Below are 72,089 nucleotides of genomic sequence, written 5' to 3'. Positions count from 1 at the left end.
TGTGTCTCTATTTTTGGGTCCTTTTGTTGAGCACTTTCTAGTTCTATGAACTACATCATTAAGCTATTCAAGTAGGCCCCTTCTTCCTTCCTGATGTGTGCTTGCAAAGCTATAAATTTTTCTCTCAGTACTGCTGTTGCTGTTCCCATAAGTTCTGATTGTTTGTGTTTTTATTATATTTTTTTCTAGAAAAGTTTTGATTTCCTCTTTGATTTCATCTCAGACCCACTGGTTATTCATTATGAGGCTGTTTAACTTTCAGGTGTTAAATTTTTTCTTCTGTGTCCCTTTGGAATTCACATATAATGTCAGAGCCTTGTGGTCAGCAAAGGTAGCCACAACATTTCTATCTTCTTGATATTATGGAGATTATGGAGGTATGTTTTATGTGCCAGCATGTAGTCTATGCTGGAGAACGTCCCATGTACATTGAAGAAAAATGTGTATTCAGGTTTCTGGGGATGAAGTGTCCTATATATATCCACTAGGCCTCTTTCTTCCATTTCTCTTCTCAGTTATATTCTTGTTGTCTTGTTGTCTTCTAGTATATTCTTGTTGAGTTTCAGTCTGGTTGACCTATCCAGTGTTGACAAAGCCGTGTTGAGGTCCCCCACAATTACTGTGTTATTATTGATATTATTTTTCAGATTTGTCAATAATCGTATTAAAATTTTTGCTGGCCCCTCATTCGGTGCATATATGTTCAGGAGAGTGATTTCTTCCTGCTGTACATATCCCTTGATTAATACAAAATGTCCATCTTTGTCCCTTACAACTTTCCTGAGTATAAAGTTTGCATCATCTGATTTTAGTATGGCCACTCCAGCCTTTTATGGGTGTTGCTTGCTTGTATAATTTTTCTCCAGCCTTTTATTTTGAGTCGATGTTCGTTCTGTCTATTCAGGTGCATTTCTTCTAGGCAGCAGAAAGTTGGATTGAGTTTTTAATCCATTTAGTCACTCTGTGTCTCTTAACTGGTGCATTTAGTCCATTGACATTGAGAGAAAGAATTGTCCTGGGATTTAGTGCCATCTTTATATCAAAATTTGGTGCGGCTTTTGGTCAGCCTTATCTTAAATTAGGTCTTTCAGTTTTTCTCTTAAGACTGATTTTGAGTCTGTAAAGTTTCTGAGCTGTTGTTTGTCTATGAAACCATGTATTTTTATGTCAAACCTGAAAATGCGTTTTGCTGGGTGAAGCATTTATTTCATTGTGCTTTGTCACTATGTCCCACTACTGCTTTCTGGCCTTGAGTGTTTCTGGTGACAGGTCTGCTGTAAATATCAAGGATGTTCCCTTGAATGTAATTTCCCTTTTTGATCTTGCTGCTTTCAGAATTCTGTCTCTATCTGTGGGAATTGTCATTGTGACTAGGATGTCTCTTGGGGTATTTTTTCTGAGTTCTCTTTTGGTTGGTACTCTTCGGGCATGCAGGATTTGATCGCATATATTTTTTAGCTCTGGAAGTTTCACTTTAATGATGTTCTTGACCTTTGGTTCTTTCTGGAAATTTTTTTGTGGGTCTCTGGGACTCTAATGATTCTTAAGTTGTTTCTGTTGAACTTATCATAGACTTCTATTTTCATCTGTTCCCATTCTTTGAGTAATTTTTCCATTGTCTGTTCATTTGCTTTAATTTTTTTTTCCATTCTCTCCCACTGTATGGAATTGTTATTTATCTCATCTTCCACAGCACCAATTCTATTCTCAGCTTCTGTTAGCCTATTGGATAGCATATCCATTTTGCCATTTAATTTGTTTACTGAGTTTTTCAGGCCTGTTATTTGATTTGTTACTTCAGTTTGGAGTTTTGTGATTTCTGTCTTCATATTTTCTTGATTCTTATTAGTGTTCTGTTCAACTCGATCCATGGTTTCTTTGAGTTCTTTGAGCATATTCCATATTTCTTGTATAAACTCCTTATCTGAGAGATTAATTAGTTGGTTGGCCATTTTCAGGTCATCAGAATTGTTATCTTCATTCTCTATGTCTGATGCTGGCCTGCATTGTTTTCCCGTTGTCACACTTGTATTGTGGGTTTTTCTACGTGTTTTGGTGGTATTCATTGACTAAATGATGTGTGCCGCCACTCTCCTCTGGGTCCACCCTTTCTGGGTAGGTCAACTTGCCTCCAAGGAAGGGATGCCCTTCGTGGATGATGCCTCACACATGATCAAATCTTAGGCGGGAGCACACAGCAGAGAAGACAGTCCAGGGAGGGAAGCTGGGCTTCATTGATCCAGCTCAGTTCTCAGTGTGATTTTTTCTTCTCGTTGCAGTGGCGTTCTTTCCTTAGAAAGAGCGCACAGCCACGTATCAAAGCAGAGCTGCCGTGCTCTTCTGGAGCCTCTGGGAGAGCGAATTTTCTGGGCCCTTTTTGGCCCACTCCCAAGAGGTTTAGGAGACAGGACAGGAGACAAATACACACAGGCAGCACTCCAGTTGAAAATCATTTTAAATAAAGCTATGATGGTTGTATGGAGTAAACATTAAAGAGAAAAATCTTGAAGACAAGTAGTTTCTATACTTTTTTCAAATATAATCAATTACTAGATTTCTATGAACTTTTGACCAACTTTCTATTTGCAGAGATGTGCTATTTTTATTAGTTATAAATTTGTAGGTGAAGCATTCTGGATTACAAGCAATAAATTGATATGCTTATATATATATCTTACATATATATTTTCAGGAAAACATTATTCTGTTTTGCTCCTAAACACAGATTTTTTTTGCCATACAAAGTGACACAGATGAAAAGAAAACACATAAACTATAAAAAATATATAAATTTGTATTTTATTTACATTCAGAAAGATAGTCTTTGAAACAGTGGTTCTCAATCCTTCAGATCTTAAAACCTCTTCAAACTCAGAATTACCAAAATTCCCTTCAAAATCTGTGTTTACACAGATTATATTATATAAAAACAGAACTGCAACAATGTTAAACATTTAATTTTTAAACATCAATATTAAACCAAATGTGTTAATGTTTATGAAAAACATATTTTAAGACAAAACTAAATTGAGAGAAATGAGAGAAATTATTTTACTTTTCTTTGACAATTGCTTGAGGAGATGTCCTAATAATCTTTTTCAGATGTTGCCTCATTCAAGTATATGAAAAATGTGGGTTTGCATATATTTAATTGAAATAGGGAGAATATTTCAAATTGGCTGTCAAGTAATTATGAATATTTCCCTCTGACACCAATACTAGTATGTCTTGTATGCTGACAAGGTCTCAAACTTAGATATTATCCCCTAAGCAGTCAGGAGTTATCCAAGTAAATTATTAAGAGTAAGCTCTGAGTACCATGGTTTGACTCAATCCTCTTCCTAAGATGACCAAAACCAATAACAAGGTCATAAGTGAGGTAAACGCAAAAATTTGATAAAATCATGCTTAACTGGGGCCAGAGAGATAGTTCATGGATTAGGACATTAGCTATATATATATATATATATATATATATATATATAAAATCTAATTAATGTTTTAATATATAGGTTCAATTGGAATATTACTTGTAATAAAAACTTAATAACAATCAGAACATACATATGGTTTTGATTATAGAAATTTTGGTGCATCTGCAAAATAGGCATAATGTATTTACTTATCATTGAAATAAAATTATAGGACCTTTATCCTTGTCAAAGGCAGCCCTCAATCTTGCAAATTTAAAAAATAAAAGTTATTACAAAATAGCACATAAATACTATGACCCTCTTTAAAAAATTGTATGTATGTGTAAATCACAGAGAAGTATGCAAGATAGTGTTAAGAGAATGTATTTATAGATGGCCAAATTAGAGGTGATTTTGCATTTTTTTCTTTCCTGCAATCCAGTGTTTCTCATGTGTGGAATAGGAATAAATGTAGAACATTTCCCTGCAGGGCATACTCACCAATACTAGAAATAGATTTTTTAAAATTAATGTTTTTGGCCTAAAACATTATAACTAATAGTTTATCATGGACATGTTTCCAGAATCACATCCGTGACCAGTGTATTCATCTCTCTCCCCCAAGGAGCCAAGATCCCCATCAGTCCCCCAACTCTATTATGCTTCAATTCTTTGATTCCTTTGATTATGCATCAAAATTGTGGAAGTGCTACTGGCATTAAGACCGAAGACACTAATAAACACCCATGAGCTCTTCGGCTCCAAAAGTCAACTGTGTCACCATATCCAGGTAATTCAAGCTAATTAAACTTTACAACTATGGAACACACTTCTGATCTTGTGCTGGGCACCAGAAAAACAACAATAAAAGAGAGAAGATTGGCATTCTCAGGAATAATGATATTTATAATACCTGGATCTTATTTATTAATCCCTTATTCATTAGTTCAAAGAATTTTTGAGATTTTATTAGAGTGAAAAGACAGTTGGAGTTTTCAAAAGTCCTTGATATTTTAATTCCACACCCTGGGATTTTGAGTAAGGTTTTGCACCTTACAAAGTTTGCATAAATTTGCACCGACACTTATGTATGATAAAACATTGCAAGATGAATTATTTAAAAGGCAGAGAATTTGGAAATAAATTTGTAACATAAAAGGTAAAGCTCCAGTTGCCAGACGAACTATTAGGAAGTTTTTAAAATTCACATCTTTAAAAGTAGAGATTTGAGAGACATTTACTGTGTAACAAGAAATGAAAACACAAAATAACCATCTCCAAGTAGTCTATTATCCTAAAGTTAAAGTTACAGGTAAAAGTAGGAAAAAAGCTAGAAAAATAAAGGTAGTGTGATGTTTCTGAAAGCCTTACACATTGAAGAGAGGACACAAAAATACCTAGGAAGTTTGTGGGCTACCCTAATGACTACAAAAGAAAAAATTAGTTTGAGACATATTCATTTAAAGGTGGATCCTGAACTAGTACTGTCAGGTTTTTGTTTGTTTGGGGCCACACCCAATAGTGCTCAGGGCTTACTCCTGGCTCTGTACTTAGGTGTCACTCCTGGAGGTATTTGGAACATCATATGGGGTGCTAGTGATCAAATCTTAGAGGTAGGCATGTACAAGGCACTACCCACTGTACTATAGTCCCAGTACTTGGTCCCTGGATTCAGTTACTTTAAGTGTGTTATTTTATATCCCTCGTGGGCTAGTATGAGCAACCCTGTCTCTAATGTAGTTCTTGGAGATAAAATCTCTTGCCTCAGGTCACCCACAATAGAAGTTTTTGGATTTTCAACCCCAGACCAGAGTCTTTTCTGTAAGTAATGTTCTCCTGCTTGTGTGCTTTTTGAGAAAGAATATTGACTGTAATCATTCACTTAGATGTTTCCTTGAAAACCAGGAAAACTCACTCGTTCACTCATTTTACTTCAACTACAGGGATCATCACCAAAGAGAAAAGGCATAAAGGTTTGGTAGTTGTTTCATTCTATGAGGACTATGTCTCTCAGGTTCTTTATGCTTGGAGCTAGGGATTTTTATTCCTCTGATCCTTGATTGTTTTCAAAGACACCCCAGGAAACTCTGCCTAGCAATGATTGCTGCTGCGAAAGGGGGATATCTTAAAGCCCCAATTGTAGGGTTGAGGAGTGATTCATAGACCCGTGCAGAATCTCTTTCCACTTCATCTCCTTATCCACGGCCCTAGAAGTTGGCAGAAAGTCAGAAATAGATGTTTTCATCAATCTTTCTTTCAGTGGGACAGATCTCTGCCTGGAAAGGTGAACGCAGCCTCTCGCCTCCCTCCTCTGTCTATATTACAGGGTCTTGGCTCCATTTTCTCTGACACAGGAGACAAATTTATTCAAAATAATGGTTCTCATTCAGATAGGGGGGTTAGATCTATCACCACGCCTGGACAGCACTCCTAGACCTAATTCTCTTTCTCTATTAAACAAATAAAACATCACCCTTGTGTCTGCTCCTGAAAAATATCTGCCGGTGCTGCAAGATTTATGTTTGTGCAAGCTCTATTACTGGAAATCTAGAATTTCTTCTGTTGTTTAACTCAGAACTTGAACCACACAGGAGCTGGAAGTAGACAAGGAGGGTGAGAGATTGTGGAATACGGTTTACTGAAGAAAAAAACACTACATGTTAAGAGCCTTTAAGGACTTCGCCCATTTTCGGCTTGTTTGATTTTTACCCATCTTATTGCCTTTTTTTTCCTTCTTCTTCAAATATAACCACATAACTTGAACCATCTTGCTCGGCCTCTCAAATCGAGGAAGAAACAAAGGAGGGTACCAAGACCAAACAGTTGTATGATCACTAAGTAGTAATAAAAATGATTGGACTTAATCACCAAATCCAAAGCCAACGACAGAAGAATCGATACCCAATCTACAACAAGCTAGGCACAGAGGGGACCTCTTATACTAGCAGCCCAGGGGGTAAGAGGGGAGATATGGGATGCAAGCTGGGAACGGGGGTGGAAGGAGGACAACTTTGGTAATAAGAATCCCCTGATTCAATGTTAATATGTACCTAATAATTTACTGTGAAAGATATGTAATCCACTTGGTCAAAGAAAAAATTATTATTATAAAATTTTTTAATTCACTTTAACTTTATACATTAAGATGCACGTTATGATTATTCTCTTTATTATTTTAAAAACTATTCTCTTTATTTCTCCCCTAATGTGAGGTTAAATGGTTTGAAAAGAGAATTTCTTAAATTGGAGAAACTGATATCACGTTTAGAATTTTGTCAATATATCCAGTATTATAAAATGAAGCATCATACATTTTCTTTATTCACAATATTGTTCATAATGATGATTATTTAAGTACAGACCTTAATTTCTGAAAAGATTTATCTCCCTCATTTTCTGAATTAAGACATTAAGGATCAGAGTTTAAAGGAGTTATTCTAGTCTTACAATTATACATTATATATAATTATATATATATGTCTCACTTAGTGTTGTTCAGGCACTCAGATTGGTGCCTGAGGATCACTCCCAGTGGTGGTCAGGGGAGTATGTGGTACTGGAAACTGAACCCAGTTTTCATGCATCAAAGCAGTGTCAGTCTCATACATTTCCAGCCTCCTAAGCTAAATATTCTAAATACAACTATTATCAATGTCCTCTTTTCTCTCTTCCTTTTCCATACCCTCTGCTTGCTTTTATGACAAATGTAATTATTGAAGCATGTTGAGACTTCATTTTTCCTAATTACTTTTTGCAGTGAAATATCAAACCAATAAGAAGATACTATTTCCTATCTATTTCCATGGCTATTATAGAGTCATACATAAACAAAACAGCAAACCAAATCCAAAAATTAGTAAGTATTTGTTATTAGTAAATTAGTAAAAAAATTTATTGCATTTGAAAGAATTATAACATTACTGAACATGTGAAAATAACTCTGAACAAAATAAACCAAATATCAATTCAAACATCAATGACAAATGTTATTCAATAACATTTATTTAAATTAGAAATGAAAACTTAAATTAAAAACAAAAATTTTAGGGTTTCCGAGAATGAGAGCCTCTAGAAGGGCTCCACCCATTGTTGGCGTATTTGATTTTTACTCCATTTTATTACTTTTCTCTTCTTTAAACGAAACCACATAACTTTAACTATCTAGTCCCACCTCCCAATTAGAGAGGGATATAATGGAGGTACGGTGACCAAACAGTTGTAAGATCACTAAGTAGTAAGCTAGGCACAAAAGGGACTACTCATTCTAGTAGCACGGGGGTGAGGGTGGAGGATATGGGAGGCAGACGGAAACAGAAGTGCAGGGAGGAAATTTGGTGGTGGAAATCCCCTGATTCAATGTTATTATGTACCTAAAATATTACTGTGAATGATATGTAAGCCACTATGATTAAAATAAAAATTATTTAAAAAATTAAATAAATAAATAAAAATTATTAATATAAAAAATTTAGGGTTTCAATTTTACCTTTCTTTTTGCACATTTGTTTCCAAGGTTCCTGTATTTTAAATAAAAATCCACTGTATAATATAAATAATTCAATGAAAATTTATTATTCTTGCCTCAAAAATAAAATGAGTAGAGTTAAAAGATGAAAATGGATATATTTTATATATGAGACATATATTTTATGTCTCACCTTTATTTCTAATTAATATTACTATGATTTTTTACTAATTTATAAAAGGACCCATGATCTCTAATTAAAAGATTTGAGAATTTAAAATGTCATTTCTGTGAGTAGTCAACATATTTCTGTGCTATATTTTAGAAGTCAAGTCATGTTTTAATATCTGAGTGACAACAGGGTTGTTTTGAAGCATCAGACCAGGAGCTGGCACTATAGTACAGTAGGTAGGGTGCTTACCTTGCCTGTGACATGCCAAAGATTCAATCCTCAGGACCCCCTATGGTTTCCAGTGCTTCACCAGAATTGATGCCTTCAGGTGTGACCCTAGATCAAAATAATAATTAAAGCATCAGATTGAATTGTCTGACATCCTCAAAATAACTATAGAATAAGGAGAAACATCTGCACAGGTTGTCTTGAGAGAGAAGATTCAGCACTTAAACCTCACTTGCATGAGGTTGATTTGAACCCAACTCCTCCTGTTCCCCTGAGTACCTTTGGGTGTGGTTGCAAACCCTTTCCACACCTGATAAATTTGAAAAAGTTTCAGATGGAATAAAGAATCCCATTATCTTGTAAGGAGAATAGGTGAAGGAAGCTATGCAGAATTCAAGGAGGATATAATCTTCAGTTTACCCAAATCTGGTAAAATAATGAAAAAGATGTGTGGATCGAATCGCTCTGTCATGAAATATCTGTCATATTCACAGGCTAAATAATTTATCTGGAAATTCTGATGTTTCTGAGAATTCTGAGAAAACTCTTGTGTTTTCTGCCAAGGCTTTGATCTTATTACTTTAAATTTTCTACTTCACTCTGAAATGGTTTATGTGTCCGTTATGATGAGATAGTTTTTTAGCTACTCAAAATTTTAAATTTAAAAAGATATAATAAAATATTAATCTGCTATCATTTATACCTTGAATTTAAAGTATGGAATAAAATTTTTCAATAATTGGGGCAACTTTATATATTTGTCATTTAAAGGATGTATAATATTTAATAGAACCTGGCAAATGAAAGTCTCTGAGTACAAATTAAAATGTATAATGAATTCGGAAATTATGCCTTTAAGCTAAGACTGTACCTGAGAATTTGATTAAGTGTGTTAAAAAAGAAAGAAAATGAGAGATATGCTATTAACAAGCTTACATTACAAGATTTGCAAGACCTTTAAATACATGGGCAGATTTTTCTTGTTAGACTTTTTCTTTTTAGTTCTCAGAAATGTTTAAGTGCTTTCAAAATAAAATACATTAAATACCTAAGCATAGTCTAAATTATTTTATAAGATCTAAATTACTCATTTGTCAATAGAATTAATTATTGAAACTAATTTAGACTGTCCAATGAATTTATTGAATATTTGCAAAAGGAAAGGAAAAATAATTGTTCTTTGCATCTTAGTTTTATAATTAGTAGACTAAGATTTGTAGTTATATTAAAAGCCTAAGAAAAGTTAGCTTCTTTTGTAATCACACTTTAATAATAGTCATATTTAATTTTAAATGAAAAAATTGGTCATAGGTATTTTCATCACAAAGTGCCCTGGAAGACAAATTTAACAACGCATATTCTTCATGCCATGAAAGCAATAGGTCTCAGTTCCAGTGGATGTACTTATGGATTATGCTCAATGGAATTACCAGGTGTGTGACATTTACATTAAAAATGAATAAGGTTATAGATCATCATATACAAACATCAGTCTTTCCTTGCTTCCCTGCATGCATTCAGGAGAGCTTATTTCTGAATTGCAAAGCATCATGGGACATGGCTACCCTCTACAAAGATAACCTGCTCTATGGCCTCACAGGAGTGTGAAGATAAAGGAACCTTAAACTAAGCTGTTCACAGGATATCCTGGATTTTTTGTTTGTTTCCCAGTGAAGACTGACATTTCTTTTTTTGGGGGGGGGGGCACACCCTTTTGATGCTCAGGGGTTACTCCTGGCTAAGTGCTAAGAAATTGCCCCTGGCTTGGGGGGACCATATGGGACACATGGGGATCGAACTGCAGTCCTTCCTTGGCTAGCGCTTGCAAGGCAGACACCTTACCTCTAGCGCCACCTCTCTGCCCCAAGACTGACATTTCTTAATAGATACAGCTATAAGCATACAGAAATATACAGTCCAGTATTTCTTTCTCTACCCATTAACTATTCAGATAATAGGACCTACCATAAAAAGTTATTTAATGACAATTCCAGGAAAACTATTTCGAAGATTCTGATTGTTTATCATTGAAGATGATGGAGTATAAGTGAAAATATCTCCTACTTTTTGTTAACAAAACTTCAGATATGCAATTGCTTTTCTCAAAGGATTCAAGAATGGAGAAGCCTTCACCTAGCTGACACACAGGCACTGCAAGAACTTGAACGTGGTAGAAGTTTTTAAAGTCAGAAAGAGGGTAAGAGGTACAAGCAAAAGAAAAATTATTTTAGGCAAAGTTTCTTTACACACACACACACACACACACACACACACACACACACACACACACACACACACACTTACTTTAGGGGAAACTGAAAGTGGAGATTTACACAGATTACCTTACAGGTTAGAATTGGTAAATTGGAAATTTCCCTTCGGAGGGAGCTGTCACTACTGCCAGAGGTAAGGATTTATTTAAGCCTTGGTGAGGCATAGTCCATTTGGGGCATGTTGCTTCTTTCTCTTTTTAAAAATTGCCTTAATCCTTCAGAAAATGTTTTTAAGGATAGGAGGGGGAAAAGCACAGTATGTACTTTTTATATAAACTCAAAGAGGTCTTGTATTGGAGAAGGGAATTAAAAAAAAAAAGCCAATTGTTTTGTCAGACTTAATCTCACAATGGCCAGTTTTAAATTTTAATTAACTCAGGTAGAAGCAAGTTGAAGCACGTCTCTGCATACCTGCCTTTATTCCAACTCCTTTATTCTGGCAGCTCATCTGTTGATTAAAGCAATATACTGCAATCCAGAACCATTTGCTACCAAAGTAATAATTTAGTAAATACATCACAGTAAAGATTTTTCTTAGTGTAAACACCATCAGCCACATAAGCAGAAGTTCACTAGAGGAGGCAAAAACAGAAGCAAAAGTGAGAATCTGCTCCTCGGAAGAGGAAGCTCTGGAAAATTCCAGTGCTGGGTTCTAATAAGAAAAAAAGGTGGAACATTCATGTTAGCAGATGGGGAATTCCAGGAATTTTCTTGTCTTGGTAAGTCATGCTTAGCATTCTTGTTTGTGTACTTTTGGATTCAATATGGGTTGCCCTCGCCAGCCTATCTTGGAGCAGTGCCCAACCATAGAGTCAGAAGTAGCTACATTTTAAAAAGAAGCAGTGAGTCTTCAAGAGAAATAGGGTATCAACTTCATGACCAAAAAGTAATAGAGAAAAGTGTGGAACGTAAGGACTTAAGTTGTTTGGCTCATAAATCTTTGCTCTCACCACTACGTTACAAAAATTTTTCAACTGCAGTTTCAAAAACTATATTCTTTAATGAATGACAAAAGAAGTTTTAAACTTTTCACTTGATTTCACACAATGTTTCCTGTGATTCATGTTCCAGAATATTTTAGTAGGATGACCACTTTCACAAGTAAACACTCAGTTAATCAATCATCATTTTTCATTTTGTCATTTACATTAATAAATAATTTCCAACCTATTCATATGAAGTCAAAGTAGTTAGAAGCATCAGATAGGAATATGAAAAGAACTGGGGGTCCTTCTGGAGCTGAATCCAGTAGCATGCAACAGTCCACACTTATGGCTGTGTGTGAGAAGGGACACATGAAATGAGTCAGCAGGAGTGTTGGTTGCAGTTTCTTGCCGGGGCATGTGATGTGGAACTGAGAGGGTGTCCTTTTGCTTTGGGAGCTGGGTGGTGGCTTATTGAAGCAGGTCAGTCTCAGTACCTAATGAGTTAACAGTACCTAATGAGTTAAGAACTGAGGGTAAATAGGGTTAAATAAAAAGGAATAATGGATCAGGATTGGGGGATGAAAGATAGAAGAATTTTAGAAGGGGGGGAGGTGGGATAATATATAAAAGGATTATATATACTATAGGCATGGATTGTTTACAATTTAGGTTTGGCAGTCAGAGAGGAGTCCATTGTATACAAATTCATGCCCATATATAGACAGACATTGGAATCTATTCTTAAGTTGTTGTTGGAGGCCTGACCCTCATAGAATGGGTCTGAGCTCTCAAGAAATAATTGAATTAAGAAAAGATAAATAATTAGCTAAGATATAGATTAGGAGAGAAATAAAAGGAAAACAAAAGATAAGAGAGAAGAAAAAAGAAAAATAAGTAAACACGGTAAAAATAAGTTAAAAAAATTGGGCCTGTGCCTCAGTTGGAAGGTTTTCCAATTTCTAGGCACTTCATCAATGACAGGAGTGAACTTCACTAAATGAAGGTTTCAGGGTTAGATAGTGGCTGGAGCATTGTAGGATAAGCATAGTCTTTACGTCTAGAGTACTAAACAATGTGGTAGTGAGGACTATATAAGAGGTGGCTGCCCTATGTAGTATCTTCCACTGCATCTTGTGCATAGAAATTTCTTTCTTAAAGAGAAACTGACAGTGTGGGCTTTATGTAACAGTGGTTGAATTGAAGAAAGAAAAAGAAGGAGGAGGAGGAGCAGGAGGAAGAGTAAAAAGGAAAGAAAAAAAGAAAACACACACAAAAGGAAATGGGATAATAGTAATTTGCAAAAATGTTTTCGATGCGTGGGATCTGTAACATAAGTCTGTGGTGCGCAACTGTTTGTTTCCGTGGTCTCAATGGTCATTTGCTTTGGGTCCAAATAGAAGACATAAAGAAAGGAAAATGGGAAAGTGGGAGTTTTTGTCAATACATTGTAATAATGCTCACTGTGTCTGGTATCTAATATGACTGAGCACTGAGTTTGCAAAATTAATGTGTCCACCCTATTGTTCCAGGAACCACTGTGAACTAAGAAGCTGAAGGGTTATTTTATACCTAATAAAATTAAGGTATTAAAACATATTGTTAGTAATCACTGCAGCAATAGTCCCTGGTTTCCTATCATATTCTGCACCTGGTTCTGTGGATCAATACATTAGAAGATTGTTATTGGCCTTTGTAGTGAGAGGTTGAGTGAACACCTGTTCACTCTGAACTGCTGTTTCCCTTGTTGATGGTTTATTTATGGTATAAAATATAGTAGAGGCTTTGTGTTTCCCCCTTCTGCTTGATTTGATCGTTTCTCCTTGCTATACCCTGATACCTATGGTATTCGGAGTTTCTACCATTTAGACCGTTGTGTTTCTTCATGGAGTATTATGTGTATACATGATATATATTCTAAATACCTCAGATAAGAGTTCTCATTCTATATTCATCCTTCTTCTTCTGGCTTGCTTCACTTAACATAATATTTTCTAGTTCCATCCATGTTGCTGCAAAATCCATGATTGTATCGTTTCATTGTGTACAAGTACCACATCTTCATGACCCCCAATACTTACTGTTCCTGTGCCAAAAAAAGGGCACAAAACCTTGCCACACCAATCCTCCTTCCTTTTTCATTACCTTTTTATCTTTTTTTCTTTTTATTTTCATTCTTGTGTTAGTTATATTTTGTTGTTACTATTGTGCTTTTTTTGGGTAGTTGCTATTTTTTGTTTGTTTCTTTTGTTTTGTTTTTTTTTGTTTTCATTATGTTTTTCTTCTTTTTTCTCTTCTTTTAAATTTATATTTATATCAATCTAGATGGACTCCTTCCCAGTTGTTTTTTTTCCCCAACAGAACCACATAACTTGAATCATCTTGTTCTGCTTCATAAATTAAGGGGGGGAAATAGATGGTACCAGGACCAAACAGTCATATGAACATTGGGTGGAAATAAAAAATGACCAGACTTAACCACCAAACCCAAAATTAATGACAACAGAATTGATACCCAATCTACAACAAGCTTTACACAGAGGGAACCAGCTACACTAGCAGTGTGGGGCGCAAATGAGGGAGATATGGGATGCATGCCGGGAATAGGGGTTGAGGGAAGACAACATTGGTGTTGGGAATGGCCCTGATTCATTGTCACTATGTACCTTAAATATTACTGTGAAAGAGTCATACATAGTTCACTTTGGTCACAACAAAATTATTTAAAAAAAAGGAATATGAAGAGAGTTTCATCTCCAGATGATTTCAGTGATAAAGCTAGTAGAAAACTGTTCAACAGCAATATTTGATAAAGGATTCTAATGATACCACAGAGACACTGCAAGAGGCATTGAAAGAAAATCATTTGCTGAATGCACAAGAAATATAGAATTGTGATTGCTATTAAATACAAAAGCATATCAGTTTAACTTCTTATGGAGTTAAAATATTAAAAGTGTCAGAGTATCATAAGCAGTGTGAGACTTGGTGTTCAACAACTTTACTTTCATCAATTTGTAGACACATCAGAAATTTAGAAATTCATTGACCCATCCAATTAAATGATCAAAAATTGTCAGAGGCATGACAGTCCATTATTTCAGATATAATATCAATAGTTTTTTTCTATTAATACCTCAGTGAATTAAAATATCTTTTATTTATTCGTCTCTGTATAATATGAGTTAAGATAATTTAGAGACTAATGGTAGATAGTAAGCAAGACATTTTATGCAACTTGGATGAAATTATTTAATTAACTCATAAAAACTTTAATGCTATTACTTAAAGCTGGAAAATGTAAAAGCAACTGAGAATGAAGAGTGCAGAAATACTTTAAAAACTATAATTTCAGCATTACATGTAAAACCAGTTTATCCCAAATAGGAGTATATAATGAATGTGTAATTTTAAGAAAATGAAAAAACTTTTACTGGAAGCATCAGCATGACCTCAGTCAAAGAGAATAAAAAGTCATAGAAAATAACTAATTATGGGTGAGGATATAGTATATAAGATATTGGACATTTTATATAAGTAGAAAAATATTTAAAGCATGATTGTTGGGTATTTGACTAGCTCTTCACTTGAAAAGAAAAGAATTCTTAATCTAACTATAAGCACATAAAAAAGAGAGAGAAAAGCGAAAGCAAATCACTGTATTTGACACTGTAACCCTAGAGAGAGATGGTGAGCAGATATTGATCATACACACTGTGCACAAGGACCCAGAAGTTAGCTGGTTTTGTTGTGACATCACCATGTGTTCTCCCTAGGAAAATGATGACTATATTTGGCAGGAAGCCTTCTAATAGGCATCTTTGATATCACAGCCAGTACAGAATTGGGACCTCTCTTTATAAATTTATTTGATATTCTTCAGTACTGAGACTTGTCTCAACTTTTGTCAAATATATGACTGTTAGTTAAAAGCAAATCTTTCTATAGAATCATTGTGTCAAAACACTAAGGACGCTTCAATGGAACTTTGCTTGTTGGTGGTGGCAGGGTGCTAATGGGGGAGTTGGACCACACAGCATTGCCCAGGAACTACTTATCTGGCTCTGGAGTCAGGGTTACTCTTGGCTATAGTGTGGGATCAAACGTGTGTCTTCCACATGCAGAGCATTCACTCCAGTTTCTTGAACTTTTGTGAGGCCCAACATAGTAGGTTTTTATTTTATTTCTGAAATCTTGAATAAATCTTTTATTTCCAAAGTCTCTGGGTGAGTCTTTGTAATGGATACTCTAAGTATTAGCTATTAATTTGTTATTAATCTCATTAATATGTGATATTGTATGTGATATATATTTGTGGGCTCAAATTATTTCCAGTTCAAATAGTTTCTAAAATTCCAAAATATTTTGCTCCATGAAATCTCATCTTATTACTTCTTAAAGGTCATCATTTTCAAATTTATTTCCCCCTTTTTCTTAAAATAACACAGCTCCACTTGAGAACTGAGAAATCATTTCTCTACTGACTTCTACATCATCAATGCTATTTATTAGAGTGTCAGTGGTATTTGTCATGATACGTTATGGCATATATAATTATCATGGAACATTAACATCATAAAGTAGGATTTACCTTTGGCTAAGACAATACACAATGTATGTTGAGTTTGATCTCCAAGGAATTTCAAGCTTTTCTTGAATAATTAGGAGGGGCAAAATGTAGCACGAACCCAATCAATAACAGCATACCATTTTTCCACAGTTTGTTAAGTAAAAAATGGAAAGTATTGATACTGGAGTTAAAAATTCTGGATTCTAGCTTCAAATCTCTTTAACTCTGACTTTAACCAAAATTCAGCAATCTGTTCTTCATCAGTTAAATTAATAAAGTGATTTAAATAGTTCTGATTTTATAGCATTTTCATAAGAATTAATATTGGTAAATTGAGAATATAAATGATGTCATATAAAGACCTAGTTGTGTTTCCAATTATTTTGTATCCAAATACTTCCCATGTTATTTAATTAGAAATAATTTCTAGAGCCAATGCAATCTGGTTCAATATTAAAGATTTCTACTAAATATAATCTTTTAAATATAAGAAGACAGGCACTCCATATGTCAGCAGTTTTAACATTTGACTTTAACCACATGCCAGTTAATATAATAAAATTATGAAATTCAGAGCAGAGCTCATGTTAAATATTTTGAACATTCCTTTTAGTTTTGACTTTTCATCACTGTGGTCTATATCTGTTCAAGGTACTTCTTGTTTCAGAGTTAAAATAATGTGAATAAAAATAATCCAGAAGTTATCAATTAGTATTGCAAGACACCACATTAATAATATTTAGAATATCAATAACTAGAAACATGTAGTAAAGTTTGTTAAATCAAATATAATTTAATGAAATACAATCTTAATATAAACATTTTCATACTTCATTTTGTAAATATAGATCTTAATTTGAATTAGAGGAAGATGGTCTGTGTAATCATGCATTTTCTTCTATCCCTACTTTCTTTATAATTTTGATATCTCTCCCCTAAGATTTACCCAAGAGGTCTGTGTTTTCCACAGGAAAAAAATTTAATTTTTTCTCTCTGTGTATATATTTTTATATGGAAATGTGGGGTGCTTTCATGTGTATGTATTTATTTCAAGGTATAACAACACATTTGCTTACTTATCCATGACAAAATGTATATTCATGTATAATGTATAATATTCTGGGTACTTTATATGCTCTTATTTAGACTTAAAGAAGGTAATCATATCTATGTGACAATATACAGGCAACTGGAGGACATTATAAAAAACAAAATAATTCAGACACAGAAAGACAAATATTTCATGACTCCACAAAACAGAGATCAGAGTGATCACTCCTAGAGGCAAGAACTGAGGAAATGGGAAAATATTTATCAACAAATAAACAATTGCAGTGATATAAGATAACTGAATTCTGAGAATCTACCAGTGACTACAGTTAATGGTGTAGTAGCTATTTGAAACATGCTGAGATATTTTAATTCTTCTCATCGAACAAAAATAACACTAACCATGAGATAATGAAGGTGACATTCATTAGTTTAGGTTTAGTAAATGACTCACAATGCAAATACATCAACATTTATATTTTACATTTTAAGTATGTATATGTATATGTTTAAAATATTTTTAAATATAAGGCAAGAAAAGTATGAAGATTTATTTTCCTGAAAGAGAACTAGTAAATATAAAATGAGGTATGGCCCTTAATCAACCCTCATGAATTCACAATGAAAGTCTTTTTTTCATGAAAAACATAGAAGATCCAGGATCCAAAAGTTTGAGATCATTTAAACAAACCGTCTCACCCATGAGAAGTGATAATTCCATCACTTAAATTTCAAAGCCATTCATGGAAACCATTTCTCAGGAATGGTGGGATTGATTTTAAGAAGAATGGAGGGAATTGACATAACTGGATTTATTCTATACTAATTGCAGGAGGATGGTTTTCCATTGTATCACCAGGATTTGCTTTCATAGCTTAGTTCTGGATAGAACCAAATTAGCAACAGAACTCTTCCTGGATGTATGATGAAATTATACATCATGAGTCCTTAAAAAATGAAGACTACAAGCTGCCTGTTGTTACACCAAAACACCTTCTTTCAAAGGACTCATTAGGCAAAACCATTTAATACAAAGTCTAACTTCCCATCAAGTGCTGCATAACTTATGTCTATAAAAACATATTGGCACTCTGTAAAAACTATAAAATCCAAAATCATGAAACAGTAGTCCAGACATTCTGGCAGCACAGAACACTAAGAAATTGCATGTTAGTTGGCCAGACTGTTGCCTATGTGTTGCTTCCTGTGACTTGCCTTTGTCAGATTTCTAAGAGAGGATCGCAGCCAAAAGAAATGGGGGAAAAACAACTGAATTTGAGAGCTCAAGTGGGGTTTCTACTGAGCTTAGCTTCACCTTGATGTGATGCCAGCAAGTTGAGAACTCAGCAAACAAACTTCTAAGACAGGAATCCCTGTAATGTGCTTTGGCATAAAGGAAACATTTTGAACTGCCTCTGCTCTGCTCCTTGAGACCATTAACCATCCAAACCAGAACACCTTCTGAGTGCATGTCATCATAGGTGAGTTTTTCCCTCTCATGAAGAATGGAGCCAGAGTAGCTGTCCATGCATATCTCCTAGCCAATGAACTCCAGCACAACATGTAGAAAACAGCACATTACAGTGTAACAATGGGGAAACAACACAGGCCAACACCATGCATAGAGAATGAAGACAGCAGCTCTGATGACTCGCAAAGTGCCAACCACTTATTTAGCTCCTCACAAGGAGTCTCGAGAAGAAATATGGAACATGTTTATAGAACTTAAAGAAAGCATGGACCAAGATGAATGAAACACATATAAGAATCAAGAGGATATAAAAAAAGAAATAAGAAAACTCTAAACTGAAATAACAGGACCGAAAAAACTTGGTATGCAAAATAAAACCTCACTAAAAAGCCTCTCTAACAGAGTGACAAGCAGCTGAGAATCAAATCAGTGAGTTGGAAGATGAGATGTATAACAACTCCATACAACAGAAGAGATTGGATAAGCAACAATGAAAAAAAATCCTCAAAGAATTTGAATAGACAAAAATAGACATTTTAAATAAACTCAACAAAAACAATATAAGAATCAGTGGAGTCCCAGATACCAAGGAAGACTATCTAACCCCAGGAAGCACAACAGTCAAGGACATCAATGCAGAGAAACTTCCAAGCTAAAGACTGCATGCGACCAAATTCTGCATACTGGAAGAGTACTAGCTAAAAGAGACCCAAAGCAAAGCACCCCAAGACACATCCTATTCACAATAATGAATTCCACCTATAGAGATAGAATACTAAAAGTAGCAAGATCTAAAAGGGAAATCACATTCAAAGGAGCATCCTTAAGATTTACAGCAAACCTGTCACAAGAAACCCTCAAGGCCTAAACACAGAAGTGGTATATAGTAACAAAAATCAATGAAACTAATGCTTCACCTAGAATACTGCACCCAGCCAGATGCATGTTCAAATTTGAAAGAAGCACACATAGTTTCATTGATAAACAAGAGCTCAGAAACTTTACAGATTCAAAGCCAGCCTTAAAAGAAACATTGAAAGGTCTACTTTAAGACATGACAGATCAAGAGACACACCAAATACCTACATAAAGATGACACTACATACCGTGAGAATTGTCTCTCTCAACATCAGTGGACTAATTGAATCAGCTAAGAGACACAGAGTGGCAAAATAGATTAAAAATCTAAACTCAAAATTCTGCTGCCTACAGGAAAAATATTTAAATAGTCAGAGAAAACTTGACTTGTATCCTAGAATGTGGTCTATACTGGAGAAAGTTCCATGTGTGTGTGATATGTTTAGGACTGTGATTCCCTCCTGTTGTACATATCCCTTGATTATTACAAAATGTCCATCTTTGTCCCTTATAACTTTTATAAGTCTAAAGTTTGTGCCATCTGATATTAAGATGGCTACTCCATTGTTTTTAAGGGAGTTTTTTGCATGGATGTTTGTCCTCCATTCTTTGATTCTGAGTCTGCCTATGGTGCTGCTTGGTACAAAAAGCCTTGACTGGGATAAAAGCTCAGAACAAAACCAGATGACAGAAACTGTGTGTGCAGCCTGTCATCCTTACCCAGAATAGCACCAGCAACACAGTATGACAGCATACGTTTTTTGTATGGGCACAGTAAAAAAAAAGGGGAAAACCATAGACACAGAAACAAGATCTTATCTTCTAGGGATAAGAACTCACTTTTTATAACAGAAGGGTGCCTCCCATCCTGAACATGTGTCATGTGGATACAACGCAGTCCCCAGGAGATTGGACAGTCCAATCCCAAACCCCAGATCCCCGACTTTCCGGGCAACACCACCAGGAACTAAGCTCCATTGGGAGATTTATAACACTGCTCTGGCACCAACTTGTGCCAGTTTTGATATGACAACGAGGAAAAAAACTTGACCTAAGACCAGGCTGTCCTATCACATCACCTAACACTAAATGGAAATCAGAAGAGATATCGTCCTTTGAACTGTGAAAAATAAGAGCAACAACAACAAAAAACTGACTTTGGCAACCGTGACTGAACAGAACCTACCTTGGGACTAATAAGGAAAACCCTACCCTAGGCTGTAGCCCAGGACACATAAAAAACAACAACAACAACAAGAAGATTTCTTATTGCAGAGGTCCAACTTGGACAACAGAGACTGAGCAGAACCTTTGGATCCATAATATCCTAGGCTTCGGCTTAGGGACTGAACAAAAACAAGGAGCAAGTGTAATAGAAGACTGAACACAACAACAACGATGAATAGGAACCTCGAACCTAGAGACTCTATCCCAGACCTGACCTATAACCCACGCAAATATCAAGATCGCTAGCTACAGGGGCTTAATTTTCTCACACACAACCGAGAGGAAACTTTCCTGGCATCACAAAAAGCCTTTTGGGATGGGGTAATGAGTATATGAAGCCAGGGGTTGATCCCATGATGGTATGCTTCAAGAATGGAGAAACCCTGAATCTCTTAGACCACGGGAATTCCCTTTCTTCCCCAATGCTTCCTGTGCCTATGCAAAAAAACTAAGTAAATAAATTAAAAAAAAAAAAAGGAAAGAAAGAAAGAAAGAAAAAAAGGGGGGGTGGTAACGCCAAACCCTGCCACTCCAGCACCTATACATTTTCTTGTTTTGTATTGATTTGTTAGTTTTTGACTTTAATTTCCTTCTCTTTTTTCTTCCACTTTTTCTTTTTCACTCTTGTGGTTATTATTTAAAGATTTATTTTAATTTTTATTTTTAATTGCCGGGTCCATTTTTTTCTTTTTTCTTCCATTTTTTCTATTCTTTTTTCTCTCTCTCTTCTTTCTTTTTTTGGTAGTTGTCACCAACTTTTTTTCTCTCTTTTTTCTTATCCTTTTTATCTCCAATGATGGTGGAATGGATGCTCAATCTACAACAAGCTATATAGTGGAGACCAGTTGCACTACCATTCTGGGGGGTAGAGGAGGGAAATATGGGATGTATACTGTGAACAGGGGCAGAGGGAGGACAGCACTGGTGGTGGGAACACCCCTCATTCATTGTCACTATGTACCATAAATGATGCAGTGAAAGTTTTGCAATGCACTTTGGTCACAATAAAAATTAAAAAAAAAAAAGAAAAAAGGAAAAAATAAATAAAAAATAAAAGTGAATTATACCAACCACCCTATCAGACCAGAATGCCTTAGAGATCAAGATTGACTATGAAAAGAAGATATAGAGAAAATTTAACACGTGGAGCTGAGACAACAAGCTGCTCAACAACAGCTGGATCAAAGAGTAAATAAAAGAAGAAATAAATAGATTCCTTGAAACCAATGATAATGAAGAAACAAATTGCCAAAATCTATGGAACAAAACAAAAGCAATAATTAGAGAGAAACTCATAGCAAAATAGACCTACATTAGGAAAGAAGAAAATGACAAAATCAACAACCAAAAGGTACACCTTAAACATATGAAAACCAACATCAAAGGAACCCAAACTCAAGCAGAAGAAAATAAATAATAAAAACTAGAGCAGAAATCAACAATATAAAAACAGAGAAAACAATACAAAGAATTAATGAGACCAAGATTTGTTTTTTAAAAGAATATGCAAGATATATAAACCACTGGCAAGACTCACAAAGAAAAATAGGGACATATTCAAATAAATAGAATCAGAAATGAAAGGGGAGAGAACACATCAGAACCCCAAGAAATCCAAGACATCATGAGAGCTTATTATTAACAACTGTACTCAGTTAAGCTACAGAACCTAGAAGAAATGGACAGATTTCTGGAAAATTATTATCTCCAGATTCTTAATGAGGAGTGGAAAGCAAGTCCAGGACCAGCTGTAGTTACAGATGAATTTTATCAAGCATTCAGAGAAGAATTACTACCATTAATCCTTAGACACTTCCAAAATATTGAAAAAAAAGCAATCTTTCTAATACCTTATGTGAAACTAATATCATGTCCATCCCCAAATATGACAAAGATAAAATCAAGACAGAAACTACAAACCAATCTCACTAACAAACATGAATGCAAAAATTCTTAACAAAATCTTGGCAAACTGAGTCCAATAGAACATCAGAAATATTATACAAAATGACCAGTAGGTTTTATCCCAGGAATGCAAAAATGGTTCAATATATGCAAATAAGTCAATATCGTACACTATATCAATAAAAGAAAGGATAAAACACACATGATCATATCAATTGATACTGAAAAGGGTTTTGACAAAATCCAACACCCATTCATGATTAAAACACTCAGAAAAATAGGTTTGAATCGAACTTTCTTCAAGATAATAATAGCTATCTATAAAAATCCCACAGCAAATATTATTTTTTGTTTTTGTTTTTGGGCCACACCCGGTGAACCTCAGGGGTTACTCCTGGCTATGCACTCAGAAGTCGCTCCTGGATTGGGGGACCATATGGGACACCAGGGGATAGAACCGTGGTCTGTCATAGGCTAGAGCAGTCAAGGCAGGCACCTTACCTCTAGCGCCACCTCGCTGGCCCCACAAATATTATTCTTAATGGTGAAAAATTGAAAGCATTTCCACTATGGTCTGGCATGAGGCAAGGATGTCTACTATCTCCACTCTTATTCAACATAGTATTAGAAGTACTAGAAGTATAATACTTGAAATATTAGAAGCAATAGCAATCAGATAAGAGAAGAAAACCAAAGAAATCCAAATCAGAAAAGAGGAAGTCAAACTATCTCTATTTGCAGATGACACGATGATATATATCGAAGACTCTAAAGAGTCCACAGAAAAGCTCCTAGAAACAATAATCCAATAAAGCAAAGTGGTTGTTACAAAGTCAATACACAAAAGACAGTGCATTTTTTATACAAATAATGAATCAGAGGAGAAAATGATCAAAGAGTTCATTTCATTTAAAATAGGGTCCTGGAGCCGAAGAGATAGCACAGCGGTAGTGCATTTGCTTTGCAAGAGCTGAATCAGGACCAACGGTGATTCGAATCCCTGCACCCTATATGGTCCCCCGTGCCTGCCAGGAGTGATTTCTGAGCAGAGAACCTGGAGTAACCCCTGAACACCACCGGGTGTGCCTACACCAAAAAAAAAAAAAAAATAGGACCCAAAACCTAAAGAATCAACCAACAAGAGAGGTGAGAGACCTGTGTCAAGAAAACTTCAAAACACTTCAGAATAAATTAAAGAATATTTAAGGAAATGGAAGAATATTCCATGCTCATGGATTGGAAGAATCAAGATAATCAAAATGATCTTTTTACCTAAACTACATATAAATTCAATGCAATTCCCATTTAAATCCAGACAACCTTCTTCAAGGACCTGGAATAATTAGTGACAAAGTTCTTGTGAAACCCTAAAAGACCTAGGATAACCAAATCAATACTGAAAAAGAAGAAACTGGGAGGTATTTTGTTACATAATTTGAAGCTCTACTACAAAGCCATAGTGATCAAAACAGCGTGGTATTGGAACAAAGAGAGATTTTCAGACCAATGGGTCAGAATAGAATATCCAATGACAAATTCCCAAGCATATGGTCAACTAATCTTTGATAAAATAGCCAAGGACATAAAATGGAAGTAAGACAGTCTCTTAAAAAAATAGTGTTGGAATAATTGGATAATTATATTTAATAAATTAAAGATTGACCCATATCTCACACCTTACGGAAAAATCAATTCAAAGTGGATTAAAGATGGTTTTTGAAAGTGTAATAATTATAATATCAAGAAATAAAAAGTGAAATTTAACATACACTTTCAAAAAGAAGACATATAAGTAATACACATACATTTTTAAAATCAGTGTTTCACACCATGTTACCAGAAAAAATCAAAACAAAATGACAATAAGGCATCATTTCTTTTCTTTTCTTTTCTTTTATTTAAAACACCTTGATTACATACATGATTGTGTTTGGGTTTCAGTCATGTAAAGAACACAACCCATCACCAGTGCAACATTCCCATCACCAATGTCCCAAATCTCCCTCCTCCCCACCCGACCCCCGCCTGTACGCTAGACAGGCTTTCCATTTCCCTCATACATTTTCATTATTAGGACAGTTCAAAATGTAATTATTTCTCTAACTAAACTCATCACTCTTTGTGGTGAGCTTCCTGAGGTGAGCTGTAACTTCCAGCTCTTTTCTCTTTTGTGTCTGAAAATTATTACTGCAAGAATGTCTTTCATTTTTCTTAAAACCCATAGATGAGTGAGACAATTCTGCGTTTTTCTCTCTCTCTCTGACTTATTTCACTCAGCATAATAGATTCCGTGTACATCCATGTATAGGAAAATTTCATAACTTCATCTCTCCTGACAGCTGCATAATATTCCATTGTGTATATGTACCACAGTTTCTTTAGCCATTCGTCTGTTGAAGGGCATCTTGATTGTCTCCAGAGTCTTGCTATGGTAAACAGTGCTGCAATGAATATAGATGTAAAGAAGGGTTTTTTGTTTTGTATTTTTGTGTTCCTAGGGTATATTCCTAGGAGTGGTATAGCTGGATCGTATGGGAGCTCGATTTCCAGTTTTGGGAGGAATCTCCATATCGCTTTCCATAAAGGTTGAACTAGACAGCATTCCCACCAGCAGAGGATAAGAGTTCCTTTCTCTCCACATCCCTGCTAACACTGTGTGTTCTCATTCTTTGTGATGTGTGCCAATCTCTGTGGTGTGTGGCGGTACCTCATAGTTGTTTTGATTTGCATCTCCCTGATGATTAGTGATGTGGAGCATTTTTTTTTCATGCGTCTTTTGGCCATTTGTATTTCTTCTTTGTCAAAGTGACTGTCCATTTCTTCTCCCCATTTTTTTTATGGGATTAGATGCTTTTTTCTTGTAAAGTTCTGTCAGTGCCTGTATATTTTGGAGATTAGCCCCTTATCTGATGGGTATTGGGTGAATAGTTTCTCCCACTCAGTGGGTGGCTCTTGTATCCAGGGTGCAATTTCCTTTGAGGTGCAGAAGCTTCTCAGCTTAATATATTCCCATCTGTTAATCTCTGCTTTCACTTGCTTGGAGAGTGCAATATCCTCCTTGAAGATTCCTTTAGTCTCAATGTTATGGAGTGTTTTGCCTATGTGTTGTTCTATATATCTTATGGTTTGGGTCTGATATCAAGGTCTTTAATCCATTTGGATTTTACCTTCTTACATGAGATTAACTGGGGGTCTAAATTTAATTTTTTGCAAGTGGCTAGCCAGTTATGCTAACACCACTTGTTGAAGAGGCTTTCTTTGCTCCATTTAGATTTCTTGCCTTTTTATCAAAAATTAGGTGATTGTATGTCTGTGGAACATTCTCAGAGTATTCAAACCTATTCCACTGATCTGACGTCCTGCGTTTATTCCAATTCCATGCTGTTTTGATAACTATTGCTTTGTAGTAAAGTTTAAAGATGGGGAAAGTAATTCCTCTCATATTCTTTTTCCCAATGATTGCTTTAACTATGCTAGGGTGTTTATTGTTCCAAATGAATTTCAAAAGTCCCTGATCCAATTCTTTGAAGAATGTCATGGATATCTTTAGAGGGTTCGCATAAAATCTGTACAATGCCTTGGGGAGTATTGCCATTTTATTTTATTTTATTTTTTATTTTATTTTTTGTTTTTTGGGCCACACCCAGCGGTGCTCAGGGGTTACTCCTGGCTGTCTGCTCAGAAATAACTCCTGGCACGCACGGGGGACCATATGGGACACCAGGATTTGAACCAACCACCTTTGGTCCTGGATCGGCTGCTTGCAAGGCAAACGCCACTGTGCTACCTCTCCGGGCCCGCCATTTTATTTTATTTTATTTTATAATTATCTTTATTTAAACACCGTGATTACAAACATGGTTATAGTTGTATGATTACAGTCATGTAAAGAACACCCCCCTTCACCAGTGAAACATTCCCACCACCAATTTCTCAGATCTGCCTCCTCCCCACCCCCCTACACCTGTACTCGAGACAGGCTTTCTACTTCCCTCATTCATTCACATTGTTATGATAGTTTTTAGTGTAGTCATCTCTCCAACTGCACTCATCACTCTATGTGATGAACTTCATGTCATGATAGAGGTATTGCCATTTTAATGATGTTAATCCTGCCAATCCACGAGCAGGGTATGTGTTTCCATTTCCACATGTCCTCTCTTATTTCTTGGAGCAGAGTTTTATAGTTTTCTTTGTATAGGTCCTTCTCATTTTTAGTCAAGTTGATTACAAGATATTTGAGTTTGTGTGGCACTATTGTGAATGGGTTGTTTTCTTTTTTTTTTCTTTTTTTATCTTTATTTAAACACCGTGATTACAAACATGATTATAGTTGTATGATTACAGACATGTAAGGAACACCCCCTTCACCAGTGCAACATTCCCACCACCAATTTCCCAGATCTCCCTCCTCCCCACCACCCTACACCTGCACTTGAGACAGGCTTTCTACTTCCCTCATTCATTCACATTGTTATGATAGTTTTCAGTGTAGTCATCTCTGCAACTGAACTCATCACTCTATGTGATGAGCTTCATGTCCTGAGCTGCACCTACCAGCCCTCATCTCTCTTGTCTCAGAGATACTGTTAAAAATGTCCTTCATTTTTCTTAAAGCCCATAGATGAGTGAAACCATTCTGTGTCTTTCTCTCTCCCTCTGACTTACTTCACTCAGCATAATAGATTCCATGTACATCCATGTATAGGAAAATTTCATGACTTCATCTCTCCTAACGGCTGCATAGTATTCCATTGTGTATATGTACCACAGTTTCTTCAGCCACTCATCTGTTGAAGGGCATCTTGGTTGTTTCCAGAGTCTGGCTATTGTAAATAGCGCTGCAATGAATATAGGAGTAAGGAAGGGATTTTTGTGTTGTAATTTTGTGTTCCTTGGGTATATTCCTAAGAGTGGTATAGCTGGATCATATGGAAGCTCAATTTCCAGTTTGTGAAGGAATCTCCATATCACTTTCCATAAAGGTTGTACTAGACGGCATTCCCACCAAAAGAAAAAAAACAACTAACCCATCAAAAAATGGGGAGAAGAAATGAACAGACACTTTGAAAAAGAAGAAAGGCAAATGGCCAAAAGGCACATGAAAAGATATTCAACATCACTAATCGTCAGGGAGATGCAAATCAAAACTACTATGAGGTACCATCTCACGCCACTGAGATTGGCACACATCACAAAAAAGGAAAACAAGCAGTGCTGGCGGGGATGTGGAGAGAAAGGAACTCTTTTTCACTGCTGGTGGGAATGCCGTCTAGTACAACCTTTATGGAAAGCGATATGGAGATTCCTTCACAATCTGGGTTGTTTTCTTAATGTCCATTTCTTCCTTATTACTATTGGTGTATAGGAAGGCCATTGATTTTTGTGTGTTAATTTTGTAGCCTGCCAACTTGCTATATGTGTCTCTTGTTTCCAGAAGCTTTTTGGTAGAGTCTATAGGGTTTTCTAAGTAGAGTATCTATCATGTCATGTGCAAAAAGCGAGAGCTTGACTTCTTCCTTTTCTATCTGGATTTCCTTGATATCTTTTTCTTGTTTAATCGCTATAGCAAGTACTTCCAGAGAATGGACAGCTTTGTCTTGTGCCAGAATTTAAAGGGAAAACTTTTAGTTTTTATCCATTGAGGATAATATTTGCCACTGGCTTGTCATAGATGGCCTTAACTATATTCAAAAAGGTTCCTTTCATTTCCATCTTGCTGAGTGTTTTGAACAAGAATGGGTATTGGACCTTATCAAATGCTTTCTCTGCATCTATTGATATTATCATGTGATTTTTATTTTTCTTGTTGTTGATGTTGTGTATTATGTTGATAGATTTATAGATGTTAAACCATACTTGCATTCCTGGGATGAAACATACTTGGTCATAGTGGATGATATTATTAATGAGGTATTGAATCCTATTTGCCAGGATTTTATTGAGGATCTTTGCATCTGGGTTAATCAGCTATATTGGCCTGTAATTTTCTTTTTCGGTAGCATCTCTGTCTGGTTTATGTATCAAGGTGATGTTGGCTTTATAAAAGCTATTTAGAAGTGTTCCCACTTCTTCGATTTCATGAATCTTTCCAGGATTAATAGTAGTTCCTCTTGAAAGGTTTAAAAGAATTCATTAGTAAATCCATCTGGGCCTGGGCTTTCGTTTTTGGGCAGACATTTGATTACTGTCTTAATTTTCTCAATAGTGATGGGTGTGTTTAGATATGCTACATCCTCTTCATTAAACCGTGGAAGATTATAAGAGTTCAAGAATTTATCCATTTCTTCCAGGTTCTAATTTTTAGTGGCATAGAATTTCTCAAAGTAGTTTCTGGTTACCCTTTGAATCTCTGCCATATTAGTAGTGATCTCTCCTTTTTCATTCCTAATACGAGTTCTCAGTTTCTCTCTCTCACTTTCTTTGTTAGTTTTGCCAGTGGTCTATCAATTTTGTTTAGTTTTTCAAAGAACCAACTTCTGCTTTCATTAATCTTTCGGATTGTTTTTTGGATTTCCACTTCATTGATTTCTGTTCTCAGCTTTGTTATTTCCTTCTGTCTCCCTGTTTTTGGTTTCTTTTGTTGAGCACTTTTTAATTCTATGAGTTTTGTCATTTAGCGATTCAGGTATGCCCCTTCTTCTTTCTTGATTTATGCTTGCAAAGCTATAAATTTTCCTCTATGTACTGCTTTTGCTGTGTCCCATAAGTTCTGATAGTTTGTGTCTTTATTGTCATTTGTTTCCAGGAATGTTTTGATTTCCTCTTTGATTTCATCTCGGACCCACTGGTTATTCAGTATTAGGCTGTTTAACTTCCAGGTATTAAAGTTTTTCTTCTGTGTCCCTTTGTAGTTCACATATAATTTCAGGGTCTTGTGGTCAGTGAAGATAGGCTGCAAAATTTCTATCCTCTTGATATTATGGAGGTATGTTTTATGTGCTAGCATGTAGTCTATCCTGGAGAATGTCCCATGTACATTAGAGAAAAATATGTATCCAAGGTTTCTGGGGTTGGAGTGTCCTGTATATATCTACTAGGCCTCTTTCTTCCATTTATATTTTCAGGTTTAGTACATAAGGTCTAATTTTGGTCTGGTGAACCTATCAAGTGTTGACAATGCGATGTTGAAGTCTCCCACAATTATTGTGTTGTTATTGATATTATGTTTCAGATTTGTCAACAATTTTATTAAATATATTGCTGGCCCATCATTCGGTGCATATATGTTTAGGAGAGTGATTTCTTCCTGCTGTACATATCCCTTGATTAATACAAAATGTCCATCTTTTTCCCTTACAATTTTCCTAAGTATAAAGTTTGAATCATCTGATAGTATGGCCACTCCAGCTTTTTTATGGGTGTTGTTTGCTTGGATGATTTTCCTCCAGCCTTTTATTTGAGTCTATGTTTGTTCTGACTATTCAGGTGCATTTCTTGTAGGCATCAGAAGGTTGGGTTGAGTTTTTTGATCCATTTAGCCACTCTGTGTCTCTTAACTGGTGCATTTAGTCTGATGACATTGAGAGAAAGAAGTGTCCTGGGATTTATTTCCATTTTTCTATCAAAGTTTGGTGTCTCTGTTTGTCTGTTTTGTCTTAAAGTAGGTCTTTCAGTTTTTCTTTTAAGACTGGTTTTGAGTCTGTAAAGTTTCTGAGCTGTTGTTTGTCTGTGAAACCATATATTGTTCCTTCAAAACTGAAAGTGAGTTTTGCTGGGTGCTGTATTCTAGGCGAAGCATTTATTTCATTGAGTTTTGTCACTATGCCCCACCACTGCCTTCTGGTCTTGAGTGTTTCTTGTGACAGGTCTGGGGTATATCTCAAGGATGTTCTCTTGAATGTAATTTCTTTTTTGATCCTGCTGCGTTCAGAATTCTGTCTCTATCTATAAGGTTCATCATTGTGACTAGGATGTGTCTTGGGGTGTTTTTTCTGTGGTCTCTTTTAGTTAGTATTCTTCGGGCATGCAGGATTTGATTGCATGTATTCTTTAGCTCTGGTAGTTTCTCTTTAATGATGTTCTTAACTGTTGATTCTTCCTTGAGATTTTCTTCCTGGTCTCTGTAAATCCAATGATTTTTAAGTTTTTCCTGTTGAGGGGCCGGGTAGCTGGCGCTGGAGGTAAGGTGTCTGCCTTGCAAGCGCTAGCCAAGGAAAGGACCGCGGTTCGATCCCCCAGTGTCCCATATGGTCCCCCAAGCCAGGAGCAATTTCTGAGCACATAGCCAGGAGTAACCCCTGAGCGTCAAATGGGTGTGGCCCAAAAAAACCAAAAAAAAAAAAAGTTTTTCCTGTTGAACTCATCATAGACTTATATTTTCATCTATTCCCATTCTTTGACTAATTTTTCCATTGTTTGATCATTTGCTTTAAGGCTTTTTTCCAGTCTCTTCTGCTGTATGGAGTTGTTATTCATCTCATCTTCCAGTGTACTAATTCTATCCTCAGCTGCTGTTAACCCGTGGGAAAGCTCATCCATGTTTTTCTTTAATTCATCTACTGAGTTTTTCAGACCTGTTATTTGACCTGAAATTTCAGTTTGGAGTTTTCTCATTTCTTTTTTTTTTTTAATTTTTTTATTTTTAATTATGAGAACAAGGATGCAAAGAAAGAGGACAAGGTAAAGTTACAATGGAAGGACAATACATAACATAATTCTCAGAAGTCCCCTTGCTGATATCCCAACTTTGAAATTTCATCCAAAGAACATTAAGATTGTAACACACTGTAATATTTCTTAACAGCACACAAGGCAATCTAAAGCCATAAAACTTACATAACTCCTTGAACATTATAGGCATAGCATTTTTTTTACATTTCCATATTCATGCATATTAGCTTAAGTTAACCTCAAATCTTAAGTGGGTTCTTTTTAAAGATTAGAGTCAAAGGAGCACAGCAAAAATGGTGTTAGAGTGGCAATTGTTGTTTGCATAGGCCCACCAAAATATGAGGGACATGGAAAGAATAAACCTTGGTCTAAATACAAAAAGACCTGACCCCTGAAGTTTCCTGGCACAAGACCAACTCTAGGCTCCAGGCAAGCTAGATTGTCCAATCCAAGACATTGTAGTGCCAACACACTTATATTTTTCACACAGTCTCTGTTGTTGGTATCAAGCTTCTGTATTAAAGATCCTGGAATCTGTATATCCAACATTGAAGTCAGGATGTGGAGCATCCTCTGGTTTCACCTCACAGTCAAAGTGCAACACAGGGAGCTCTGTCCTGTAAGCAGGTCGTTGTTGTTGTTAAGTCTTCTCAGTGTTAATGGAAGTCTCTTTTGTGCAGGACAATGTCTGAGCAGTGTAGAGTCTTCCTTGGTAGAGGATTGCTTCCATGTGATGCTATAGACCAGCCTGGATGTTTTGTGGATGGCTTCCCTGGTTCAGGGAAATGCCCTTTCTTCTGAGGTCTGTGCAAGATCGTTATGTCAATGTTCAGGGTGTAAGGTCCCTTTGCACTATAAGATTTGTCTGTACCAATCTCTATTAGATAGGATCTTATTTATATGTATAGTATTTTCCCATTTTAATGTGCCTATGCAAAAAAAGGAGCAATGCCACGTGGTGTTCTTGGCGCATATGGGGGTGATAAGAACAATTATGGTTCAATCATAAGCATTAATCTGGGGGACTCTTTCTCTAAGATTCCTTGTTAAACAGCTCAAAAAGAGAAGATGAAAAGTGGTTAGAATCATCACTATATAAGACAACATTTAGTAAGAATTATAGCTGTCAGAGAAAAACACAAAATATTCTAAAAAAATACGTGTCCATTTTATGTATATTGAAACAGTTTGGGGTTGTTACACACAATACATGGCTTTGGTCTGTGATAAGGCTTGTACACTACTGATTAAAAAGAGTAATGTAGATTAGAGATGTTTGGGGGGGGGATAGAGAGTAAAGGGATAAAAAAGAGCTTTGTAGGGATGTGGGAAAGGGCACAATACAAAATAAAGATTCTGGATACGTAAAACGTAACGTAACAGTAAGGAATACTCTTAACACATGAAGTACGCGCGGGGGCGTGAGCCCCCCGAGCGGTTCTGTAGTTTTTGGATGCATAGGGAGGGATTTCTCCCCCCTCCCCCCAGGGCCCGATTAACCAGGTGTGGCCCTGAAGACCCACCAGGTTTGGGGGGATCTTGGTCCCCTGGACTAGGAGTTCAGCCCAGGGGGCCTGTGGCTAGCTGTCCTATCCAGAGCCCCCAACATACCAGTCAAAGACCCAGAAATCCTGGCATGCGGAGTGTTCTGAGCCCAGCTGCGCCTCTGTGGTTTTTGGATGCATAGGGAGGGATTTCTCCCCCCTCCCCCCAGGGCCCGATTAACCAGGCGTGGCCCTGAAGACCCACCAGGTTTGGGGGGATCTTGGTAGTTTTCTCATTTCTATCTTCATATTCTCTTGGTTCTTATTAGTGTTCTCTTCTACACTTTCTTTGAGTTCTTTAACATCTTCCATATTTTGACTCTAAACTCCTTATCTGAGAGACTGACTAGTCGGTTGGCCATGTTCTGGTCTTCTGAGTTGCCGTCTTCATTCTTTATGTCTGGCGCTGGCCTGTGTTGTTTCCCCATTGTCACACTTGTATTGTGGGTTTTTCTACGTGTTGTGGTTGTATTCATTGGCTAAATGATGTGTGTGGCCGCATAGCGAAGTGGAGTGGCCGCACTCCTCTGGCTCCTCCCTCTCTCAGCATGTAAACTCACCTCCAAGGAAGGCTAGCCATCCGCCGATGAGCCACACAGAGGATGAAATAAGGCTAAAAATGCAGCACAGCAGAGAAGACAGGCGGATAGGGGTGCTGGCATCTGAGTTCCAGCAGAGTTCAGTGGCTTCCCCTTTCTGGGCTTGTAAACTTACCTCCATGGCTGGCTAGCCATCCGCAGATGAGCCACACACAGGATGAAATCAGGCCGAAAATGCAGCACAGCACAGAAGACAGGCAGATAGGGGTGCTGGCATCTGAGTTCCAGCAGAGTTCAGTGGCTTCCCCTTTCTGGGCTTGTAAACTTACCTCCAGGGCTGGCTAGCTATCCGCAGATGAGCCACACACAGGATAAAATCAGGCCGAAAATGCAGCACAGCAGAGAAGACAGGCAGATAGGGATGCTGGCATCTGAGTTCCAGCAGAGTTCAGCGGCTTCCCCTTTCTGGGCGTGTAAACTTACTTCCCTGGAAGGCTAGTCTTCTGCAGATGAGCCACACACAGGATGAAATCAGGCCAAAAATGCAGCACAACACAGAAGTCAGACATATAGGGGTGCTGGCAGGATTAAAGACCTTGAGATCAGACTAGAATCCAAAAGTTCATTTAAAAAAACATAGGCAAAGAACACCAAGATTCAGAACTCAACATCTTCAATGATAGTAAACCAATGGCAAGAGTTATAGCATCAAGCTTAAGTAAATGGAAATACATCAAACTAAAAGTTTCTGTATGGCAAACACACACACACACACACACACACACAACTAAAATTAGAAGGCAACTAACAGATTTGGAGCGAAATTATGGATTCAACACATCATATAAAGGGTTAATTTCTAGGATATACAAAGTATTCACAAAGTAACTCCACAAAACTCAAAAATCCCATTAAAAATGGGGACAAGTAATGAACAGGCAATTTTCTTAAGAGGACCAATAGTTGGCCAACAGACACATGAAAAATGTTCAACATCACTTATACTTAGGGAAATACAAATCGACAATTTATTGTTATTATTGTTGATAAATGAGTTATCTTACACCAGTGAGGATGGCACATATAAAAATACTGGGAACAATCTTTGCTGGCAAAGATGTGGTGAGAAAGGAACTCTCCTCCATTGCTGGTGGGAATGCCACCCCATACAACCCCTATGGAAAATAGAATGGCAAGTTCTCACTAAACTAAAAATCGAGCTGCTATATGACCCAGCAACCCCCTTTGGTTATCTATCCCAAAAACAAGAAAAAAAAACATTCATCCAAAAGAATGTATGCACAGTGCTATTTATTGTGGCATTTAGTACAATAGCTAAGACTTGGAATCAACCTAGATGCCTAACAACAGAGTGGATCATGAAGGTGTGGTTCATATATAAAATGGAATAACTGTTCATTGTCCTGAACACCATTAGCCCCAGAGTATAGCAAGAAGAGAAGCAACTGAGTGGAAGAGGAGAAATACAAAAATTGGTATTCTTTTCTATACTTCATAGAGACCTTAGAAACTGATACAGATGTTCAGTTGGAGCAGATATACAATGTACTGCTCTGTATAGATATCTATAATAATATTTTAATGCTTTTATCCACAGAAATTGGCTCAGAAGGCATTTGTAGACTATGGACTCCCACTACAGGGCTTGCTATAAGTTTTAATGTCTTAATTTTACTATGTCTATTATAAATTCTTGATCTTTTTGTCCATAGGGATACTTGATGATATAGGTTGGTTATCCTAGTTTCACATTGCAATATGTTATGTTAGACTCAGGAGACAGTGCTCATTAAGATAATGTCATGACAAAAAATTCTAATTTACTCATTTTCTACTTGCTTATGCCTGCTAATATGTTTATGTCTACAGATAGCAATGGACTAGGCAACTGCATGCCATAAACTACTGCAACAGCTCACTCATTATGTTATTGTAATTGTAATTTTATTTATTTTATTTTATTGTTTTTTGGGCCATGTCCAGTAATGCTCAGGGGTTACTCCTGACTATTTGCTCAGAAATAGCTCCTGCTTGGGAGATCATATGGGATGTTGGGAGATTGAACTGCAGTTCATCCTAGGTTAAGCAGATGCCTTACCGCTCCACGCCACAGCTCCAGTTTACCATTATACCACAATGTTCATGTTTTAGTTTGTTTTTAGGAAAGGAACCTGGATACTCAAGACCCTCTTGATTCTTCAGGATATAAAATCCTCTTACAATTCTCATCACTATATCATTTATTTTTCTAGACTTGAAGATTTTGATTGTTTTTAAGAATGCTCTATACATAATCTAACCATGGAAGCCTTTCTCCAGTAACTTTTACCCTAACAAATGATGATTGGCCTAGAAAATGGAAAAGCTGGGGCCGGTGAGGTGGCGCTTAGAGGTAAGCCTTGCAAGCGCTAGTCAAGAAAGGACCGCGGTTTGATCCCCCGGCATCCCATATGGTCCCCCCAAGCCAGGGCCAATTTCTGAGCGCTTAGCCAGGACTAATTCCTGAGCATCAAATGGGTGTGACCCGAAAAAAAAAAAAAAGAAAATGGAAAAGCTTTCTATCTGACTTGCCAGCTTTGTATGTTTTAAGCAGTTTGACCAATTCCATCTGGGTCAGCTTTCCAAATATAACCCATGCATTGATCCTCAGTATCTGTTTGTGTGTGTGTGTGTGTGTGTGTGTGTGTGTGTGTGTGTATGTGTTGACCACCTCAATGTCTAATATCTATCTGTAATATTCACAATGCCTATGTTGTATATCATCCTCCCCCTGTTATATATAAACCCTCTTCTCACCACTTTATAAATCCTTTTCTAGCCCTTCACTATCTCACCCTCAATCTGCTATTTCCCTCCATTTAACCTTTTTATACTTAGTTATTAACTCTTCGAGAACCAAAACATTTCTGTCACCCCAGCCAATTGTCAAACAGACTCCAAAATGAAAAGACAGATTCCTAGCCAGCCTTGTAGCAGCAAGAATAAAATGCCACAGCTGCTGCTGCTGATCTACTCTTGGTGGCCCATTTTCTTCCACCTTCCTTCACTGAACCATTGCTCTCTTATGAGATTCAGTTTCTGAGAAGCCCCCAGTTCAAGGATATTTCCTGGCATATGACAGCTGGGAGACAGTTTTTCAGATTACACAAGGCCATGCCACAGGCTGAGGCTGTGCTCCAGATTTTATCACCACCCAGACTATTTAAAAAATCTTAAAAGGATATGTATATTTCCTTCAAATATTACTTTATTTATTTATTAACATATATAATTCTTATTTTCTTTTTTTTTTTTTTTTTTTTTGGTTTTTGGGCCACACCCAGTAACGCTCAGGGGTTACTCCTGGCTATGTGCTCAGAAGTTGCTCCTGGCTTGGGGGACCATATGGGACACCGGGGGATCGAACCGCGGTCCGTCCAAGGTTAGCGCAGGCAAGGCAGGCACCTTACCTTTAGCGCCACCGCCCGGCCCCATAATTCTTATTTTCTATCTTATTAAGTAGTGGCAATTTTCCCCACTCCTTTTTTTAAATCTATTTAGTAGAAAGTTCTACAAATAAGCTTCTCTTTGCTCTGATTGTTAGAACCAGGTGATCAGCATTATTTAGATTGTCATTTTTACCCACATATGCACCAGTAGTATCATGTGGCATTGTTCCCTTTTGCATAGGAACATTAAAATGAGGAAAATTTTATGTGTGGAAACAACTTCTTATCTAATTGAGTTAGGAACATATAAACTGTTTATTCCTGTGAAGACTTACACCCTGAACACTTGTCATAGTGACCTGGCTTAGGCTTCAGAAGATTGGACATTAGCCATTTACCCTGAACCTTGGATCACATCTATGGAACCAGCATGGCTTTTTTGTTTGCTTGTTTTGTTTTGTTTGTTTATTTGTTTGTTTTGCACCAGCATCAGGAATTGGTACTTATATCAGGGAAGGCCCTAATACTGCCCTGGCATTGACTTACTTCAGAGAGGGCTTATATGACTTCCTGACAACTTGGTAACAGCAACAACCTACTTTCAGGGCAAGGTTCTCTACATTGCCCCTTAATGGTGAGATAAAACACTCACCTAATGGTGAGATAAGACACTCAATATGTCACCCTGGCTTCATACATAGGATCTGTACAGAAACCAGGGTTTCTAAGTACATAAACCTGACTGCTACAACCATGATTGCAAAGAACTTTTTATTGGGACCACAGAGAAAGATTTCATTATTAGACAACTTAATATGCCTGGAGTGGGTCTTATGCAAGGAGGCTTCCTGGGTAAAAAACTTCCCTGTTTGTAGGCCAAAGGTTTTTCCTTTCTATTTTCCCCATATTTTGCTATGCCTATTCAAAAAACACAAAACAAAACAAAATTGCCAGACATATACTCCTATTTTATTGTATTTTTTTTATCTCTTATTTTTTAAATTGGGGCACCAACCTTTTTCATAGAACCAGGGGCAAGGATTACTTCATTTACCAAATATTCCCTCATTTTATTTTATTTGATTTGTTTTTTTGGGTCACACCTGGCTGCACTCAGGAGTTACTCCTGAATCTGCCCTCAGAAATTGCTCCTGGCAGGCTCAGGGACCGTATGGATGCTGGGTATCTAACCCAGGTTTCTCCTGGGACAGCTGTGGGCAAGGAAAATGCCTTATTACTGTGCTATCTCTCTGGCCCCATCTTGCATTATTTTTATGAAACTAAGAATAAAGGAACCAAGAAAGTTTGGTGACCAGGGTCCAAGAAATCTCAAATGCATTGGCAGGGAAATAAATAAACACAGAACTAAATATCCAAGTCAAAGTCAATGATAATAGAATCAAGGAACCTAAACTTTAACAATTTAAACTTAAACTAAACAATCTAAACTTAAAGGGGCCTATTATACAGGCAGGATAGAGGAAGTATAGTGAAAGTATAAGATGCACACTGCATCCATTGGTGGAGGGAGTTTTACACTGGTGATGGGAAAGGACTGATCTTATTGTATATCTGAAATTCAACTATAAAGGATTCTGTTGATCTCAATTGTTTCAATAAAATAAAATAAGAACATTTTGCAACCAACGAGGGACCAGCAAAATATTTAATAGTTGTTGACAAATCTGAAAGACATCAATAGCAACACAATAATAGAGGGTGACTTCAACACTGCCCTGTCAACCCTTGGTAGATCCACCAGGATGAAACACAATACAAATATACTAGCTCTCAAGAGAGAAATGAAAGAAAGTTACTTAGTTGATATATATAGGGCACTCACCCCCAGAAATCTGGATACATATTCTTCTCCAATGCACATTCTCCAGGAGATATCACATCCTTGCATTTCCTAGAGTTAGTTAAAACTATGTTCTCTTTTTTATGCCAGAAAGAAGAGCCTGAAATGGTTATCCCTGGAGCTGGATGTTCTAAGGTGATTTGTCTTCAGACACTCCAAAAAACAAACACTTTCAAGGGAAGAGACAAGGGTTTGATTTTTCCTATTCAGTTTGACTGACCTAACGGACTGGATTCATCCCATTTTAAAAAGATGGGTAGCATTTTCTATTTGTGTTGTATTATATAAAAGACTGGTATGAACAATTTAAGTAGTTGTTTTTGTTTTTAGCAACTGACTTGCAATGATTAGCCTAGCAATTGAGAAAATCAGGATTGATTTGTCCAGGGGTTAGAAAGAATGATGGGAGAGGTGGAGGCTCTTTGGTGAAACATCCAGTGCTTGCAAATCATAGTGCCCTAATAAAAATTGAAGAGAAAAATTATAAAACAGATCTCAAAGGGGGAAAATCAAACAAACAGGTAGAAGAGTATCTCTGTATAGAATTCATGTTTGAAGCAAGTTACGGGGAATGTTGGACTTTATTCGTAGGCCCCCAGATGCACCAACAATATCTTGTGGCATTGTTTCTCTTTTGCATAGGCACATTAAAATGGGAAAATAATACATATGCAAACAAATTCTTATCTAATAGAGATGGGTACACAAATTTGGTATTTTGGGCCTTATACCCTGAACATTGGCAAAATGATTTGGCTTAGGCCTCAGAAGAATGGGCATCACCCATACACTCCTGAACAATGGATACCATCTATGGAAACAACCACAATTGTCTATAACATTACCAGGATCTAAACCTCTACCAGGGAAGACCTACCACTGTTTGGCATTGACTTACTCCAAAGAGTGCTCTCAACACCCAGCCGACTCAGCAACAATCTGCTTGCAGGGCAGATCGCTCCGCATCTAATGGTTTGCTGAAACTAGAGGATGCTCCACATCAGCCTGACTTTGATGAAAAAAATGCATAGAATTTAGAATCTTTAAATATAAGAACCTGATACCAACAATAACTAAATTGTGAAAAAGTTTCACCGGGACCACAGAGAATGACTCAGGTTGGACAGACTGGTATGCTTGGAACCCAGAGTGGGTCTTACGGGGGTGAGGTTTTCTTGTAATCAGGTCAGGAATTTTTTTCTGTTTTCCTCATATTTTTCTGGGCCTATGCAAACAACGGCGATTGCCACTGTCACACCGTTACTATATTTTTTTTACTCTTACCCTTTAAGAAAAAAAATTTACTGAACTTAAAAACAAATAACTGTAGTAGAATGCCTGTCTTGAATACAGGCAGGGGATGGGAAGGCGGGAGAGGGGAATGTTACACTGGTGAAGGGGGGTGTTCTTTTTGAGACTATAACCCAACTATGATCATGTTACTTAAATAAAAAATATATTTTAAAAAAAATTGAAAAGAGATACAATCAGAAATTCAAGTTTAAAATTCAGAGCTGAGTATGACCCTCTTTGCTTTAGACAGTACCCTTGGTCTTTTATCCTTGACTAAAAAACCCTAAATGTACTTGGAAGATTTAAATTTGCTGGTTAACATGGTTTAATGGAGAAATAAAACAGCATCTGTATAAGATTGACAAAATACGCCCCCATTACATTTTACTTCTATGTTTAGGTGCAGATATTTTACCGCAGGCAGTGGGTTTATTGCTGGATTTCATAGCTTGTTTCTAGAATCTTCACATTTTGATTCAGGACCTCAGGTTTATCTTTTCTCAGTATTTTCATGTTCTAATCTATAAAATATAGGGAAATGGGCAAGGTTGGAGCTGTTGCTTAATCTTCTGGATCTTTGTTTCCTCATCAGTAAACATTCCAAGCAACCTCAAGATGTAAATTTCATACTCAAATTCTAAAAACAGGAATTATTTTTGAGACTTAATAATAATAATAATAATAATAATAATAATGAGACAGTTACTATTTTAATACATAGTGTAAACTGAACCTGAGACTGGTGTTTGTATCTCAAAGTCAATTACCACTTGTTGAAGAATAAAAAGGGTTTATTCAGGTGCAACTCTGAGAAGATGGTAAACTGCTTGCTTGTTTAGTTTTGGGGTCACACCTAGAAGTGCTCAGAGGCTACTCTGGAGATATTGCTCAGATGTCTCTCCCAGAAATGCTTGGAGAATCATGCTATTTTGAGGGTAAACACAACCTTCCCACATACTAAGCTTATGCTCCAGCCCTTTGATTCATAGCCCTGAATGAGATGGGGCATATTTTGTAGGGGAGGCAACCAGGTGATATGATATGCTCAGGGATGACTCCTGGCTCTGTTCAGAGATGACTCCTGGAGATGCTTGGGGAACCAGATGTGGTACCTGGAATCACACCTAGGTCTACTGCATGCAAGGCAGTAGGTCTACTGCATGCAAGCCTGACCCCAGATGGGGTATTTTTCCCCACTGTTAGAGTCTGCAACTCAGGATCCACCTCCCAAAAGACCACAGGGAGACAGGAAGTAATGCAAATCAAGAGAGTTTATTCCAGCACTGCTGTGATGTGATATAATATCTCATAAGAAATGAGGACCCTGAGAATGGTTCATATGACAAATTTAAAGGATACCAAGGATTCAGTCTAGGGGATTCTGGCCTCTGGTAGTTGATCTTTAAAATTATTGGTCCTTAGTAAAAGGTTGGGCTAGGATTGATTGTAGTTCAAATGTAGCATCTGACAAATGGTTATGGTTTGTTGGCAGCTCATTGAGGGGTCATCAGGCATCACCAGATCCAGAGTTTGGTTTTATCTGGCTATCTGTCCATTACTGCACTTGGGTCAGTTGTCATCTGGCAGGCTGTCAGCTGCTGCTTAGGCTTACATGGTTGTATTTCCTGGCATTTTACTCTAAGGTCTGGTTTCAGGAACTGGCTGTTGTGTACTGAGCCTAGTCTTTATTTCTTAAAACTACAGCCTGTTATGGCTGCACTTAAGTTCACAGCAAAACCGGGTTTACAGTAGTCAGCTTCCTCAAGCAGGCAGAGTACAGAATCCAAAGCAATGCTATCTCTAAACAAAGGCACACCATATACTATCATCAACATTTAGGTTACAGTTAATTCTAAATCTTAGATTCTAACACCCCAAAAGTATGTTGCTTTCTGATTAGTATCAGGAAGTTGGTGAAATAACTTAGAAAAGAAAATGTGCAGTGGAACTGGGGTAAAGTCATCTAATCTGAATGCAATCTAGCTGGCTTCTGCGCTTTATGAGTCTCTGAGAGAAGGGGGGTCTGTTTGTAGTAAAAATTTAAGATGACAAAGTTGAGTAATCCTTAAGAGATCTTTTCAGAGGACCTGGATTTTACACTTTTTCATCAGGACCTGTTTTTATTAGAGGATATGAGACTATGAGAATATGCCCAGAAAACAGGACTAGAAGACGGGGCAAAGGGGAAGGGAGAGGTTCTAAGAAGCACAAAAACTGGGAACAAGGGCCAGTATGAGAGAAGTGGGTGTTTACCTTGCATGAATATGACCAGGATTCAATCCCTGATATCCTATTTGGTCCTTTGAGCACTGCCAAGAATAATTATTGAATTATTCAAGACTCAGGAGTAACCCCTGAGCATTATCAAATGTGCCCCCCCAAACTCAAAAAAGCCCAATCCCCTGCAAATAAGTTTGGAACAAATTGGGGTCTTTAATGCTTACAGAAGGTTCTGTTCAGAGTTCAAATCACAGAATGAGGTACATTTTAATGTCTGAAACCAGTTGCACTGGAGCCCTGAGCTCTGCCTAAATCAAAACAAGATATAGACCTATTTACTCCTAAAGCAGCTAAGAGATTAGATGAAAACTTAAAGTCCATGTTGGGTAGCAGGAAAGTTTCCTAATCCCAGGGAACACACAATGGCAACTGAGGCAGGAGAGGCGCAATTTATCAGGAATAGTTGTGGAGAGCTACACTTTAGCATTTCTGGCCCTTCATGCCCACACTAATCTTCACCAATATTATGCAACAAAAGCATATTTTATCCCAGCTTCTAATACTGAAGAGCAGAATCTACCCCAAAGAACATATGGAATGAGGGACACAGTTACCAGAGGCTTGATATGTAGGACAGGCCTACTGGGAGGCTCAGCTGGGTGGCACACCATGTGGCCATTGGGAGCAGTGACATTGTGCCCACTCACATAGCTATTGAAGGAACAGGCAGCTGTCCCAACCACTCTGGCTTGAACCTAGTTTATCGGCTGATTTTACAGAGGGTGAATCCTTCAGTCTTAGATTTCCTGTGTCTGTCAAAGCTCCAGAATATAAAGGCAGGCATTTGTTGTCTATCATTGACAAGTCCTGAGGAAGTATGATAGGAATTCTGGGCCCTACACAGGTGTATTGGAGTTTTTACTAATGCCACTGACTGCACATACATGGGAGATGGTGGCCAGCTCATCCTTGATCTTCCAGATATGATGGTTACTGTCTAACTATAACTTGAAGATGGGGGGGTCAGAAAACAGTTGTTTTGGGGAAAGGAAAATTAATATATCAATGTCTCTGGGAAAAAGAAGAGATAATGGTGACAAGTACTAGACTTCTTTCTGTCATCACCTGACTTTTCCTATCAGGCTTTGTGGCATGAGAGGGTTTTTGAGAAATTCCTTTGGCCCCTATTGAAAATAAAGTGTTCTAGGCCCAGCAGGCTTATTTGAAGCCCCTAAAAAAGAACAAATTAGTACTTTGGATTTAGATAAATAGACTTAGCAAGGGTCATAGCTTTTGAATGCTTTGATCTCTGAGTCACAGCAAGAAATATACTCTCTCCAGATACCACAGCACACAGGAAAAATGTATCAGACACAGTCCCCAAATATTCTTTTAGTGTATACCATACATAATTTTGCTTTTTTTCATTCTATTTTATTTGTTAAAAAAACAGCAGTTTTGTGGCTGGAGAGAGAGTTCAATGCTGGGAGCATCCCTAGCACATGTCTGGGTGTGATCTCCAAGCAAACAAAATAAATGAAAGAACCATTGTGCAATAAATTAATATTTCCTTGGAGACCTTCAGTTCTGATATGCATTTTAAGAACTGGTAACCAAAAGAGTAGCTTATATTTTCTGTCCCTGAGGAAATATATGTCATCATTTCAATCATTAGGGATTATTTAATCACTCACTTGTGTACTGCAAGATATTTTAGTCACTTTTGATAATTAAAACTCTGAATATGTGTTTTTTTTTCTGGTGCTCTGGGACCAAATAAGAGACACAGTTCCAGAAATATCTTTATTTGCAGCCTATAATTCAAAATCAGATTAAATAGTGGTGGGATCATGTCCTCAAGCAAATGTACTTTCTTTGGTATTTAGGTCACACCCAGTGGTGCTCAGGGACTCTTTGTGACTCTGTGCTTAAGTGACCCCAGGAGATTCTTGGAGGACCATATGTATGTGTTGAATGTTGGATTGAACATTCCACAGTCTCCAGTGGGGAAGGGGAATCCCTTACCTCCTATCCTGAAAGGATAGGAGAAGCTGGTCCTGTAGTCATTCCCCACAATAAATAATCCACACAGATATGAAGATTTTAGCAGGCAAGAAACTTACAATGCAAGCTGTTCACCCACAAGCCAGTCACTCCATCTTGTGGAAGCACAAGCCAAGATGGCAGATCCCAGCTAAGGTCTCCTCACTCACATTTATTGAGATCAAAATTCAAGTCCCACCCCCAAGGGGAGGGGCAAAAGGCCTTATGAAAGGCAATGGGGAAACAAGACCAATGGAAAACAATTAAGATACAAATGAGAACTAATTCAAAGGTCTCTATTTACATCACATTTATGTAGTTCTTGGAATTAGAATTAGAATTAGAATTAGAATTAGAATTAGAATTAGAATTAGGCTCTGCAGTATCACTCCTGCCCCAAAGCAATAATTTTATCTTCAGGGTCACAAGAATGATATTGGTATAGAAAAAAACAAAACAAAACAGGAAGAAAGAACTGACTTCAAATTAAGAGGCTCCATCATGGTCTTGTCCATAAGAGATAAGTCTTATCTAAAAACTTAAATATAGTAAGGATCAGTTTTCTGCATGAAGGCTAGATTGAGGATAAACTGTGCTTATTTATGTTTTGGGTCAAAAACATTGTTGTGCTAGCTAATATTAATATTTGACTTTGTTTCATTATGAATATAATTTTTATTAAAATGGATGTTTTAATATTTTTGTAGACTAAAATTACAACTCACTTGGATATAAACAGAGTTAAGAGGCTGATTCCTGTGTCATGAGAAATAAAATACTTTATCTCTGACTCAGGAATCTCAAATCCATAGCTAGAATCCAGGTAACTGTGCCAAGAACATCTTAGCTGGTCAAAGAGCAAAATCCAGTTCTTTATAGATCATGACATGTATAACCACCCAGGAAGCCTTGTATTTGAATGCTTATATAGTTTTGTTTATACTGGCTATTCAATCATGGATAAATGACTCAAATTCTTCTAAATTATTCAGTGAAATATTATACAACAGTGTTGCAGAAAGACATGGAAACCTCCTTGATAAATATATTTTGGGGAGCAGATTAAAAAAAAACCAAGATGAAGTTGCCTAGTTAAAAGCCATGAAGCATTCCAAAGATATAAAGACCACATCTCTTTGAAAGATGCAAATACCAAGTTCTCTGGAGATGGTAGACATGAGGTAACACCCAGATTCAGAAATGGAGTCACCATCCCCCTGAGAGAATGAAAAGATCAAGAGAAAATATAGGTCCTGTTCAGAATGCAAAAATCAAGAATCTATTTACTTTGATAACACCTTCACAAATGAATAAAAGGTATGTTCTCCCTTTTATGGAGACACCTGTATCTCAACCTGATGTGGACAATTTCTATGACATTATAGCTCATTATTCATCTTAGAGGTTGTTTACACATCAATATGAGATGGATACTCTTGGCATTTTCTTCTCTGAGGAAGACTATGTTCTCTTTTGAAGATTTTTCTTTTCTATCTTTGTTTCTGTATCTGTATATCTGTATGTTTCTCTTTACTTCTAAATACAACTATATTTTACTCTTCATTTTCCCCTACATTGTTTTCTGTGAGGGAAGGTGGAATTCCTGGAAAAATGTGTGCAGAGACCAGGATAGACTTTCCTTGTCCTGCTGTGAGCAATTTTAATCTAATCTGAGTTCATATCTCCCTTAATACTTGGGTGTTGAGAACCAACTAGTGTGCCAGGTAGATCAAGTGAACTTTGTTCTTGGTTTATTGTTTTTGTTTTAATTTTTTTATTGAATCTATTTTGAAATACAATAAACTTCATAGTTGGTTTTCAACATTCAATGAATTAGGGCCAATTGAATCACCAATGTCAATCTCCCTCCACCATATTCCCAGAGTGCATCCCATACCACCATCATTTTGCCCCCAGATTGCCATATAATGACTCATTTGTAATTTATATAGTTCAATTTTAGGTCTCTTAATTCCATTGCTGTTGACTTTGGCTTGGATACTTATTTTTGTCTTATTTTTTCTCCACTAAAGGATCTGAGATCGCTTAACCGCTGGTCCCATCCTTTTATAATTGTTTCTCCTTCTCCACTCAATTTATTTATTTTTTCTCGCTATACTCTGGGTTCAAGGGTGTTTACAACAACTCCCATTTAGGCCATTGCAATTATTCATAGAGTTATTCTAAATAACACATATAAGTGAAATCATATTGCATTTATCTTTCTTCTGCTTATTTCATTTAACATAATATCTTCCATTTCCATCCACTTTGTGGCAAATTGCATGCTTTTTATTAATCTGTAAAACTATGTAGTATTCCATTGTTGGCACAGAATTAAAAAAAAGTTTCCTAATGTGAGGCATGACATGATAATTGCCACAATAAGATTTATTTGCAAAAAAATTAATATATTTTAGACATCAAAGTTGAAAACATTCATGTGAATGAAAATAAAACTTATTTTGTATTAATTGATTAGAATTTCTTTTTTATACTTCATGTATTATTGTAATATAAGTTTTCTTTTTTATTTTTAATATCTTTACTTATACAATACAATTTGAATACAAACATGATTGTAGTTGGGTTTCAATCATATAAAGAACACCCCCCTTAACCAGTGCAACATTCCCATCACCAATGCCCCAAATCTCCAACCGCCCTACTTCCCTAACTGTATTTGAGACATGCTGTCTACTTCCCTCATTTATTCACATTGTTTTGTTAGTTTCAGTGTAGTTATTTCTCTACTGCATTCACTACTCTTTGTGGTGAGCTTCGTATCATGAGCTGGACCTTCCAGCCCTCATCTCTAGTGTCACTGAGAATTATTAATAAAGTGTCTTTTATTTTTCTTAAAATCCATAGATGAGTAATACTATTATTTGTCTATTTCTTCCCCTCTGGCTTATTTTACTCAGCATAATATTCCATGTATAGAAAATTTTCATGACTTCATCTCTCCTGATGACTGCATAATATTCCATTGTGTACATATTACCACAGTTTCTTTAGCCATTTATCTGTTGAAGGACATTTTAGTTGTTTCCAAAGCCTGGCTATTGTAAATAGTGCTGCAAAGAAAACTATAAAACCCTGCTTCAAAAAATAAGAGAGGACATGTGGAAATGGAAACACATACCCTGCTCATTGACTGGCAGGATTAACATCATTAAAACGGTAATACTCCCCAAAGCATTATACAGATTTAATGCGATCCCTCTAAAGATACCCATGACATTCTTTAAAGAAGTGGATCAAACACTTCTGAAATTCATTTGGAACAATAAACACCCTCAATTAGCTAAAGCAATCCTTGGGAAAAGAAATATGAGAGGCATTACTTTCCCCAATTTTAAACTGTATTACAAAGCAGTAGTTATCAAAACAGCATGGTATTGTAATAAAGATATCCTCAGTGGAATAGGTTTGAGTATTTCCACAGACATACAAGCACCTAATTTTTGACAAAGATGCAAGAAATCCTAAATAGAGCAAGGAAAGCTTCTTCAACAAGTGGTGTTTTCACAACTGGTTAGCCACTTGCAATAAAGTGAACTCAGACCCCCAACTAACACCATGTACTAAGGTAAATCTAAATGGATGAAAGACCTTGATATCATACATGAAATAGTAAGGTATATAAAACAACACGTAGGTAAAACACTTTATGACATTGAGATTAAAGGCATCTTCAAGGAGGAAACAGCACTCTCCAAGCAAGTGGAAGCAGAGATTAACAGATGGGAATATATTAAGCTGAGAAGTTTCTGCACCTCAAAGGAAATAATGCCTAGGATACAAGAGCCACCCACTGAATGAGAGAAATTATTCACCCAATACCCATCAGATAAGGAGCTAATACCCAAAATATACAAGGCACTTTATTTACAAGAAAAAAAATCGAATCCTATCAAAAAATGGGGAGAAGAAATGAACAGACACTTTGCAAAGAATAAATACATATGGCCAAAAGACACATGAAAAATGCTCCACATCACTAATCATCAGGGAGATGCAAATAAAAACAATGAGGTATCATCTCACACCACAGAGACTGGCACATATTACAAAGAACAAGAACAATTGGGGCTGTGGATGTGGAGAGAAAAGAACTCTCATTCACTGCTGGTGGGAATGCCATCTAGTCCAGTTTTTATGAAAAACAATATGGAGATTCCTAAAAAAAACTGGAAATTGAACTCCCATATGATCCAGCTATGCCACTCCTAGGGATTAAACCCTAAAAAGACAAAAATATAGATCAAGTAAACTTTGAGCCCAGCTTGAGACCTGTCTTGGTGAGATGTAGTATAAGTGTTTGCCATGACCTGCCATTCCTAGTATTGCTTTTAGGTATTTCTGAAGGTGATTGAGATGAGTTGGGGAATAGTCCCAGAGAAATAGTGTGTGTATCTTCCCAAATATAAACCCCCAAACCAAATCTAACCCCAATAGGCGTGATTCCTGAATGCAGAGCCAGAATAAGCTGTGAGCATTATTGGATGTGATGCTTACATATCAAACAAACAAAATAGTTTAGGTTTGTTGCCAAAGCAGTTGTTTGTTGATATTGGATCATAGGACATATTCACACTGAATGACTTACTCAGTGTTGATTCTGATGACTTCTTTTCTCTAGTTTTAATCTCATAGCCAGATTCTTCTTTTCATTTTTGTTTATCTTCTCCTTTCCCCAGCTCTCATCATCATGAATGAATATAAGCAAGAATAAAAATATTATTTAAAAGTACCTGGTAATTTTTTGTGCCAATCGCTCTGGGTTGTTTGAGGATAGATGAGAGGTTACAAGTAGAAATGTGGTGTTACATAAAAAATATTTAAAAATGAAAAAATTAAATAAGAATTTTAGTTAGTTTAATTTGAAGAAATATTTTTATCTGAAGAAAGTATTTCTTTTTTAAATTTAATTTAATTTTTTAATTATCTTTATATGATTGTAGTTGTATGATTACAGTCATGTAAAGAATACCCCCCTTCACCAGTGCAAGATACCCACCACCAGTTTCCCAGATATCCCTCCTGCCCACCCCACCCACACCTGTAATCAAGACTGGCTTTCTACTTCCCTCATTCATTCACATTGTTATGATAGTTCTCAGTGTAGTTATTTCTCTAACTGCACTCATCACTCTATGTGGTGAGCTTCATGTCATGAGCTGCACCTACCAGCCCTCATCTCTCTTGTCTCTAAGATACTGCTAAAAATGTCTTTCCTTTTTCTTAAAACCCATAAATGTATGAAACTATTCTGTGTCTTTCTCTCTCCCTCTGACTTATTTCACTCAGCATAATAGATTCCATGTACATCCATTTATAGGAAAATTTCATGACTTCATCTCTCCTGCATAGTATTCCATTGTGTATATGTACCACGGTTTTTTTAGCCACTCATCTGTTGAAGGGCATATTGGTTGTTTCCAGAGTCTGGCTATTGTAAATAGCGCTGCAATGAATATAGGTGTAAGGAAAGGATTTTTGTATTGTAGTTTTGTATTCCTTGGGCATATTCCTAGGAGTGATATAGCTGGATTGTATGGGAGCTTAATTTCCATTTTGTGGAGGAATCTCCATATTGCTTTCCATAAAGGTTGGACTAGACGACATTCGATGAAGAAAGTATTTCTATTTTTATTTTTTGCACAAATAGTAATGTTGAAAAACCACCAAAAACCATCCTGTTGATGGGAGGCATGTCATGTTTGGTCTAGGACCTGGGCCTCGCAAATGAATAACGTGGGATCTACCACTTGAATTACATTCCTGGCTCAAAATTTTGAGTGAAATGTTAGCCACACTAGACAATGATCAGGTACTACTCCCTTTTTTATGCTCAAGTTCACTACTGGCAGTGTTTTGGGGACCATGTGAGTTTCTAGGAACCAAATCCTGGTAGACCAGAAACAAGGCAAGTAATTTAACCCCTATACTATCTTGTCAAACATATAAATTTTAAAATTATGAGTTTTTCCAGGCCAGAGCAATAGCATAGCAAGTAGGGCCTTTGCTTTGCATGCGGCCAACCTGGGTCTGACCCGTGGTTCAATCCTCTGCATTTCATATGGCTCTGAGACCACTTGTGCCCAGGCTCCAGCTTTTCTTTACATCTTTGTTCTTAGTTTTATAAAAATTTGGGAGAATGTGATGAAATAAAGTAATCTGTGTTCCAAGGTTCTATGAAAAAGGCAGGAACTCCAATTTAAAGATGAGATTAAAAAATTAATTTAAGAAAAGATGTGTGTGGCAGATTTTTGTTTTTGTTTGTTTGTTTGTTTGCTTGCTTGTTTGCATAGGCACAGCAAAATATGCAGGAAATAGAAAGGAAAAACCTTTGGCTTAAAAACAGGGAGGCTTTACCCACGAAGCATCCTGGCATAAGACCAACTATAGGCACTAGGCATACTAAGTTGTCTAACCCCAAAGTCTTTCTCTGTGGTCCCAATCAAAGTTCTTCACAATCATGGTTGTTGTGGTCAGGTTTCTGTTAGAGATCCTGTTTTCGTAAAGATCCTATGTCAAAGTTAGGCTCACACAAAGCATCTTTTGGTTTCCTCTTACCATGAGATGGCAATGCAGGGAGCCCTGTCTTGAAAGCAAGTTGTTGCTGCTACCAAGTTGTCAGGGTGTCATGTGAACCCACTCTGAAGCAAGTCAATGCCAGGGCAGCATTTGGGCCATCCTTGGTAGAAGACTGATTCCTGGTACTGGTATAGAAAACCATGCTGATTTCGTAGATGGGATACAAGGTTCAGGAGTAAATGGCAATGTCCAATCTTCTGGAGCCTAACCCTAGTCACTATGACAAATGTTCAAAGTGTAAGGCCCCACTGCAATATAAAATTCTTGTGTTCCTATCCATATTATATAAAACTTGTTTCAACATGTAAGATTTCTCAATTTTAATGTGCCTTTGCAAAAAAAGGAAAAATGTCACATGGTACTACTGGTGCATATGGGGTAAAAATAACATGTCAAACAATCCCCAATATCCTGAACTATCTACTAACTTTGTAAAAAAAAAAAAAATATATATATATATCAATTGATTTTCCTACTTATTTTGTTAAAAGTATCACCCAAGAATTCTGTTTATACTATTTATAGTTTATCTTATTTTTCAGTTTAAGTAAGACATGATGTGATCTTGGAAAATTATAGCAGCATTGGTACCTTGTTTGTTAGTTAGAATATTTTTTATTGTAATTGACAAATGACACTATATTACTTTGGGGGCAGAGAGACAATTCAAGGGTAGGTGTTTCTCTTGCATGCAACCAACACGATTATCTTTCCCAGCACCACATATGATCCCTAAGTACCTCACTGCCAGAAATAGTCCCAAACACAAAACAAGCCAAAACAAAAGATAAAAAAAAATACATTATACTAACATATTGAATAACACAACTCTAATACATATCACCCAAATTAATTATAAAGTAATATTTTGTTATGATATAGATTTCTAAGATTTATTTTCTTAGTAACTTTCAGAAATATACTTAAATACATTAACTATAGTCATGGTACTATGTGATAATACACATACCACTGGGTATGACATTCTTAATCCTTATTTGGGTTAATTAAAGTATCAAAAAGTGACAAAACTCTAGTTTTTTTAAAAGGCACTATAAAATTGCTTGCATGATTTAAAAATTAATTTCAATTAAGTATTCTATTTACTATAGGATCTTGAATCTCTTGAATATTTCTTCTTCCCCCTTCCTAAGCTTATCACCAGTTCTAAAACTCTCCACCCTATTTCCTTCCTAAGAACTATTTTTCTTCAACATGAGCAAAATAGATCTTGAAAACAGTGGCATTTCTTATTTCCTCTTATGAAAGTTGGACAGAACTTAAGAAAGGAGGGGAAGTGTGTGTATGTGTGTGTGTGTGTGTGTGAGAGAGAGAGAGAGAGAGAAAGAGAGAGAGAGAGAGAGAGAGAGAGAGGAGAGTGTGTATGTTAGAGAAAGACCCAATGATTCTAAAATATTTCAAATACATATTCTTAGGTAAAAGAGAAAACATGTTTTACTGACTTTTTTCATTTTTACCAACTTATAAAGTATTTGTGTTGGCTGTGCACTAGTTGAAGAGTTGACTTCAGCAAGTTTTAAAAAAGTCCTTGAGTCAAATAATAATCATTAAATTTAAAATATGAATCAGTGAATAGCACTAGCATCTCTTTTAACTTTTATTTCCAGCTGAGATATACAGTTGTCATAGGCCTTAAGCTCATAGTATTTATTGATTTCTGTTCTGCCTAAGAACTCTAACTTCACAAAATTGACACCAAGATAGTAGTGTCAGGAGTTAGAAATTATTGCCTTTATGGTACCACAGGTGTACAATAATATGAAGTGATCACATTAAAAAAAAACACATAGAATCATTATGTAGTACCACATGAAATGAAACTGAATTGAACATAGGCACAAGAAGTGCAAACAATGAAATGAGCCAAAATAAATAAATAATCTTGACATGAAATCATAAGATTCCAGGAAAACGAACGCTACCTATTCAAAAGGGATAGCAACAATATCCCAGGAGGACTCTAAAGCTTTCTTTCGAAACTGTTAAAAAATTTATCTGCATATTTTTGGTGCATTTTCTTCTACTCTGTTTCCTCAATGGTGCTCTAAAGAGAGATTTTTCTCTTCGTGTCTACCATGAAACAGCCCAGAAGAGCCATTGGCATGAAAAATTACCATGTACTTGTAAAGAATGCTTTTATTTCTTCTTGTAAAAATTCTTTAAGATGAGTTTTGGGGGAAGAAGTGAAATGAAATGAAATGAAACTAAATGAAATGAAATGAAATGATGAGATTAAAGGAAGATGGCCAAGAAGTTAAGGTTAGAAATGGTGTAATTAGAACCAGCATTGAGTAGTCAATCAGTATGAATGTTTCTATATCCAATATGAATGTATAAATATTTGTGTGATAATCTTAGACTTTTTCATGAGAGTAGAAGAATGCCAGGGGCATATGAAGACATTAAAAGAAACCTCTACTCTAGAAGGAAGTGGTCCCAAAGAGAACTAGTTGGGCATTTTTCTATGAGCCCAAGAAATGAAGTCTTTTGACTGTGTAGTTGAAAGAAGTTTATTATAGCATTATTATTTTCAAGCCACATTATGAGTTCTAAGAAATTCTTCACATTTTTGACAAGAAGTGTCAAAATATCTTTTAAATGCTGAATGCCATTATAAAAAAAACAAAGAATGTGTTTGGGCTGGAGTGATATTACAAAATATAGGGAGGACACTTGCTTTATAAGCAGCAAAACTGAATTCTATTTCCAGCATCCCATATTATCCCAGGAGCTTGCCAGGAGTGATCTCTGATTGCAAAGCCAGAAGTAAGCCCTGAGCACTCCTGGATGCCCCACCCCTCAAAAAAAAAAAAAAAACCTACTGAAAAAAAACAAAAGAAGAAATAGTGAATAGTGAATGAATGAAATATAAAGATATTGATGAAACATTTCTTTCTTTTTCTTTTTTTGGTTTTGGCCACACTCGGTGATGCTCAGAGGTTACTACTGGCTATGCACTCAGAAATTGATCCTGGCTTGGAGGAACATATGGGACTCTGGGGGATCGAACCATGGTCCATCCTAGGTCAGCATGTGCTAGGCAAATGTCCTACCACTTGCGTGAAATGCTCCAGCCCCTGATGAAACATTTCTGGATCCAGGAATAAACAGATGAACAAATCCAGTTAGTAACTGAGACTAAATCTGCCAATTAATTCAGGACCAGTAAGACCAGTGTAGATTTGACCTTTTTTTTTTTAATGATTGTATTTAAAAGGAGGACTCAAACTTGGTGCCATTGTAGCATGGGTAATTCGACTGAAAACCCTAATGTTAAATTCAGGTTCATAAATCAGGGAAGGGGTGAAATAGGAAACTCTCCAACTGGGACTTACTTTGTAAATAGGAAGAAAAAGTGCTTTTCTCTAAGTTATATTTAATAGTTTGGAACTTACTTGATTTTATATTATTTGCAGTTAAGGAATTGTGGCTAAAATAACAGTGAGACTAATCATAATAATATTTGCTTCCTGGACTATGGAGAAATTCTTTATCAGTGAATACCTCCTCATCTCATTTTAACAAATTTTCATGAGAATTTAGTAAACGTGGTCAGAATTAAAGATCACAAGAGAGATAATCAAATAAGAAATTGTGAGATAGAGATAGATTAGCAAATAGCAGAAATAGACAAATATTGAAAATATTCAAATACAAAAATAAGCATAATCAGATAAACACATATAAAATAAACACTTCTATAAATACAAAATAAACACATATAAAGACCAAACATTCCTCAAAGAAGAACAGAGTTGGAAAAAAAAATTCGAACACTCTTTTTCGATTTGTTTTGGGTTTTGAGCCACACTGGTGTTACTCAGGAGTTACTCTCAGCTTTGTGCCCAGGGGTTACTCCTAGTAGTATCTAAGAGACTATGGAATATTAAGGTTAGAACTTGGGCTGCCCACACACAAAGTATGTATTAGATGGTTGAATGATTAGTTAGAACTTTTACAAATGAGTAATGCTGTCAGTGAAACTAAAGCTAAATTTACAGAATACAATTGAAGAAAGAATAAATTAAGAAATTATGCCCACAAAGGCATAGAAAAGTATAAAAGGAAGGCTGAGAAACATTGGAGATAGCATAAACTAGGATAATATATACCTAATCAAAGTCCTGGAAAAGTAAAAATAAAAAACTCAATGAAGATCATTCTATTGAGAATTATGAGAGTATGAACTAATTCTGGAATACAAAAGATCCCAAATTCAAAGGAATTTAATTTCTTTTAAAATTTAAAATATTTCAAACCATCAGTGCTTCAGAATATCCAATAAAACAGCATAGGTTTAGAAAAGTAAAGAGAAAAAAATATACATTATGAGGAAAAGGATGAGCAACTAAAACTAACATTTCACTCTTCCACAGACTTCATAATAGAAGCTAGAGGTTTCTTTTTTCTTTTTTTTTCTTTTTTGGTTTTTGGGCCACACCCGGCGGTGCTCAGGGGTTACTCCTGGCTGTCTGCTCAGAAATAGCTACTGGCAGGCACGGGGGACCATATGAGACACCGGGATTCGAACCAACCACCTTTGGTCCTGGATTGGCTGCTTGCAAGGCAAACGCCAGTGTGCTATCTCTCCGGGCCCCAGAGGTTTCTAAAGTAATAGTTTCAAATGCTGAAAGTTTCTTTCAACCCGTAATCAGACCCAACAAAAACATCTTCAAAGAGATCCAAATTAAGGATATTATAACTTCATTAAAGAGATTATAATTAATAAGTAGTCAAAAAAGATTCTCCCTGAGGAAGTTTTTGAGGAATATTTTTAGGACTTTTTAGAAAGTGGGAGGAAATCTAGAAGGAAGCTCTGAAATGCATTAAAAATAGGAAACAAGGGCCGGGTAGGTGGCGCTGGAGGTAAGGTGTCTGCCTTGCAAGCGCTAGCTAAGGAAGAACCGCGGTTTGATCCCCCGGCGTCCCATATGGCCCCCCCAAGCCAGGGGCGATTTCTGAGCACATAGCCAGGAGTAACCCCTGAGCGTCAAACGGGTGTGGCCCAAAAACCAAAAAAAAAAAAAAAAATTAAAAACAAAAGGAAACAAAAGGATGTTAATGGTAAATGAGTCAGACACTTCATGAGACTGAGAAAGGCCCTTTTCATCCCATTATTTGGTATTATACTTCATATGTGTCCATGATGTCCTTTTAAGTGCCATGCACGTCACAATTTGAAAAAATTAATAAAAACCATAAAGTCTATATAACAAAAAATCTACTATAGGAAAAACTGGGTGTCTTCCCAGAAAAATCAGGTGAAAATTCTATCTCTGGAAAAATAATTTTTTTTTTTTTTTTTTTTTTTTTTTTTGGTTTTTGGGCCACACCCGGCAGTGCTCAGGGGTTACTCCTGGCTGTCTGCTCAGAAATAGCTCCTGGCAGGCACGGGGGACCATATGGGACACCGGGATTCGAACCAACCACCTTTGGTCCTGGATCAGCTGCTTGCAAGGCAAACGCCGCTGAGCTATCTCTCCGGGCCCTGGAAAAATAATTTATAAAAGAAAGTAAAAGGAACTTTTATACCACTATCATAAGGAAGGGGCGCTGGTTGTATGCAAAGGACAGACTGCAGAGGAAAAAGTGGTTCTTGAAGAAATGAGAAGTTGGACTAAAAGACAGATAATTGCAAATAAAAAAGCCATCATAGGAAGGTCTCTGCTGTAAATTAAATAATAGAGACCTGCAGTGAGCCATTTGAGAAGTATTTAAAAAGAATAATAAAAATGATGCAATGAAAGGATTGTCAATGTGAAAATTAAAAGAGAAATCAACTTTTCAAAATGTGGCCAGTTCTCAGGAAGATACAATCAAGTAGAAGTCTGCTCAACTATCTACCTCTTGACAACCCTTAGTCCACACATTAGAGCAGTTATTCATTCTCGAGGGAACATGTAAGGTCAAGACTGGTTTCCCAAGTACAGAAAAAAGTGAGAAGCTCCAAAAATTTGTTGATAATGATCACAGAATTGGAATCAGAAGCCAGGCTTTCCTAATTCAAGCACTTGTCTTTTGTAATGTATTTTTTCCAGTCATATCAAGATGATTAAAATTCAAGGTACTTTACTTTGAAAAAGAGAAGAGCTATTGTGTAATCACAACAGAAAAAAGGCAGCAGAGTGAAAACAGCACTGAATTTGTACTCTAAATAACATAGCATAGAAATTAAAGGAGAAATTAAGTAAATAATATAAATAATGGAATATATTACAATAATATAATAAAATAACTAAACTGAAAATTTCTGAGGTAAATAAATCTATGAATTTATTGAACACCTATTGAATTCATCAAAATTGAAAAAGAATAAAAATGATAAATATTAGTCATAAAATGATGATTTATAGTTTTTAAACTAAAATAGTTTATCTATATATGATTACTGTTTAAATATGTCACAAGGAAAATTGTACTGTAATTGTACTTAATTTACATCAATAAAAGTTGCATTAGAAGGCAATCTCAAAAAAAAAAAAAGGAAAGCAATCTCAGTTTTATACTAGAAACATTAGATTGCCCTAACACTCTTTTAACAAATCAAAATTAAATGAGAATGTATGTACTTCTTTATGTCATAAAGAAAACATCTCTAACCAATACCCCAAATTACATTCAAGGTTAAAATAGCATAATTATTCTCAATAAAATAAAGAAATTCATTTCCAATATTGATTTAAAATGATTCTGAAAGGTATGGAGAGATAGTTCAATGCACTGAGAACTTCCGAGGTGAGTGAAGGTCATCAGCACCACATGGTCCACCAAATAGTGGCAGGAATAACCCTTGAGCACCACTAAGTATGCACCTCCCCCCAAAAAAAACATAAAATAAATTAATTTTGGAACTTGTCTTAAGAAGTACAATTTTGGTATGCATACAATTTTATAATTATATGAACTTGATATGATCTCCAACTGTAAAATGCAAGATTCACAACTTCTAAGCCAACTAATCAGAATAAGTTTCTATTTCTGGATATTGACATGGAATGAGGACGCTGGTTTATGAAACCAGGAGGGCTCATGGGGTGAACAATTTCTGAAAAGAAAATAGTTTTGTGGTTGTTAGATAGTTAACTGTTCAGATTCTGGTCTCAAATTAGTCAGATATGTGTTAACCCTACATGTTTAATGATGATTACCATGTTGTTTACAAATTTTGAAAAGTTTCTAAATATCCAATTTCAAGTGGTTTAATTAAAGTATTTTAACTATACCTCCATAAAACTTTAATTTTTGAAAGATATCAAAAGGTCTGAATGTTATATCTAAAGCAAATGTTTCATATTACTTTTAGGTTTTGAAAAGATGTTTTAAAAAGAATTTTATTATAACTAAAAATATACACAATATGATCTCTACAAAGAGATAGTGATAGACTTTTATTTCTTCTGTCTTAGAGCTAAGATTATAGGTCACTTTTGACCATTTTTGTGTATTTTTTGTGTTCAATTCAAACTGGACATTGGATAAGGACTGAAGGGGAGAGAAGGAGAAAGAGATGGGAGTTAGGGGAAGAGAAGAGAGAAGAGAGAATAAATTAATGCTCAGACTAGAAATAGCTATATTGAATCACACCATGCCATGAGATTCTTATATACAAGTATACATACATACACAAATGTGTACAAAATCACATGTTTACTAGCATGCCCACAACATATTTACAGGCATGTGCATAAACACACATTGTAGAGGACATTTTACTTGGAAAAATAAGTCAGAAAGAGAAAGACAATCACCTATGTTTTCACACATGAATGCAAACTGTAAAAAACAACTGAACAAAGAAAAGACAAACTTTCAGTCTTTAAGAACAAAAGAGAGGGTTCAAGCAGGAATGGGGGAAGAAGCTGAGAGAAAATCAGGTCAAAGGGATCATATGTGTGATGAAAGATGAAGGGTAGGCATGGAGCAGAGGTAGTGAGTTATAATTCTAGACAACTGAAGCTTACATACTGCTACAAACCAATGTTATTTTGAGAAAATAATAGACCAGCAAATGAAAGAAGAGAGAGGACCAGGGTGTGAAAATCTGGAAGAAAGAAGTTTATGGCAGAGCTACATGCACTCTTCAGGAATAATTAAGTGTCCAGATGTAATGTCACAGGGATTTGGTCAGATTACTGTGAAACAGGCCATGGGATGCCATGCACTTCTAACGTGGTCACATTAAGCCCAGACTATTATAAGCTAAATGTAAACTAGTGAGATAGTTTGAGTGTTGAACAGCTGCCATTGGTTTGGCCACAACCTGACCTCCTTCTGTCCACACATATAAAAATGTATTAATGAGAATGATTCCATTTCTCACAACATTTGGAAAGTATGGTATGCTTGTCATCATTTTATAAACTTGGAGACTTCAAATAAATGATTTGCCCAGACCCACAGAGAAAGTCAATGGTAAATTCAGGCATCGAAGTCTAGGTTTCTTGCCATGGCCCTGAGATCCCTCGCATCTACTTTTCTTTATAATATGTGTTCTGGGCATTCATATCTAATTTTACAACTCAGACCATTAAGTAGGGGCAACGGGACAAATCAACGTCAAATGTTCTTTTCATTAAGACTCTGCTCAAATTCATTTGCCTTTCAGATTTATTAACCTGATTTATGCATCTCAGGAAATACAGCCAACATTTCTCAGCTATAATTCTATGCACACATGCACACACGTGCACAGGGGTTCGACTGCTAAGAGATTATTCCAAAGGAAGAAGAACATCAAGTCAGCCTAGACACATTCATTAAGGGGACTCTCTTGAGATGGTCTTTGAAAGATTTGACTCATTTAAAGGGACGAGAGGAAGTTACACAGCAAATAAATATAAATATACTAAATAAATATACTCTTTAGGACAACTACATTTATGCAAACTTGAAAGAAATATTAAATTGAGCAGATCAACCAATGAACAGCAGGAAGGACTGGGGGTGTAGTTCAGTGGTCAAGCACTAGTCTTGCATGTGGGTTGGATGCCAGGAACAGCCAGGAGCTATCCTCAAGTACTGCAGCATGGGAACCAAACACTTGCTTATGCGCGCGCGCGCGCACACACACACACACACACACACACACACACACACACACACACAGATGCAATACATTTATCTATAACATTAAGTGAATGAGTTAATAGTCAATCATCTTAAGGTTTAGCTGTGATTGATATCTAGTATGTAAAAGCTGGAGCATGAACTGTTTTTTAATAAAGTACTTTATTTTATTTTTAATAAAGTACTTTATTTATTTAAAGATCATGAATTACATAATTGGTCATAATACGTTTGTTCCAGGACCAATCCCTTCACCAATGTAAAATTCCCCCCCCACTATTGTCCCCAGATACTCACCCATTTTCAAGCCTATTTCCTTGGCAGACACAAAATAATATTTTATATTGCTTGTTTACAAGTAAGTGACAATGAAATTATTTTTATAAAAAAGGTAACAATAAAGTACAAAATAAAATAATTTTTGCAAATTAACATATCTTGCAATGAGGTCATTAAGTTGCCAGAGGGTTTGTTAAGCAATTTGTTGCTAGCTAATTTTCTGTTATTTGTTTTGTTTCTGAACATTAGGTGGTGGCTTTGAATCTGCGTTGACATCTAAATTGGGGTGTTTCTACTAGGATGACAGTATTGAAACAATTGGACATTTTGTGTGTCTGTGTATGCATCCATGCAATTCAGGAATTCCAAGCTCTGCGACTGATAATTCAGCTTTTATGGGACGTGGTTTCTGCTAACAAAGCAGTGGGGGTGTTAAGAGGGTGGGACAGGTGTGTGTGTGGGGGGGGGTAGAGTGTGGGTCAGGGTGCCAAACCTCTGCACTGTGAACTTTTTATTTCCTTTTCAAGTCAAGATAGCATTTTGTCATATATTTCTCTATGTTAATTCAAACAACCACTAAATAAAAGCTAAGTTTTACTGCTTATATTGATGCCTGTTTGTGGAAACTTTTGGTGAGACATTTTTTTACCTGAACTTCTTAAAATGATTGCTTTCAAACTTACCTACCAGAAGAGCAGGTGTTTCAGTTATAAATAAAGCTGACTACTCCTTAAATTTCCAGAACAACAAATAAGCCTGTAACTCATTCCACAGATACTTCAAGTCAATATCCCAAGATAATCTTAATTGCTTTTCTCTATGACTATTTATTGCTTTGATCTCCTAGAAAGTGTATGTAAATCTGTTCTACTGAAATATAGGTGAAATTAAGGAAAGTTTACTGTTATTTCTTTAGTTTGGCATCATTTGCTACATTACTTATGTCTCTTTAAACTCATTTCTCATATGTAATTCAGAGGTAGTAACTCGACTTTAAAATTTTATCTTATGATTAAAGGTGGAGGCTCTTACAAATTGATAAGAGAACGTGAAGGAAGTTCACTTTTCATGCTAATCAGATCAGTGCTCAATGAGTTTGCTACCTATTAAGGAAGATGGGGCTTTGCAAAAAGAAATATGTTCAAATATTGGATTTACCACTGAATTTTCTTAGACAATTTTATCTTTGATGCTCTATTTTCTAAATAAATAAATAGGTCAGATAGAATTAAAACTAGGTCCATACTCAAATTTTGTTTTACAAATTAATCTTTCTAGATTACATCATTCTGACATTATGAAATTGTATATTGTTCCAGTGATTCCACATCTTGAAATAAATGTGGGTGACTAATGAAAGGTGGTTAAATCCATCTTTGAGCCCTTATTCTCCAGAATCCTTTTCTAGTTTTGAGTGCATGGAAATTAGCACACATCTGGCATAAAAAATTTTCACTAAACACATTTTTATAGTTCTTTTACTTTGGTTATTTCCCACGTAATCATTAGAGATATAAAACAAAAAAGGTGATCACATTTTTCTAGAAAAATAGCATTTTGTGGTCCTATTTTATGAAAGGTTCAAAGTCCTTCACATGAAACTGGGAAATTTAAATATATGTAGAAGTGAAAGGTATTTTTAGAAACAATTTAGTAGAAAAATGAGTCCCAAATTCAGTTGTGAAGATACATGTAGTATTTAAAACATGGCTTATCATAAATGTTTCTATTCAGAAATGTTAATATGGTCATTTATGGAACACTAACAAACCCTTATATGCAATATAGAGCATATAGACTATGCTTGAAAACATATACTTATAAACATATAAACTTATAAGCATATAAGGTTCTAGTTCCATCTTTGTTGCAGCAATTTGCATGATTGCATCATTTCTTATAGCTATAGTATTCTATAGTACCACATGCTATAGTATTCTATTGTACCACATCTTCATGAAAATATTTTAAATGAAGTAAGCCAGGAGAAGGATAAATACAGAATGACATCACTTATATGTGATATTTAGAATAGCTGCATGAATAAATGCAATGGTTTTAAGGGGGGTTATAGTGAACACCCTTTACTCCAGAAGATAGCAAGGAGAAGAAAAAAACTGAGTGAAGGAAGAGAAAAACAAATGTAAAAGGATGGGGACCAGTTGCATTGGTGGTATTAAAAAAGAACAGAACTAAATATTCAAGCCAAAGGCAATAAAATGGAATCAGGAGACCCAAATTTTAACAATCTAAACTTAAAATGGGCCTGTTATACTGGTAGATTGAGGGAGGGCAGGGAGGATGGTATGGGATGCACTTGGGGGCATCAGTGGAGGGAGGTTGACACTGGTGGTGGTGTAATTGGCTTTGATTTATTGTAAGTCTGAAACCCATAGGATATAAACATATATATCCTATAGGATAGGTTCACAATACATAACAAGCTAGTTAAAGTTCTATCTAGTCACATTGAGCATTTTTAAAAAATGATTGTCAATTCAAATGATGTGACCTCACAGCAATTGTACTGAAATTTTCTGCTAAGCATTTTTGTATTTCTGCAAACCATTATCTGCAGTTCTATTAATCTATCAAATCATAAATCTTATCATGTAGCAATCTTGTCACATACTTTCTCTTTAGGGGTAGAGGATGACTGTTTCTGATACTATTTCTATAAAATAAGTGGCAGAATTGGATTCTGTGTTAGAGTTTATAAGTGCTTAATAACTTTAACTTGAGGTCTGTGAAAGTTGATTTTGCACACATAATTTTTAGTTTTTTTCCAAACTAAATATATGTGTCTGTGAAAGCAAATGTAGATTTTGCAATGAGAATCAGTACTGGAAGTTGGTTGGTTAGAAAAATTGGTTCAAAAAGCCAATGATGCAGCAAGTTTTTGACAAAATTTATATATTTTCAGTCATTCATTTAGTGGCTGAAAGTAACTTCAAATGCCCTGAATGAGCTATTCCAACATTTTGGTTTTCACTAGACATGAACATGAAAGTTAACTTTGCAAACACGGATTTCCTCTGCCTGGACTATAACCTATTGTCTTTCTCATGTTTTTAAATAAAACAAAAATGTCAACCCTTCCCTGAGAAAGTCATTTTTCACAGAAGGGGCACTCAATGTTGGTGCTTTTGACTATGAAATAGTCAACTCAAAAGCACTTTCTTGGACAATGGCATATTTTCTGGTTGCTATGTTGGAAAAAAATTCAAACAAGTATTCTAGAACAGCTCATCTGAAGTTTGTTCTGCTTATTCATTTGCGTGGTAATGTGGTTGTCTGTGATGGCATTAACTGAAATAGCACCAATGGACAAGTTGTAGCACTGGATTAATGAGAGATTTTGATGAGTCCCTAATTGGATCATTATAGAATATAACCATTATTGTTTTAGTTTAAAATGTTTTCTTGGTTGAGATTATGAGGCCATACCTGGTGATGCTCAGAGGATATTCCTGGCTCTGTTCACAGGAGTCACTCCTGGTGGTATTGGGATATATCAGAGTAGGTGGACCATATGTTGTCGGGGATTAAGTTTGCAACATCTGAATACAATACAAGGTCTTTAATCTTTGTACTATCTCTCTGGATCTATTTTAGTTAAAATCTTCAGCTAAGGTATATGGCCCTACCTGAGCCCTTGATAAGACATCCATTCCCAGGTGAGTGTGGCAAAACATGTGATTCAGCTTTTTTTTTTTTTAACATACACACATTTCTCTCAAAACAAAGTTAAAATACTGAGTGAATTTCTTTGTGAGGCAATGTAAGACTATATTCTTTGCCTCCCAATGTTTTTAGATTACTTTAGTCACAGAACAGCCTTAGTAAGTGGTGGCCAGTTTAAAGTGGAGACTCTCCTGCCAAATGGTACATGATAAACTAATTTTAATAAGAAAAATTAGGTTCTAATGGTTATAAGTCATTTATAACTAATTTATCTGGTTATTATAGAATAGTAATTTTATAATAATTTATAGTAATAATTTTATAATCATTTGTTATAATAATTGCTGGTGTTGCAAATATTTTTGAGGGGCTGGAGATATGGTACAGGAAAGAAGGTGTTCACATTGCATGTGGTCAAGCCCATTCTGAATCCCTGGCATCGCATATGGCTACTTAAATCCCTTCAAGAGTGAACACTGAGCACAGAGCAATGAATACTCCATTAACAAATCTGGGTGTGGCCCCTAAATAAACAAAAAAGGTAGTTTCAAATAACATTTATTTGTAAAGATGAGTATGCATAGTCAAATATTAAAGGTATTATGCTAAAATATAAATGAACCTATACATATTTTATGGAAAAGACAGTTACTTTACAACTAAGCTCTTTTTCTGTTGTTGTTCTTTTGGGGGAGTGAGATGGGCCACACCTGGTGAAGCTCAGGGTTTAACTCCTGGCTATGTGCTCAGAAATTGCTCCTGGCTTGGGGGACCATGTGGGACACTGGGGATTGAACCAAGTCTGTCCTGGATCAGCAGCGTGCAAGGCAAACACCCTGACGCTGTGCTATTGCTCAGGCCACAAAGCTCTTTTTTAATCACGTTAATTTTATGGAAACAGCCAAGATACCCTTCAACAGAAGAATGGCTAAATAAACTGTGGTACATATACACAATGGAATATTATGCAGCTGTCAGGAGAGATGAAGTCATGAAATTTTCCTATACATGGATGTACACGGAATCTATTATGCTGAGTGAAATAAGTCAGAGAGAGAGAAAAACGCAGAATGGTCTCACTCATCTATGGGTTTTAAGAAAAATGAAAGACATTCTTGCAATAATAATTTTCAGACACAAAGGAGCAAAGAGCTGGAAGTTACAGCTCACCTCAGGAAGCTCACCACAAAGAGTGATAAGTTTAGTTAGAGAAATAACTACATTTTGAACTGTCCTAATAATGAGAATGTATGAGGGAAATGGAAAGCCTGTCTAGAGTACAGGCGGGTTCTGTTGGGGAGGAGGGAGATTTGGGACATTGGTGATGGGAATGTTGCACTGGTGATGGGTGGCGTTCTTTACATGACTGAAACCCAAACACAATCATGTATATAATCAAGGTGTTTAAATAAAATATAAAAAAAATGAAGTAATTTCTTTCTGCCCAATCATTAATGCAGGAGTGTGACTCTGACTCCTGGCACCGAGCTATTCCTGTCTTTGGCTACTCTACAGCTGGGACCATGGGGATGGTCTGATTAGCTTTTCAAGCTGCAGGGCATCCTGGGGAAGTGGTCCTTCAGGGCTTAAAAGCCCAACAGAAGCGGGGTCAATAAAGTCAGTGTCCAGAGCCTCCAGACGTTGGTAATAGACAGCTATAGTCTTCTTAGTGGCAGAGTCAACCTGAGTTTTAACAAAATCTCTTAATTTACGAAATGCCCAAGGGCCAAAACAAATGAGCAGCAGAAATCCTATACATGGTCCCAGCAAGCTAGGTAGTAAGACTGAGAGCCAGGGGGACGGTGAAAACGAATTCTGATACCAAGATTCACTTTGCTCTCTTGCCTTTGCCTTTCTTCCAAGCTATACTCGACCTTTTTTATAGTATCTTTAACAAGTCCTAGCTTGTCTTTAAAAAAGCAACATTCTTCCTTTAAGGCAGCACAAACTCGCCCTCTTTCAAAAAAGCTAAGTCCAAACTGCAGTGGTTTTGCTGTACAATTTCACCAAGAGAGCAAACAGTTTCAGTAAGATATTTTAAACCTTCCTCCAGTTCCTTGACATCTCTATCAGTAGCAGGTGTAAGCTGATTAAACTGACTTTGTGAAGTGATTAAAGAAGCAATACTAGTTCCTGCTCCAGCAAAACTCAAACCTAAAACAACAGCAAGAGTGATAGCAATGATAGGTTCACGCTTATGTCTAGATATAGTAATCTCCTTATCCCAAAGCAAATCATTAACAGGTCTAATGGTTAATCCTAGGCATTAACAAAACTAAAACACAATAATCATGATAAGTAAGAAACATTTCAGTAACAATATGGGGAGAAAGTCCAGTGGAGCAAGCGATATAAGTGGAGCTGTGGGCTTGAATAAAAACGGTAGAGTTGTCCAGTCTCCACAAGATTGGACAGTGTTAGTTCATTCTCAAATCCCAGATCCCAGACGTATAACTGAAACAAACCCATGCAACAACACCAGGAATTAAGCTGCGTTGGGAGATATACTTGTGCCAGTGTTAATATGACAAAGAGGACAGCGAGGAAATGAAAACTTGACCTAAGACCAGGAGGTCCTATCACATCACCTAACACTAAGTGGAAATCAGAAAATGTATCATCCTTTGAACTATGAAAAATAAGAGCACTAACTACAGAAACCTGACTTTGACAACTGTGACTGAACAGAAGGTACCTTGAGACCATTAAGGAAAACCCTACCCTAGGCTATAGCCCAGGTCTTTTACAAAAATCAAGACTTCTTAGTACAGAAGCACAATTCTGACAACAGAGACTGAACAGAACCATTGGAACCATAATTTCCTAGACTTCAGCTTAGGGAACGAGCAAAAACATGGAGCACATGATACAGAAAACTGAACACACCAACAATGGTGGAAGAGTACCTCTAGAACCTTAAAGACTCTATCTTAGGCCCTGTCCTAGGACCTGCGCAAATACCAAGATTGCTTGCTATAGGGCCTTATTTTCTCATCCACAACAGAAAAGTTTCTGACACCACAAAACAAACAAACAAACAAACAAACAAAAACAAAAACAAAAAAAACCCTTGGGATATGACAATGAGAAGGTATGGAGCCAGTGGTTGTTCCCATGACAATATGCTTCAAGAGTGGAGAAACCCTGAATCTCTTAGGCCACGGGAATTTCCTTCCTTCCCCAATACTTACTGTGCCTATACCAAAAAAAAAAAAAAAAAAAAGGTGGGATAACGCAAACCCTGCCACTGCAGCACTTTTTCTGGTGTTGTTTTGTTTTATTTTTTGTTTGTTTTTTGATATTATTTTCCTTCTCCTTTTTCTTCCACTTTTTTCTTTTTTTTCCACTTTTGTGAATATTATTCGGGGATTTTTTTTTAGTAGGTGATACCAAATTTTTTCTCCTCTTTTCCTTAACCTTTTTACCTCCAACAGAATAGCATAATTTGAATTATTCAACCTCATAAATTGAGGGGGGGAAAGAATGATACCAGGACCAGTCATATGAACATGTAGTGTAAATAAAAAAGTGACCAGGCTGGAACACCAAACAGAATAGATACCCAACCTATAAGAAGCTGTAAGGCGGAGACCATTTGCAGTAGGATTCTGGGGGGTAAAAGAGGGAGATGTGGGAGACATGCTGGGAACAAGAGTTGTCAATCTGCTTTTAAAATTTAGTTACTTTTATAATATTAATTAACAATATTATTTTAAAAAGGCTAATGACAACATTTTGCATATACTTTTAAGATCGAAATAATTTTCTAAAAGAAATATAAAAGATTCAAATTTTATTTATTTATTTTTTTTATGCATAATTTTTTTTATTTAAACACCTTGATTACATACATGATTGTGTTTGGGTTTCAGTCATAAAAGGAACACCACCCATCACCAGTGCAACATTCCCATCACCCAAGTCCCAAATCTCCCTCCTCCCCACCCAACCCCCGCCTGTACCCTAAACAGGCTCTACATTTCCCTCATACATTCTCAATATTAGGACAGTTCAAAATGTAGTTATTTCTCTAACTAAACTCATCACTCTTTGTGGTGAGCTTCCTGAGGTGAGCTGGAACTTCCAGCTCTTTTCTCTTTTGTGTCTGAAAATTATTATTACAAGGGTGTCTTTCATTTTTCTTAAAACCCATAGATGAGTGAGACCATTCTGCGTTTTTCTCTCTCTCTCTCTCTCTGACTTATTTCACTCAGCATAGTAGATTCCATGTACATCCATGTATAGGAAAATTTCATGACTTCATCTCTCCTGACAGCTGCATAATATTCCATTGTGTATATGTACCACAGTTTCTTTAGCCATTCGTCTGTTGAAGGGCATCTTGGTTGTTTCCAGAGTCTTGCTATGGTAAATAGAGCTGCAATGAATATAGGTGTAAGGAAGGGGTTTTTGTATTGTATTTTTGTGTTCCTAGGGTATATTCCTAGGAGTGGTATAGCTGGATCGTATGGGAGCTCGATTTCCAGTTTTTGGAGGAATCTCCATATTGCTTTCCATAAAGGTTGAACTAGACTGCATTCCCACCAGCAGTGGATAAGAGTTCCTTTCTCTCCACATCCCCGCCAACACTGTTGATTCTCATTCTTTGTGATGTGTGCCATTCTCTGGGGTGTGAGGTGGTATCTCATCGTTGTTTTGATTTGCATCTCCCTGATGATTAGTGATGTGGAACATTTTTTCATGTGTCTTTTGGCCATGTGTATTTCTCCTTTGTCAAAGTGTCTGTTCATTTCTTCTCCCCATTTTTTGATGGGGTTAGATGTTTTTTTCTTGTAAAGTTCTGTCAGTGCCTTGTATATTTTGGAGATTAGCCCCTTATCTGATGGGTATTGGGTGAATAGTTTCTCCCACTCAGTGGGTGGCTCTTGTATCCTGGGCACTATTTCCTTTGAGGTGCAGAAGCTTCTCAGCTTAATATATTCCCATCTGTTAATCTCTGCTTTCACTTGCTTGGAGAGTGCAGTTTCCTCCTTGAAGATGCCTGTAATGTCCTGGAGTGTTTTGCCTATGTGCTGTTCTATATATCTTATGGTTTTGGGGCTGATATCGAGGTCTTTAATCCATTTGGATTTTACCTTTGTACATGATGTTAGCTGGGGGTCTAAGTTTAATTTTTTGCAAGTGGCTATCCAATTGTGCCAACACCACTTGTTGAAGAGGCTTTCCCTGCTCCATTTAGGATTTCCTGCTCCTTTATCAAAAATTAGATGGTTGTATCTCTGGGGAACATTTTCTGAGTATTCAAGCCTATTCCACTGATCTGAGGACCTATACTTATTCCAATACCATGCTGTTTTGATAACTGTTGCTTTGTAGTACAGTTTAAAGTTGGGAAAAGTAATTCCTCCCATATTCTTTTTCCCAATGATTGCTTTAGCTATTCGAGGGTGTTTATTGTTCCAAATGAATTTCAAAAGTGTCTGATCCACTTCTTTGAAGAATGTCATGGGTATCTTTAGAGGGATGGCATTAAATCTGTATAATGCCTTGGGGAGTATTGACATTTTGATGATGTTAATCCTGCCAATCCATGAGCAGGGTATGCGTTTCCATTTCCGTGTGTCGTCTCTTATTTCTTGGAGCAGAGTTTTATAGTTTTCTTTGTATAGGTCCTTCACATATTTAGTCAAGTTGATTCCAAGATATTTGAGTTTGTGTGGCACTATTGTGAATGGGGTTGTTTTCTTAATGTCCATTTCATCCTTATTACTATTGGTATATAGAAAGGCCATTGATTTTTGTGTGTTAATTTTGTAGCCTGCCACCTTGCTATATGAGTCTATTGTTTCTAGAAGCTTTTTGATAGAGTCTTTAGGGTTTTCTAAGTAGAGTATCATGTCATCTGCAAACAGTGAGAGCTTGACTTCTTCCTTTCCTATCTGGATTCCCTTGATATCCTTTTCTTGCCTAATCGCTATAGCAAGTACTTCCAGTGCTATGTTGAATAGGAGTGGTGAGAGAGGACAGCCTTGTCTTGTGCCAGAATTTAGAGGGAAGGCTTTCAGTTTTTCTCCATTGAGGATAATATTTGCCACTGGCTTGTGGTAGATGGCCTTCACTATATTGAGAAAGGTTCCCTCCATTCCCATCTTGCTGAGAGTTTTGATCAAGAATGGGTGTTGGACCTTATCAAATGCTTTCTCTGCATCTATTGATATGATCATGTGGTTTTTATTTTTCTTGTTATTGATGTTGTGTATTATGTTGATAGATTTACGGATGTTAAACCATCCTTGCATTCCTGGGATGAAACCTACTTGATCGTAGTGGATGATCTTCTTAACGAGGCATTGAATCCTATTTGCCAGGATTTTGTTGAGGATCTTTGCATCTGCATTCATCAGTGATATTGGTCTGTAATTTTCTTTTTTGGTAGCGTCTCTGTCTGGTTTAGGTATCAAGGTGATGTTGGCTTCATAAAAGCTATTTGGAAGTGTTTCTGTTTGTTCAATTTCATGAGTCTTGCCAAGATTGGCAGTAGTTCCTCTTGGAAAGTTTGATAGAATTCATTAGTGAATCCATCTGGACCTGGGCTTTTGTTTTTCGGCAGACATTTGATTACTGTTTTAATTTCATCAATGGTGATGGGGGTGTTTAGATATGCTACATCCTCTTCCTTCAACCGTGGAAGATTATAAGAGTCCAAGAATTTATCCATTTCTTCCAGGTTCTCATTTTTAGTGGCGTAGAGTTTTTCAAAGTAGTTTCTGATTACCCTTTGAATCTCTGTCATATCAGTAGTGATCTCTCCTTTTTCATTCCTGATATGAGTTATCAAGTTTCTCTCTCTCTCTTTCTTTGTTAGGTTTGCCAGTGGTCTATCAATCTTGTTTATTTTTTCAAAGAACCAACTTCTGCTTTCGTTGATCTTTCGGATTGTTTTTTGAGTTTCCACTTCGTTGATTTCTGCTCTCAGCTTTGTTATTTCCTTCTGTCTTCCTATTCTTGGGTCCTTTTGTTGAGCATTTTCTAGTTCTATTAGCTGTGTCATTAAGCTACTCAGGTAAGCTCCTTCTTCCTTCCTGATGTGTGCTTGCAAAGCTATAAATTTTCCTCTCAGTACTGCTTTTGCTGTGTCCCATAAGTTCTGAGAGTTTGTGTCTTTATTGTCATTTGTTTCCAGGAACCTTTTTATTTCCTCCTTGATTTCATCTCGGACCCACTGGTTATTGAGCATGAGGCTGTTTAACTTCCAGGTGTTAAAGTGTTTCTTCTGAGTCCCTTTGGAGTTCACAAATAATTTCAGAGCCTTGTGGTCAGCGAAGGTAGTCTGCAAAATTTCTATCCTCTTGATCTTATGGAGGTATGTTTTATGTGCCAGCATGTAGTCTATCCTGGAGAATGTCCCATGTACATTGGAGAAGAATGTGTATCCAGGTTTCTGGGGATGGAGTGTCCTATATATATCCACTAGGCCTCTTTCTTCCATTTCTCTCCTCAGGTCTAGTATATTCTTGTTGGGTTTCAGTCTGGTTGACCTGTCCAGTGTTGACAAAGCCGTGTTAAGGTCCCCCACAATTATTGTGTTGTTGTTGATATTATTTTTCAGATTTGTCAACAGTTGTATTAAATATTTTGCTGGCCCCTCATTCGGTGCATATATGTTTAGGAGAGTGAATTCTTCCTGCTCTACGTACCCCTTGATTAATATAAAATGTCCGTCTTTGTCCCTTACAACCTTCCTGAGTATAAAGTTTGCATTATCTGATATTAGTATGGCCACTCCAGCTTTTTTATGGGTGTTGTTTGCTTGGATGATTTTTCTCCAGCCTTTTATTTTGAGTCTATGTTTGTTCTGACTATTCAGGTGCGTTTCTTGTAGGCAGCAGAAGGTTGGATTGAGTTTTTTGATCCATTTAGCCACTCTGTGTCTCTTAACTGGTGCATTTAGTCCATTGACGTTGAGAGAAAGAATTGTCCTGGGATTTAACGCCATCTTTATTTCAAAATTTGGTGTGTCTTTTGGGTAGTCTTGTCTTAGATTAGGTCTTTCAGTTTTTCTCTTAAGACTGGTTTTGTGTCTGTGAAGTTTCTGAGCTGTTTTTTGTCTGTGAAACCATGTATTCTTCCATCAAACCGGAAAGTGAGTTTTGCTGGGTATAGTATTCTGGGTGAAGCATTCATTTCATTCAGTCTTGTCACAATATCCCACCACTGCTTTCTGGCATTGAGTGTTTCTGGTGACAGGTCTGCTGTAAATCTCAGGGAAGCTTGCTTGAACATGATTTCCCCTTTTGATCTTGCTGTTTTCAGAATTCTGTCTCTATCTGTGGGATTTGTCATTGTGACTAGGATGTG

The sequence above is a fragment of the Suncus etruscus genome, chromosome 3 (assembly GCF_024139225.1).
Source record: "Suncus etruscus isolate mSunEtr1 chromosome 3, mSunEtr1.pri.cur, whole genome shotgun sequence".
In the NCBI taxonomy this organism is placed as follows: domain Eukaryota; kingdom Metazoa; phylum Chordata; class Mammalia; order Eulipotyphla; family Soricidae; genus Suncus; species Suncus etruscus.
Note: the sequence above shows the minus strand (reverse complement) of the source record.